Source organism: Nicotiana attenuata, unplaced genomic scaffold (genome assembly GCF_001879085.1).
Source record: "Nicotiana attenuata strain UT unplaced genomic scaffold, NIATTr2, whole genome shotgun sequence".
NCBI lineage: Eukaryota > Viridiplantae > Streptophyta > Magnoliopsida > Solanales > Solanaceae > Nicotiana > Nicotiana attenuata.
The window spans coordinates 106,297-174,287 of NW_017672704.1; the positions used below are offsets into that span (position 1 = coordinate 106,297).

General features: G+C 40.1%; 1 protein-coding gene across 3 annotated transcripts; it reads right to left on the minus strand.

Annotated features, from left to right (window-relative positions):
• Window positions 1–38,799: 38,799 nt before the first annotated feature.
• LOC109214188 (aspartate aminotransferase, chloroplastic) lies at window positions 38,800–44,766 on the minus strand. Of its 3 annotated transcripts, none has more exons than XM_019378087.1 (12): window positions 44,667–44,766; window positions 43,727–43,798; window positions 43,567–43,632; window positions 42,255–42,449; window positions 41,959–41,997; window positions 41,781–41,870; window positions 41,565–41,673; window positions 41,383–41,492; window positions 40,529–40,672; window positions 39,955–40,121; window positions 39,442–39,706; window positions 38,800–39,154 (listed from the first exon to the last, which is right to left on the minus strand). In XM_019378087.1, exons 2-12 carry the CDS (start codon window positions 43,796–43,798, stop codon window positions 39,023–39,025), a joined length of 1,389 nt encoding a protein of 462 aa, XP_019233632.1. In that variant the 5' UTR covers window positions 44,667–44,766; the 3' UTR covers window positions 38,800–39,022. The 3 variants fall into 3 exon arrangements, with proteins under 3 accessions (XP_019233632.1, XP_019233633.1, XP_019233631.1); XM_019378088.1 differs by having other exon boundaries at window positions 44,515–44,670; XM_019378086.1 differs by lacking the exon at window positions 44,667–44,766 and adding an exon at window positions 44,572–44,660.
• Window positions 44,767–67,991: the final 23,225 nt, after the last annotated feature.

Consider the following 67,991-nt stretch of genomic DNA (forward strand, 5'->3'; position numbering starts at 1 on the left):
TTTCTCGACGCCTATTCCGGGTACAATCAAATTCAGATGAACTCGAAAGACCAGGAGAAGACCTTGTTTATCACCAAGTATGGAACATGTTGTTACAATGTAATGCCCTTCAGGATAAAAAATGCAGGAGCTACTTACCAACGCCTAGTAAATAAGATATTCGAAGAAAAAATAGGTAATTCAATGGAAGTTTATATTGATGACATGCTAGTTAAGTCCCTGCACCAGAGGACCATTTGGCTCATTTGCAGGAAACTTTCGATATTTTAAGGAAATACAACATGAAACTCAACCCCGATAAATGTGCTTTCGCGGTAGGCTCGGGAAAGTTCCTAAGCTTCATGGTTTTAAATCGGGGGATCGAGATCAACCTCGATAAAATCAAGGCCATCTAAGACATTACCGTCGTGGACAACATAAAGGCCGTACAAAGGCTAACTGGCGGATAACTGCTTTAGGCCAACTTATCTCGAGGTCATCGGATCAAAGCCATAGATTTTTCTCTTTACTCAAGAAGAAGAATGATTATACCTGGACCCCGGAGTGTCAACAAGCATTAGAGGAATTAAAACGGTATCTATCGAGCCCACCGTTACTTCACACCCCCATGGAAGATGAGAAACTTTACTTATACTTGGCAGTGTCGGAAATGGCAGTAAGTGGTAACCTAGTTCGAGAAGACCAAGGTACGCAATTTCCCTTTTACTATGTAAGTCGAACCTTAGGGGAAGCAGAAACTAGATATCCACACTTAGAGAAACTAGCACTTGCACTAATAAGCACTTCTAGAAAATTGAAACCATACTTTCAATGACATCCAATATGTGTGTTATCCACTTACCCACTTCGTAATATCTTACACAAACCCGAACTTTCGGGTCGATTGGCCAAATGGTCCGTCGAACTCAGTGGGTACGATATCGAGTATCAACCCCGAACAACCGTCAAGTCTCAAATTTTAGCGGACTTCGTGGCTGATTTCACGCCAACCCTCATGCCCGAAGTTGAAAACGAGATCTTGTTAAAATCGGGCACATCATTTGGGGTATGGACCCTTTTCACAGACGGCTCTTCTAATGTGAAGGGGTCCGGGCTAGGCATCATTTTGAAGCCACACAGGTAACACTATTAGGCAGTCTATCAAAACTTCTAGGTTGACTAACAATGAGACTGAGTACGAGGCCATGATTGCAGGTCTCGAGTTAGCTAAAGGCTTGGGGGAAGAAGTCATTGAAGCCAGTGTGACTCTTTATTGGTAGTGAACCAAGTAAACAAAAGCTTCGAAGTTCGAGAGGATAGTATGCAAAGGTATTTGGACAAGCTACAGGTAACTTTGCACTACTTCAAGGAGTGGACTCTAGACCACGTACCTCGCAAAACACTGAGGCCAATGCACTTGCGAATTTGGGATCATCAGTCGAGGAAGATGATATTATCCGGGGACTGTCGTCCAATTATCGAGATCTGTGGTCGAGGAGGGTCATGCCGATATAAATTCCACAAGTTTGACTTGGGATTGGAGGAATAGATATATTGAATATTTAAATAATGGAAAGCTCCCATCGGAGCATACAGAGTCGAGGGCCCTACGAACCAAAGCTGCTCGGTGCACATTGGATGAAGATGGAACATTATATAGAAGGACATTCGATGGACCATTGGTGGTATGTTTAGGGGCAGGGGACACCGATGTTTTACGAGAGATCCACGAAGGAACTTGTGGAAACCACTCCGGCGCCGAGTCTTTGATTTGCAATATCGTTAGAGCAGGGTACTACTAGGATAGCATGGAAAAAGACACTAAGGAGTTTGTTCGAAAATGTGATAAATGTCAAAGGTTTGCACCGATGATCCATCAGCCCGGAGAGCAACTTCATTCACTCCTATCCCCATGGTCATTCATGAAATGGGGAATGGACATCGTCGGCCCTCTACCAACGCCCCCAGGTAAAGCTAAATTCATTTTGTTTATGACTGACTACTTTTCTAAATGGGTGGAAGCACAGGCCTTCGAGAAGGTCAGAGAAAAAGAAGTTATAGACTTCATTTGGGATCACATCGTGTGTCGATTCAGGATACCTGCTGTAATCGTATGCGACAACAAAAAGAAATTCATCGACAACAAGGTAACGGAGTTCCTCGAAGAACACAAAATAAAAAGGATCTTATCGACGCGGTATCACTCGAGCAGAAACGGACAGGCCGAATCGACGAACACGACTATCATTCAAAACTTAAAGAAAAGGTTGAACGACGCTAAGGGGAAATGGAGAGAAGTTCTGCCCGAAGTTCTTTGGGCATACCGAACGACATCGAAGTCCAGCACGGGGCAACCCCGTTCTCCTTAGTATATGGCTCTGAGGCCTTAACCCCAGTAGAGGTCGGGGGAACCTAGCTCTAGATTTTGACATACAACAAAGGAATCAAATCACGAGGCCATGAATACTAGCCTCGAACTATTGGATGAAAAACGAGAAGCTGCACTCGTTCGGATGGCTGCACATGAGCAAAGAATCGAGAGATATTACAATAGAAGAGCTAACCTTCGCCACTTCGGAATCAGGGACTTAGTTTTAAGGAGAGTCACCCTCAATACTCCAGATCCAAATGAAGGGAAATTAGGCCCGAATTGGGAAGGACCATATCGGGTCATCGGAAAGGGATCTTACAAACTTGACACCATAGAAGGCGAACAATTACCGAAAAATTGGAATGTATCACTACTCAAACGATATTATTGCTGAGGTATGACTCTCTCCCTTTTCCATTTGTATTTAGTACTAACTTATTGCAGGTGTTCGATCGAGGCGTCGAGGAAACTCTTTAGCATGAAGGTCTTAGGTATTAAAGCACGCGTTGCACTCTTTTTCCCTTGGATCAGTTTTTTTTAATCCCGAATAGGTTTTTCCGGCGAGGTTTTTAACAAGGCAACAACTATGTACTACCTAAGAAAAAATTCAACAGTATCCAAGGCTTCTTTTTCAATCATTCTAGAATACTGGGGGGGCATCACCCTCGGAGGTTATATTTTCGAGGAAAATACTTCATGCCAAAGGGTCTTGATAGGGAAACCTTGTAATGGGCCAAACGGTCGAGTGAACCGTGTCCATATAGATTAGTCGAGCCCTGATGGAAAAAAATTGTACGCATTATGCAAAGAAGCATTCTTTCTATATCAAACACTTTGTGCCTCAAAGAAAATTTGCTACTATACGAGCTCCATACTTATGATATTGTGAGAAATGGATCAAGGGCCAAGCACAAATAAACCTTGAACACTCGGGGACTATCACCGACAGTCAACATATTTGGGCTACCTAAACTCGAATTCATAAGACCTCAAAGAGGCACCCCTCAACATATAGGCCAAGGCCATTGTACTCGGGGGCTGACATTTCGAACAAGTTCAAAATGTTATCGGCGAATAAGTCGAAGAGGCATACCCGAAGGCTACGGCAATATTAAAGGCTACGACCGAAATAACGCAGCTCGGAGATGTCCGAATCCCATAATAAACAATAGGCCTTAAATTATTTTGAAAAAAATCGGTTAAAAGGCTATCCCGGGCAAAACGATTAAAAAAGGGCTTCGATAAAATCAGCCATCCAAAAACCTTAAGAGGTATCAAATTATCTTAACACAAACGTGCTAAGGCAGAAAAAGCAAAGGGGTCTCAATCGGCATCGGACCCTCAAAAAACCCAATGGGTAAAAAATACATGCTAAGGAATAAAGAAATTTTCACTAATTCTTTTAAGACGAAAAGGGGAAATAATAGCCATTTTAAAAAAAAAGGCCATATCGGCCCAACCTAAAAGAACCTAAGGGCCAAAACATTTAGAGTTCGAGACCTTGTTTTCACTCAACTCGGACCTAAGGGTCCCATTATTCAGAGCTCGAATAAAGTCGACTTGAACATAGCCCGAGGGTTCTTCATAAAACCTTAAGAAATATTCTATTATAAGTTCAAAACTTTCCTATTGTTTACTAAAAAACCTAAGGGTTTGTTTTACTCCGAGTTCGAGCTAATGCTCACTCGATTATTGAAGTTATAACTGTCACGACCCGGATTTCCCACAGTCAGGATCGTGATGACGCCTAAATCTTAGAATGCTATGCAAGCCAACAGATACAGTTCTATCACACCAATCACTAACCAAAACACTAATTAACAGTAATTTAAACTAAACCGATAAGAAGTACGGAAATTCTATAAAAGTTAAGAAACTATTACACGACTACCCAAAGATCTGGTGTCCAAATCCACGAACTTCTAAGAGTTTCTACAAATACCGGTTTAAAGAAAATACATCTGTTCTCGAAATGAAGGGAAACAGGATAAACTAAGATAGAGGGAAGGGGACTCCAAGGTCTGCGAACGCTGGCAGATCTACCTTAGGTCTCCTGATGGACTGAAGGCAGCAACCCAACTCTAATCAACGAGGTTCGGCATCAAAATCTGCACAGAAAGTGCAGAGTGTAGTATCAGTACAACCGACCCCATGTACTGGTAAGTGTCGAGCCTAACCTCGGTGAAGCAGTGACGAGGCTAGGACACGACAAATAACATGAACATGTGCAGTAAAATAATATACGAGGAAATAACAATAATGGAACTTCAACAGAAAGCAATGGTAAGGGGAAAACATGATGAGGGGATTGGCAACAGTAGAGAATTTAAACAGCTAGTACACCTCGGACCAGTAACAACAAGTAAATACAGTAACGGCAAAATGCACGGCATCACCCTTCGTGCTTTTACTCTCAACCTCACCATATAAATCAGATAAGAATGGCACGACATCACCCTTCGTGCTTTTACTCTCGTCCTTACCATAAGATATAATAGAAAAGGCATGACATCACCCTTCGTGCATTAACTCTCTCATAACATGGCACGACATCACCCTTCGTGCTTTATCAATATCAGAATACGACACGACATCACCCTTCGTGCATTAACACTCACTCATAATATCTTGCACGGCATCACCCTTCGTGCTTTACACTCTTCCTCACCCAAACAACAGAAACAACAACAACCCAGCAATGGAATCATCAATAACCAATCTCGTTTCAACATTTAACTTCACAATATAAATCCCAACTTGAGTCAATACTTAACCAATATCCAATATCAGGAAAAACATAATAAGACTTATTTAACATGAAGAATAACCAGTTTAAGCATGAACAATACGTATAAAGAAACACAACAGTCACAGGTATAAGACTCACTCACATGCTATGACTCGACCACAACGTATAGATACTCGTCACCTCACCTATATGTCGTACTTAACAACTAAACACGTAGCAAATAAGTCAACAATACCTTATCCCTCAAGCTAAGGTTAGCCACAACACTTACCTCGATTCCATAGCTGACCTCAACCCTCAAATACCGTTTTTCCCTTAGTTTCCACTTCCAATCCGCTCGTATCTAACCATAATTAACTTAATAATATCAATTATCGCTAAATAAATCATTTCCAATACATAATTACAAGTTTCCCAACAATTCCCCGAAAAGTCAAAAACGGACCTCAGGCCCGCTTGATCAAAACTCGAGGTTCGGACCAAAACCCGTTCACCTATTCACCCACGAGCCCAAATATGCAATTAGTTTCGAAATCCGTCCCCAAATCGAGGTCTAAATTCCCAAATTTGTAGAATTCCCAATTCTCCCAAAATCCCTAATTTCTACCCATAAAGAACAAGATTTAGGACAAGAAATCTGATGGGTGTTGATGGAAATTGAAAGGAATGAGTTTTAGAACACGAACCTATGATTTGGTGTTGAATCCCCACTTCAAAAATCGGCCAAGGTCGAGTTCTATGGAGATAAATATGAAATTTTGGTCTAATCCCGTCTTTGGTTCTGATTTTAAAACACTGGATAGACCTTATTCGCGTTCGCGAGAGGTCTGTCGCGTTCGCGAAGCTGCTATCCTAGTAAACTTCGCGTTCGTGAGACACCCTACGCGTTTGCGAAGGTATATCCCCCCCAACCTTCGCATTCGCGAGCCACTTTCCGCGTTCGCGTAGAGTATCTTCCCCTCCACCAGTTCCCATGATTTGTGTTCGCGATAGCCTGGAAGCGTTCGCGAAGTGTACTGCCCCAAACGCTTCGTGTTCGCGACCAGTGCCTCACGTTCACGTAGAAGGATTGCTCCCTCAGACGAATTTACTCTTCGCGATCGCGGTAGTTGCTACGCGATCGCGAATCACAAAATACCTGTGCATCTGCAACAACAAAACATCAGAAATTTCTAAGTCCGAAACATCCCGTAGCCTATCCAAAACTCACCCGAGCCCTTGGGGCTCCAAACCAAACATGCACATAAGTCTAAAAATATCATACGGACTTGCTCGTGCGATCAGATCGCTAAAATAACACCTAAAACTACGGATTTTGCATCAAAATAATGAAATTCTCAAGAACACTTAAAGTTTCTATTTTTACAACCGGACGTCCGAATCACGTCAAATCAGTCTCGTTTCTCACCAAATTCCACAGATAAGGTATAAATATCATAACGGGCCTGTACCCGACTCCGGAACAAAAAATACGGGCCTGATACCAACAAGTTCAAACATTATTTAATTTCTAAAAACCATTCTATTTCCAGTTTAACAATTTTCTTCAAAAATTCATTTCTCGGTCTAGGGACCTTGGAATTCGATTCCGAGCAATGCCCAAGTCCCATATTTTTCTACGGACCCTCCGGGACGGTCAAATCACGGGTCCGGGTCCGTTTACTCAAAATGTTGACCGAAGTCAACAAAAATAACTTTTAATGGCAAAACTTAATATTTTTCTCAAATTTTCACATAAAGGCTTTCCGGAAACACGCTTGGATTGTGCATGCAAATTGAGGAGAAGGAAAATGAGGTTTTGAAGGCCTCAAAACCCCGAATTGGATTCTGAAACACGAGATGACCTTTTGGGTCGTCACAATAGCATCAGAAAATTTTCGCAAGGCAGAAACAAAGCAGACTTTACCACGAATCAGAGATAGGCCGGAGAGAAAAGGAACTTTTTATACATAGAAGGTATTTACAATGCCCACGAAGGGCGTTACACAAAAAACAAAATCCTAAGGGCCTAGTCCACTTTGAGAGCCGCATCTTTGGGAGCCACATCCTCGAGAGCCGCCTCCTCGGGTGCCTCATCCTCATCTCCTCCACTCTCGGATCCACTAGCAGAGTCTTCATCATCGGAGAGTAAAGCTGCAGCGTCATCCTCCAAAGCTTTCTCATTCTCGATATCGGCTGAGAGGTCAAAGCCACGAGCGTACACTTCCTCGAGAGTCTCTCTTCGGGATTGTCGCTTGTCATGATCGACATCACACGGCAATTTGACTTCATCACCAATAGAGATCTCCTGTGCCAGATGTTGGCAGCATCGGTGTCAGCTCGGTAAGAGGCCACATGCGCCTCCGCCTCAGATTTAGCCTTTGCAAGTTCGGCGGCTGACTTAGCTTCGAGCTCCTCAATCTTTCGGATCCTGACCAAGCTTTCCCCCGTCACTCTTTGAAATTGGCATTCGACCTAAGTCAGATAGGCCGGAAGCGCGTCTTTCTCCGAGGCAAGACGATCCATATGCTGTTTCCACCCCAGGGTCTCGACCTCTTTCGTCTTGACCTTCTCTCGAAGCTGCTCCACCAACTCGCCCTTCTCCTGGGCCTGCAAAGTCAAAATATTAATCGCCAAGTCAAATGAACACGTAACAAACTCCCAAAAAGTTACATTACCTGCTCAATGATCTCTGTCTGTTCTCGATGAGCCCTCGTTAGTTCGGCTCGGAGGTCCCTGATCTCCTCATCATTCTGAACATAGAGGAGTTTGAGGTCGTCCCTCTCTTCCACGAGCTTCTTGAGTTCGGCCTCGCATCGGGTAAGCTCGGCTCGAGATTTGGAAAACGCTTCTTGATGGAGCATCATGGCCTTCACACAAAGGAAAAAAGTCAGACTTAGAAAATTGAGAATAAAACACCAGCATAATTATGAAGGCAGAAAATTACTTGTTTAAGAAGTCGCTGGGCCTCGTCAAAAATGAACGAAGCATCCGGGTCGGGACCATCTTTGACCCTGATAAGTAGGGATTTTAACCTATTATTTGCTCTCTTTTACTTGTGTTTTGGGCCAAAAATGCGTGAAGGTATTCTCGGAAATTAATGTAATGTACTTGCTTGCAAGAATTGTTCAAAATGAGCCAATGAAGTAATAATCAGCTCATAAAGGAGTCAAAACTTGAACAAAAAACAAGACTGGGCCAAGAGATCTAAAACGCGGACCGCACACACGACCGCGATCAGAAATACGCGGCCCACGAAAGCGAGATTCAGAGAGTTACATTTTCAGGCTAAATGATAAGCGCGGACCGCACCAGAAATGTGCGGCCGCGAAAGTCTCTCTGCGGCCGCGGTGGAAACTATGCGGACCGCGGTTCATGAAGTTCAGAGAGCTCACAACTTGAGCAAAAGAAAGAAGCGCGGTCCGTGTCAAAAATGTGCGGCCGCAAAAGTCTCCTTGCGGCCGTAATGGAAATTATGCGATCTGCGAAACTCAGCTCAACTTAGATCCAGATTTGAAGAATGCGGACCGCGATAAGAATTACGTGGCGCGAAAGCAAGAATGTGGCTACGCTGAGAATTACGCGGCCGCACAACCTCCGCAGGGGTATTTTTGTCTGAAAATTTTAGCTTAGTATAAATAGAACTTTTTATCATTTTTAGGGTATGTTATGTATTAGAGGAGCACCTGAGACAGCTGACTTTACTGCTTTTGGAAATTTTGTACTAGATTCATCTTTTAACATTAGATTTTTATCTTTTAATCTAGTATTATGAATTTTATCTTCTTTTATCTTTGATTTCTGTTATTTCCATGAGTAGCTAGACCCAAGCTAGGGTTGTGACCCAACCCTAGTGTGGGTATTTAATTGGTATTGAATTTTAGGGCTTGAATGTGTATGGGTTAGTGATATTAAGCCTAGTTTTTGCTAGAACTTTAGAATTAGTGGTTACAAACACTGATTTATGCCTTTATGACTTAGTCTCTACTTGAGAAAGAGGGACTAAGTCTAGGAAAACTTGGCTAACTAGGAATTGGGGTGAACTCAAGAAATTGATAGCCCCAATTAAAGGGTTAAACCTAGAGATAGTAATACCCAACTTGAGCTAGTGTCACTTGAATTGAATGAATACCCATTTGGACTTGAGAAAGCCAAATTGGGCAAAATCACTCAAACTACCGAGAGGTGAGTGAGTACCCGGGTGTGATAGCTATATTACAACCCCAACTAATCACATGATTGCCCTAGATTCTTGCTACCCGTTAGATATCCACCTAGGTAGAAGTCACTACCCTAGTCCCTTTTAACCCTTGAAAATCAACACAAAACTATTATACTTGTTTCAAATATTGCATACAATAGAATAGAATTAGAAGTAGAATCAAACCAAATATTTGTGGAAGTGTAATTAAGAGCAAAACCCACATCTAGCCTTAGATATAAATCTAATTCCAAATAAATTAACTCCTTGTGGATTCGATCCCGACCTAGTTGGGTAAAACTACATCGACCACCCTCGCTACTCAATACTAGTGCAGGCTTGGACCTGATCAATTTTTGGCGCTGTTGCCGGGGAGTTAGACGGTTTTAGCCAGAGGCGGACCTACAGTAGGCCTTGAGGGGTCACGTGAGCCCGTTAACCTCGACAAAAACCATGTATATATATATATATATATATATATATATATATATATATATATATATATATATATATATATATATGTATAGTTTTATATACTTTGGGAACCCCTTAAATAGTTTTCTTGGCTCCCTTATAAACGAAATGCTGCTTGGAGCAATGGTCCGCCTGTGTGCGTTAGTTCTGTTCGTTTTGCTACAACTGGGGTTCGAAACCCCCTTTTTACAAATATTTCTTTTTAGTTTCTTTCACTTTTTATTACTGGAATAATCAATTATATACTACTACAATAGTACTATTTATTAGTCACTAGTCAACTGTTGACTAATTTATAATTTTTTATTTTACCTTTTCTCAATTTAATTATATTTTAATAGTTATACATAATAGTCAATTTTACTATTTAATTCTTCTACAAATCCTAGCCAAAAGCCCCAAAATATTAAATCCTAAACCTTTATTAGTTCTTCCTTGATCAAACGCAGAAGCTCCCCTCTGTCAAACTCAGAAGCTCCCCTCCGTCAAATTCAGTCCTCAGCCATCACTCCTCACTCAAAAATAGAGAATCATTCTTCCTCAATCTCAATTCCTCTCATTACTTTGAAAAAGTAGCGGGCATCGAATCTCTGTTTAGTGCTTCTTTTACCTTGAAACTTAATTTTTATTTATAAATTGTTAGAGCATGGAGAATTGGGGATGGATTTTATATGATTTTATTTAGGTTTAAAATTTTTAGTTCAAGAATTTTCTTGGTAAACCCCAAATTTGTTTGTCAGATTCTGAGTATAAGTTTACCATTCTTGCTAATCATTTGGTTAAAGTTCATTGATTTGCAGCTTATAAAAGCGAAAAGGGTAAATCTTGGTACTTAAACTAGTTTTTTTTTTCTCTTGCAAATTTATTTATATAGATTCTGTATCATTGCCCCCGTCAGTTTGAAACTTTTTGCTTTGCTGTGGTTTCTACTTTGAACCTTTTTGCATTTGATGAATTTCTATTTTTGATAGACTAATAAATTTATTGAACTTATTTTTGTAGGAAGTTCTTGTTCTTGTGGATTAAGATGGACGTATTTTTGACGAAGTTTAATTCTTCTCAACCAATTTCTAGTCTTAGAAACAATTCCTCTCATCTTATAGATGAGTTTGATGAGACATTACTCAATCCTAACCCTGGAGAGAGAGTACCCATTGATAAATATAGTCTTAGAATACGGGAGAAGTAAGAAGACACTACATTCAAAATGGACCTTGCCAACCGGTTGATCATAAATTTCCTAAATCTTTATTCGGGAATAAAATGCGTCAATTTAGTCCGGATTGGTTTAAAGGTTCGTGTTCTAGATGGTTGGAGTATAGTGTGAAGAAAGATGCCGCATTTTGTTTATGTTGTTATTTGTTCAAAAATGATTATGTTCATGGAAGCACGGGTGACTCTTTCACAGATCAATTGGGGAGTCTGATGAAATTGAAGTTTGTGTTCGCGGGTCAATTGGGGAGTCTGATGAAATCAAAGCGTAAGCTCTTCTTACTTTATTTTAGTTTTTTGCTTAGCAAGTTTATATTATATAGTGGATTGTGCTTCTTATTTACTGGCCTATCATAGAGTTTATATGTATTCTTTTATTGGCTTTGGGTAATTCACTCTAATGATAATGGTGCCCCCGTCATACTCAAATTATGGGTCCGCCTCTTGTTTTAGCTATATATCTAAGTAGTTGTGTGTTTTGTTTTTCTTCCCTTTTGTTTTTCTAATTGTGTGTGAATTGCTTTTAGGTTTCAAATGGCTCTTAACAATGAAGCCGTCGGAGATTTGCCATTGGGGGAGGAGGTAGATGATGATCACGTGGATGAGATTCAACCCGAACCTCAAGTACATAGGAGAGGTCGCCCACCTAATGACAACATCCCAAATCCTCCTCCACCTCCACCAAGGGCAGCACACCGGGTGTTACCCAATGAAGGCTATGCAAGTGCAATAGTCCCGCCCCGAATTAGGGTGGGCAACTTCTAAATAACCAATGTCATGCTTACACTGTTGGAACAGAGGGGTTTCTTCACCGGAGCTCCACACCAAAACGCTTATAAGCATCTCAAAGTTTTTGTTGACACGTGCTGGGGGAGCAAGTAAACTAATGTCTCTGAGGACGCGTTGAGGTTAAGGCTTTTCCTATTTTCTCTGAGGGGGAAAGCTTTGGATTGGATTGAGAGGTTGCCCAACCATTCCATACACACTTGGGATGAGTTGGCCTAGAAGTTCATCTCAAAGTTCTTTTCTCCGGGACATATGGTGACGCTAAGAGATGAGATCATTGCTTTTAAGCAAGAGCCAAATGAACCACTTCATGAGATTTGGGAAAGGTATTGGACGATGGTTAAAGAATGTCCGAATAATGATATGATAGAAGCCATGATCCAACAAAAATTCTACCGGGGAATCAACATAACAAACCAATGTATGGTTAACCAACTCGCCGGAGGGAACTTCATGACCACGCCATACGCCGAAGCATGTGAAATACTTGATGAGATGGTGGATACCTCTTTGGCATGGCAAAGTAGAGCTAATGTGTCACAAGGTGACCCTAATGTTATTCACTTACACAAGGAGGGAGCTACAAGACCACGGCCAAGCTATAGCCGAGTTGACTACTACCATGAATCAATTGGCCAAAGCTCAGTTACAACAAGTTCAAGGACCAAAACAAGTGAATGCCATGGAATGGGTAAATATGATGATCAACATGAGAAGGCAACGAGGTCAACAAGTTCAAAACAATCCGGATCAATTTGAGCAAAGTGGTAGTGGGTACAATCAAGATGATACATATGATGATCAAAGTGAAGAGGTTCAATATGTCAGCGATTATCAAGGTCAACGGGGCAATGCTCCGAATCAATAATAGTGGAGATCACAAGGAAACCAAGGAAATTGGGGCAATCAAGGTCAACAAGGAAATCAGAATTAGGGGGAACAACAACAATCCAAATTGGGGAAATCAAGACAATTGGGGTGGCAAAAATAATAGTAATTGGGGAGGCAATAACAATCAAGGGGGTTGGAATAACAATAATCAAGGGAATCGGGGTTCGGGCTTTCAAAGGCCCCCGATGTATCAACAATCGAACAACCTGCCTCCCTATTCATCACAAGGTCCTAGCTCTTCCAACAATGAGATGGGATGGATTGAATCTATGTTCGAGCAAATGATGAAAAAAAATCCTGACTCCGATGCCCAATTGGCCTCCCACAACACTTCTATCCGCAACTTTAAAGTCCAACTTGGCCAAATTTCTCAAACTTTGAATACTCGCCCTAAGGGGGCACTACCAAGTGATACGGTAGTAAACCCAAAGGGTGGGAACAATACGGGCCATGCTATGGTGGTGATTACAAGAAGTGGTAGAGGTGGAGTTGCTAGTACCTCTAATCCAAGAAAGATTGTGAGTGATGATGTGTTGGTGCAAGATGATGATGAGCAAAGCAATGATGTGCAAATAAATTATGAGATGGTCAATGATGAAGTGAGGATAGACATTGATGACAACGTGGAGGAGACACAAAATGATGTGAACCCGTCTAGGGAACATGTGATAGACATACTGGAAACGGTAGTGCCCAAAGCCAAGGCTCCTTTGCCAAGGCCTCCTCCACCATATCCTCAAAGGCTAGCAAAGAAAAACAATGAGAACCAATTCAAGAAATTCATTGATATGATGAAAAGTTTGTCCATAAATGTGCCTTTGGTTGAAGCTCTAGAACAAATGCTGGGATATTCCAAGTTCATGAAAGACTTGGTAACAAAGAAGAGATCCATGAATTGTGAAACGATCAAAATGACGCATCAAGTGAGTGCCATTGTGCATTCCGTGGCTCCAAAGTTTGAAGACCTCGGTACCTTTACATTCCCATGCACTATTGGTAGTGCCGATTTCGCCAAAGCTTTGTGTGACTTGGGAACAATCATTAACTTGATGCCATATTCTGTGTTCAAGACATTAGGGATTGGGCAACCAAGACCTACTTCCATAAGGTTGCAAATGGAAGACCGGACAATGAAGAGGCCATTGGGGATAATTGATGATGTGCTAGTTCGGGTCGACAAGTTCATACTTCCCGCAGATTTTGTGATACTTGATAGTGAGGTTGACTACGAGGTGCCAATCATATTGGGGAGACCTTTCCTAGCTACAGGGAAGGCCTTAGTTGATATAGAAGCAGGAGAGCTCACCTTCAAGGTGGGCTATGAAAAAGTTTTGTTCCATGTTTGCAAGTCAATGAGGCAGCCTAATAGCAATGAAGTGTGTTCGTTTGTGGTTCTTGTGACCGAAGTGATTGTTGAAGACACAAGTGCTGTGATTAATGTGGAAGACCCATTAGAAGCTATATTATTGAATCATGATGTGGATGAGAAGGAAGTCTTGGTGGAATATGTCAATGCTTTGCAAGGAATGGGTTCATATACATATGAGCCCTAAAAACTTTCCTTGGATCTTGAGAACCGGAAAACTCCACCAATAAAGCCCTCAATCGAGGAGCCTCTCATATTGGAGTTGAAGCCCTTGCCTTTACACCTGAGGTATGAGTTCTTAGGACCTTGTTCCACTTTACCTATTATTCTTTCCTCGTGCTTAACTAACGTGCAGGTAGATGCCACCCTTGCGGTGCTCTAAAGGAGGAAGAAGGCAATAGGTTGAACATTGGCGGATATTCGGGGTATATGCCCCGCCTTTTGCATGCACAAAATCATATTGTAGGATGATGCCAAACCCTCCATGGAACATCAAATATGGTTGAATGAGGCCATGCAAGAGGTAGTCAAGAAAGAGATCATCAAATGGTTGGTGATGGGGTTGTCTACCCCATTTCTGATAGTTCATGGACTTCACCGGTGCAATGTGTCCCAAAGAAGGGGGGCATGACTGTGATCACAAATGACAATAATGAGTTGATCCCCACAAGAACTGTCACTGGTTGGAGAGTATGCATGGATCATAGGAAGCTCAACAAAGTGACTCGGAAAGACCATTTTCCGCTTCCATTTCTTGATCAAATATTGGATAGGCTAGCCGGACGTGCTTATTATTGCTTCTTGGATGGGTATTCAGGATATAACCAGATTCTTATTGCACCTGAAGACCAAGAGTAGACCACTTTCACTTGTCCGTATGGCACATTTGCATTCTCAAGGATGTCGTTTGGTTTATGTAATGCACCGGCTACTTTTCAGCGGTGTATGATGGCAATATTCATGGATATGGTGGAGGACTTCCTCGAGGTTTTGATGGATGATTTATCTATTGTGGGGGATTCTTTTGAAGATTGTTTGGATAATCTTGATAGGGTATTGGCACGTTGTGAAGAAACTAACTTGGTGCTCAATTAGGAGAAGTGCCACTTTATGGTTGAGGAGGGCATTGTCATCGGCCATAAGATCTCCAAGAATGGTATTGATGTGGATAAGGCAAAAATTGAAGTGATATCAAAACTCCCTCCTCCTACTTCCGTCAAAGGAGTGAGGAGTTTTCTAGGTCACGCGGGGTTTTACCGTCGGTTCGTCAAGGATTTCTCAAAGGTGGTGAACCCCTTGTGCAAGTTGTTGGAAAAAGATGCCAAAGATTTGTGTTCAATGATGATTGTATGAAGGCATTTGAGCTACTCAAGTATAAGTTGACTACCACTCCCATCATTACCGCACCAAATTGGAGCTTACCATGTGAGCTCATGTGTGATGCTAGCGATATGGCAGTAGGAGCGGTATTGGGGCAAAGAATCAACAAGATATTCCACCCGGTCTACTATGCTAGTAAGACCATGAACAACGCCCAAGTCAACTATACGGTGACCGAGAAAGAACTCTTAACCATTGTCTTTGCTATGGAAAAGTTCAGCCCGTACCTCATGGGTACCAAAGTGATTATTCACATTGATCACGCGGCGCTTCGTTATTTGATGAGTAAAAAGGACAAAGGCTAGATTGATCTTGAAATCATAGACAGAAAAGGGAGTGAGAATCAAGTGGCGGACCACTTGTCCCGTTTGGAAGAGGAGGGGAGGCCCCATGATGGCCTTGAGATCAATGATTCGTTTCCAGATGAACAACTCCTTTCCATGTCTTTGACCGGGATGCCTTGGTTCGCCGATATGGCTAACTATCTTGCTAGCGAAATTGTCCCGAATGAGTTCTCTTCAAACCAAAGGAAGAAGCTCAAACGGGACTGCTTGGATTATTATTGGGATGAGCCATATCTTTTCAAAATTTGCACGGATGGTGTTATCCAGAGATGTGTTCCAGAAGAAGAGCAATTGGGTATTCTTGAAGCTTGTCATTCTTCGCCCTATGGTGGTCACCATGGAGGGGCGAGAACTGCTACAAAGGTCCTAATCTGTGGATTCTATTGGCCTACCTTGTACAAAGACGCTAGCGAGCTTGTTAAGTGGTGTGATGATTGCTAAAGGGCCGGTGGGATTTCCAAGAAGAATGAGATGCCTATCACTACCATCCTTGAGATTGATATTTTCGATGTGTGGGGCATTGACTTTATGGTTCCGTTTGTGAGTTCGTGTGGGAACACCTATATTCTTGTTGCTGTGGATTACGTTTTCAACCCCCAACCACCATGCAGCTGCCAATCTTCGGGTGAAGCAATTGAATGAAATTGATAAGTTCCAGTTCCATGCTTACTCTAGTTCGTTCTTGTATAAGGACAAGATGAAGTACCTACATGATATGTATATCCGGAACAAAGAATTCAAAGAAGGTGACCTTGTTCTCTTATTCAACTCTTGGTTACGGATGTTTCTGGGAAAGTTAAAATAAAAATGGAGCGGTCCCTTTGACGTGGTGCATGTGACTCCTTTTGGTGCTCTAGATTTGAAAAACAAGAATGGTGAGATCTTTAGAATCAATGGGCACCGAGTGAAGCACTACCTTGGTAAGGTTGATGATGGCCACGTTGTGGCATTGATCCATTTCAAGTGAATAAATCAGGCACTTCTTGGGAGGCAACCCATGTGTTTTTCTTTCTTTTGATTTTTTTTCTAAGATTAGGCATTGTATTGGACTAACTGGTTGTGAAGTGTGTGTAGGAATTGGTTGTGCAGTACAGGAAATTGACAAGAAAAAAGTTGGCTAAGTGGTGAAATTTCGCGGACCGCGCAAGCACTTCCCGGCCGCACAAATGTGTGCGCGGTCGCGCAGCTAAATGATGGAAATTGCCAACTCTCTGAAGTTGGCCTGTTGAAACTCCTTAAGACTTCGCGGCCGTGTTCATAATTCTGCGGACCACACAAATTGTGCGGCCGCGGCCATTTTTATGCGGACCGCGCCCAGGAGCCTGAAGCTAAGCTACACAAAGGTAAAGAGTGCGGACCGCTACAAAATTTCGCGGCCACACTCAGGTAAGTCAGTGGAGTCACTGGTTTCAGAGTATAAATATGACTTCTTGGAAATGTTCACACTTTACATACCTTGACTTTTTACATACGCCTAAAAGCACTATTCACTTGTTCTTGCTTTCAATCTCATTCCCTTTTCATCAAGTGTTCATTTCCTACTACTTTTCACAACCGGTATGATTCATTTCAATGATTTAATTTCTTCTTTTTCTTTTCTTTTCTCTTTGTTTTAGTTTTCTTTTTATCTAGGGTTAAATTCATGCCAAAATGTCGAATTGATGCTTAAATCTTGCTTAGAATCATATGGGTAGTGTTAAAATGCATAATGGGGGTCGGGGTTAGTAGCTTTGCATGGTTAATTTCCATAAATTTTGTATATTTAGTGAAACCCTAGTTTTGATCGTACCTCAGTGTCGATGTGATTTGAACTTCGCGGACGCGCACATTTTCATGCGGTCCGCGATATGGTATGCGGCCGCGTACACAATTGTATGGTCCGCGATACACTAGTTCAGAGGCATTGATATTTGCTAGATTTCATGGTCGCGGTCAATTTTGTGCTGTCCGCGATTGATCTTTCGCAGCCGCACTCAATTTATGCAGTCCGCGCATGTGAACTTCAGAGACTCATTGATTTGTTTCCGCGACTGCATTCACTTTTATGCGGTTCGCGATGATCGACTTCAAAATCCAGTAGTCTGAGCCTGGTCTCTTCGCGGACGCGTTCACTTTTATGTGATGCACTATGGGCAGTTCACGGCCGCACTCACTTTTGTGCGGTCCGCGCTGCCCTGTTCTGAGAAGCATTGTTTTTCATTTCATTTGTAATGTTTTAGCACATGTTGAACCCCAATTCTAACTGACTTTCACTACTTGTGTGTTGCAGACAATGGTGCATTCCCGAGGTCGTGGTGATACTTCTGAAGGGAGGGCAGAACCTTCCCGAGGCCGGGGTCGAGGCAAACCCAACATACCTCTGTCAGTCCAAAAAGTAATCGGCAAAAAAGCAACCGCCAATAGAGCCCCGGACGCTTCTGAGACTAGTGAGTATGTCCCATCCGGGGAGGCTTCTGAAGGAAACTCTAGGCAAGCACAACTGGAAGTCCAGTCCTAACAAATCCAGGGGAGATTGCATTTTGTTGATGAGTCCTACTCCTCTGAGGGTTCATTTGGGGGGTTAGAAGAGGGTAGTGAAGATTCTGAACCCTCTTCCGCACATGCTCCCTCAGTACCAATCAATTTAGAAGATGATGACGAAGCCCGAATGACGGGAGATGGGGTGATACAGTTGTGGGAGGCCTGGCTAGATCAAGGAACCCGGAGGTGTGGGCTGATAGGTTTGTGAGAGAGAAAGCTTATGCAAAATTTCGGGAATGGTGGACCCAAAGGTCGCTCACTCTTGAGCGACAGTTCATAACCAAAGACCTGAGCCAACACAATCCAAATGTTCTAAAGCAATTCTCGGAGAGAAAGGATGGAAATGGTTCTCCGGCTGTCCGCATGATGCCAATGAATACCTCGTCAAGGAGTTTTATGCTAATGTTGCCCACATAAAAAAGGGTACAAAAGTGACGAATGTCTGAAACTTGAAAATCCGATTTGATGGCCAAGCTTTGAACAGATATGTAGGATTTGAAGAGGTTAAGGCGCTGCAATACCTGGAGAAGTTAGCCTTGGGTGAGGTAGTTCGCTCATGGCTAGATGAGTTTCTTGCTATTCCGGGGACGACACCTGTATGGCTCACAGCAGGAGTGACAATCGACAGAAACACCCTTAACTTTGAAGCTAAAGGGTGGCAAATATTCGTGTGTAGCCGTCTTGATCCTTTCCAGCATGAAAATGTCCTTCCACTTTCCCAAGCAGTGTTGGTAGCTTCCATCATGGCAGGATATCCAATTAATGTAGGGAACTTGATGTCTTACAACATCTCCAACACAGTCCAGAAAGAAGAAAGATCTTATCCCTATCCCAACTTCCTCACTGAGTACTTTAAAGACCAAGGGGTTGAGCCGAGACATTTTGATGTGGAGGTGAAGGCTAAAAAGCCTTTCTCATGGTATCACCTCTAGGGACCGGGCAACTCTAAATTCAAGGTAAAGCCACTACCTCCACTGGCCAGTCTGAAGAGCCAGGGGTAGTGGCCACTGGATCAGCTGCCGAGCCCTCCACAACAATCAGTACTTCTACCAGAGCAACAGCCATGCCTCCTCCATCTTCAGTGCCACTGTCAGTGCCTTCATCTTCTACCTACCCTCAGACTACACTAAGGGTTTCACAGACACTAGCCAGTCTCAACAACTGGATGCAGGTAGCTACCACAAAGTTGTCTGCCATATCCAGTGTAGTGGCAGCACAGTCTTCAGTTCCAGCAGAGCTTCAGGTACCTCCATCAGTGGAGGACTCATTGAAGAAGATTTTGGACAACTAGAAGAAGATTCTGGATCACCAGAAGAAGATCAGATAGACTCTTGATGCACATGGGAAGGTAATCAAGGATTTGGGGAAGCAGGTGAAGAAGCTGAGAAAGACTCACAAGGAGTCGGTCGGGAAGTTGGCTAAGGAGCTTGAGAAGATTGCACATGCGGGAGATTTGCCTATGGACCTTCCCATGGAGGAGACAGTACCAGCAGCACATGCATCAGTGCCCGAGGCACCAGGGGCAGCAGCCGACCAGTCTGAGGAGCCAGCTGCAGCATCACACACTACTAAGGAGCTGATTTAGATGCTCAGCAACCCCGTGGTCCCCCAGTCAGAGGATGTGGAGATACAGTTAGAGGATGTTGAGGACCCTATTCAGGTTGATGACCCAATGCAGGCAGAGACTACATAGGGAGTTTTCTTTACAATCTACCCCTTTTCTCTGTTCTTATTTGATAATTAGCATTGAGGAGAATGCTATTTTTCATTTGGGGGTGGTCCATTTTGATTTATGACATTTGGCATGTAATAACCGATACACTATTTTTCTTTATTTTCACTTTTGGTATGTATATATTTGTTATTTTCACTTTTGGTATGTATATTTTTAGCATTTGATGTATATATTCATTACCATTTATGTGTATATTCGCTTTATCTCAAGTTTGTATATATTCAGTTTAATTTCCATAGTTTACTTCCTAACTTCTTTCGTTATTTCTCTTTAGTAGCATAGCTTCTTATTTCCTTTAGTAGCTTCTTTTTTTATTTTTTTTATTTTTTAGCTTCTTTTTAAGTTTTATGTTGACAATAAGCCTTTGGTTTTCTTAATGCCACGGTTCTTTCCAAAGGTGGATGTTGAGTGAATCGGGTGGCTCTTCCCAACGATGGATGGCGTGACGACCTTCTTAAGGGATTGAGTCCGTTTCCTATATGTTTTGGTGTAAATAGTAGTAATGAAGAAAAGTGTCTCAAGCAGGATTCACTTGGTACTAACACATTTACCTTCGACCTTATGGTTAGAAACAAGTTGATTTGCAAGAATAGCTCTAGTTGTGATCTTTAGACTCTTGTGTTGACTAAAACAATCATCGAGTGATTTCTTTGAGCCATTTGTGATGTTCAATCTTAGTAGGGTTGTTGTGGGCCCTCGACTTTGTTATCTTTAACAATCCAGTAGCTTGAGAGGTTAGGTATTGAATTGCAAGTCCAAGTCCCGTGCCAATAAGTCTAGAACTTGCCCTGAATGTTTGTCTAGGAGAAATTTTAAGTGTAGCTCGACTTGAGAAATGATTGTAGGCTCTCCTTGATCCAATTTGAAACTTGAAAGCTTTCGTAGCCTACCAATATGATATCCTTAGTCAACCCCTAGCCGAAGCCCTTTTTCATTCAATAACCACGTTACAAGCCTTTATCCGTTCCATAATGACCCTCCCTTGGCACCCGATCTTTCCTTGGCATTCTTGATAAACAATTGGCAAAAACATATGTTTGGGGGAGAGAAGAGGAATGTGCAAGCGATAAAAGGTACAAAGAACAAAAAGAAATGAAGAAAAGGGAAGGCAAAGAAAAGAAAGAAAGGCCAAAAAGAAATATGTCAGAAAGAAAGTGAAAATTGAAGGGGTTCAAAGAAAGCAATGATGAAAGGCTTGGAATGATTAGAAAAGGAGAAAAATGGTTGTCATGAGTAAGAAAGAGTGACAGTGTGTCTCTCTAGTTCCCCTAAGGAAGAAGAAAATGACTCAAAGAGTCAAGAATGTATGAGCCGAAATGAGAAAATGGAGTGTTTAAGGCAAGATGAAACCATCATATGCCGAATAAGTCCTACCTTGATCCAAAAGCCTTCATTACATTCCCACAAAAGCCCTATATAATTTCGAGTTGAGTGAGCTTACATTAGTGGTGATTTACATAAGGGGCAAGCTAATGGTACTTAGAGCCGGACTTGCGACATTCTTTTGAGAGAGATGAGCGTACTTCTTCACAATCCTTGTTTTGAGTATTACAATCTAAAGTGAGATTTGCTTATGGAAAGTAGAGGAGGAGGAGTTTGGGTTACACAATGACCTACGTAATAGAGCGAGCTTCCTTGGTGAGTTAAGTCAACTCTTGATGCTCTAGTATCACATTAGAGCAGGTATTCAAAAAGTCAAAGCATGGTGTTGTTGATAATTCATTTGTGTTACGGGTAATTGTTAGTCCCAATTGATGCATGATTGATTCACATCAGGGCAGCTGAAATATCCTTCTGTTTTAGTGGAGGTGGGAATTACCTTATTTGCTTGAGGACAAGCAAACGCTTAAGTTTGGGGGAGTTGATAAGTAGGGATTTTAACCTATTATTTGCTCTCTTTTACATGTGTTTTAGGCCAAAAATACGTGAAGGTATTCTCGGAAACTAATGTAATGTACTTGCTTGCAGGAATTGTTCAAAATGAGCCAAAGAAGTCATAATCAGCTCATAAATGAGTCAAAACTTGAACAAAAACCAAGACTGGATCAAAAGATTCGATATGCGGACCGCACAAATATTGTGCGGCCGCGAAAGCCACAACACTGCCGCGATAAAAAATACGCGATCCAAAATACCCTCAAAATAGCATATATAGGCATATATAAGTACATCCCAAGGTCCTATTATTTTTCCTTAATTTTTCAAAGATTTTTAAATAAATTTACTGCCCTATTTTATCAAGAAAACCAATGATGGTCCCTAAAATTATCATTTTTGGTGATTCATTTATTGGATTCTTATGTTTGTACGAAAATATGGCTAAGATATTTTTTTACACATTTTTATAAATTTATTTGGTATTTTTAAGGATAAAATTGCATAATTGCTATATTAGCCATTTTTATGTTAAAATCCGCCTCATATTTATAAAATGGGATTTTATATTTTTAGATTAATAATTATATATTATAAGACATTTTAGTACTTTTAATTTGTTTCCAGAAATTTGTTTATTATTTTTTATAAATTAAGAGGGAAAAAGAGGCTATTTAACTTATGGCCATATTTGGCTTTCTAATTTGGCCTAATTAAACCCAAGCCCTAACCCAAATTAGACCAATCCAATACCCAGCCCAATCCTAATTATCCTACCCGACCCACCTACCCCATCCAATCTGGACCGTTGATCATTCAGATCAACGGTCCCCGTTTAACCTACCTAAATTAAACCAAACGACCCCCCAATACCCCTCATTTTTCCCTCACTCGTCTCTATCTCTCTAACCTCTGGTTCTTTCTAGAACCTTCCCCACCCCTCCTCTCTGATGAATTCTGTTCATCTTCTCCGGTCACCCTCTAACCTAGATCTATGGTGGTTTCACCACCCACCAAGCCACCTATGGCTCCTTACGTTTGGTTGACTGAAGCTCCATGACTCGACCATGAAGGGTTATGTCCAGACCTCTGTCAATTCGAGTTCCACGACCATCTACGGTCCCGTTCCGGCAAGATATGTCTATTTCGAAGCCTGGTCTCGACTCTTTTGCTTAGATCCAAGCCTTTCTCGTCGTTTGGGTTCCTCTGAAAAACCCTACTTTTGAGGTTTTTCTGATCTCTTTAGATCTGTTCCATATCCATGCTTTCCTTAAGATTTTAAATGATTTTCCTGGCTTTTCTTTCAAAAATTACTTTCAAAACCATTTCTTTTCCGATCTAGGGTTTTTCTGAAAGTATTTAAATGTTTCTCTAACTTTATTTTTTGTGTGTATTTGCCTCTATTGTGTTCTTGTATTTTTTCTTCTACCATGTACTTGTATGCTTCTTCTACGGTGTTCTTGTATGCTCCTTCTACTGTATTTTCTTATACTGTGTTCTTGCACGCTTTTTCTACTATATTTCCCTTTGCTGTATTCTTATGTGTTTCTCCTACTGTATCTTCCTTTACTATGTTCTCAAGTGTTTCTTATTAAGTTCCACATACTGAGTTCTGGTTAAGCTTCTTCTAAAAACGTCTTAATATGCTTCTCCTACTGTTCTTATCAATTTTCCCATTATGTTTCAAATTAGTTTCTTCTACTCTGTTTCCTTTGAGCTCTTCTATTGTGTTCTGCATGTTACTTTTCTATCATGTTTCTTATGAGTTTCTGTTGCTGAAAGAAACGTGTTAGAAGTTTCAGTTCTTTTCTGAGACCTCTGAACCTCTTTCGATTTAATTACTTGCCCTCTCATCTTTGCACTCGATTAATGGTGGGAACCCTAGAATTTGGGGGTTCTTCCAAGTTTGGCTATGTGATTTGCCTGAGCTAGGGTTTTATTTCAAAACCCCCAACTCTTCAGACCAATTTCGAGTCTCTGAACTGAGTTGGGACATCCTTGTCTTTCATACGACTCTGACTTTTGCTAAACTCTCCTAAACTCTTTTACACTGGATTCTTCTACTGATTTTACAATGACACGACATCTTCTTTCATGCTTGACATGTCTGTATGCTCTTTATATGTGATGAACTTCCCTCTAAAATGGCTTTCGAATTTGTGATTAGTTCAGACTCCCTTCTGAATAGGTCTGATTGATTTTCTTTCCTTGTTCGCTGATTTTCCCTGTGACTCGACTTAAGTTAAAAACCTTTCTCAGCTTTTCTGACTTGGTTCATTCATACAAAAGCTCTGACCTCTGATTTACTGGCTACTAATTGATTTTCTTACCTTAATTGTACAACCGCGTATTTCAAAATTCTGTACTTAAATAAAACTTCTATGTATTTACCCCTAATTGCCTACTTTGCACAAAGTGCTTATTTAATTTCTTTCCTCAAATAGTTTTTACCCGTTTCTGACTTCCTTAGTTAAGGGAAGTCTTGTGTGATTGATTCTTAATTGATATTCAGTTCCTTAACTGCTTTCTTGCCTTATTTCTGCCTGATTTTCACACTATAAAGGCACGACCCTTTCACAAACTCAATAGAATTCACAATCCTTCTGAACTCATACTCACACACAATAGTGTTCTCTCTTCTTGTCTGCACTGTGGCCTGTTTACAAGACCTACTACTTTTCTTTATTTGTTTCTTCGAAACTGGTATGTCCTGATATAAGCTTCACCATCACAACAATGTGTTTATTTACAGCTTGTATATCCATGACTACTTACTGTTCTTGTAGAGTCCAATATTTAAATTAGCATGCTGATTTCTTTCTGCCTGTTTCTGTTATGAATCCCTATTCCCTACCCCCTTTATGTGTTTGAGCTATGGATTAAGACATGGAAATATGCAAGTTATTGTCCATGAATTAAACTTGATCCTTTGGGATCCCAGCCTCTAAACAATGTGTTCTAACAGGCTTATGGGTATGCTAGCACTCCCTATTGCTGGGTATGCCCACAGCCTGCTCTTGCTTCTTTCAACTTCCCTATTTCCCCTCCACCCCTATGTGTATTTATTTGTCACTGTTTTCCTTTCCCTTTCCCCCTTTCAGCACTCTATTTCTGCACTTGCACTCTCTCTTAGTCCCTAAGTTCTGCCCCGCTCTTGTGAGCCTTGCCTTGGGACCTTGAGTTCCCTCTGAACTTGGACACTTGAGGGCTGGCCCTTCCACACTGCACTATGTCTTAATCTAGTGATACATTTGGATGTGAGCACTGCCCGGAGTCCATATGAGACTCTTAGGGAACTCTGACACATCCAAATGGGAGAAAGGCTTTGGATCATGATCTCATTGGAGTTAGTTTACTTCATATTTCAGACAGGAAGTCTGAATCAGGCTCTCCTTGGTTGTACTTTTAATTTCTGATGTATTCTTTAATTTTTCTGGGCTGTAATAATTTGTAATAAACTCTTGGGGATGGCTAGTGAAAAAGGGAGGGATAACTATGTATGCAAAGGGTAGATATCCTGCCTATAGGTACTTTTTGAATTTCTGCACTCTCATATGGATATCCTGCCTATAGGTTATTTCTGAATTTCTGCATTCTCTCATATAGATACCATGTTTGTAGGAATTATGCATTCTCTCATATAGATACCATGTCTATAATTACCTGGAAATTTGAATCCTGCATATGCATATAGAAAATATGCCTACAGATCATTCTGAATCTTACATATACATTCTTCATTAGACAATCATGTTTACAGGCCTTAAATAATCAACTGCAATTAGATATAATGTTCAGAGGCTTTAAACAAAAGTTCAACACCTAGATATCATGGTTATAGGTTCTCTGCATTTTACTATGTCCATAAAAGTGTTTAAAAATCAACAACGCATAGAAAGCATGCCTATAGGAACTATTAATCAAGTATGAATCGCTTCACTCGCTTATAAGTCTAAAACCAGTAATAATGACGTACCATCATTTGCAGAACTTATGATCTATCGCTAAAACTTGCCTTTATTTAATAACTGACAACTTTTCTCAAATCAGTATGTATTCAGTTTACTTCATTGTTTCTGAAATCAGTAGATATCATGCCTATAGGACCCTCGTCCAACACTTAGGCAAACCATAGGGTAAATTTTATAAACTGAATCAGATTTTTATTAGCTACAACCAGCAGGCAGGCCTAATTCGGGATTCTTATCTGAACTATATAACAAATCAGTCTGCCTCTACCTTTAAGTTTTAATCAGACCCTAAACAGTATGTGCAAGACATGCTAAATTATGTGCTTCTCTATCAAAGGAGGTATATTTGAGCCTTTTACTTGCTATGTGCTTCCCCCAACTTGCTATCCGTGTTTTTGTATGTCGCCTTAGAGTTTTTCCTTTGAAACTATAAACAAGCCTAATATCCCTTCCCTTTAGGATTAGTAGTCCTCAATGCCTCCGGGACTGACAGGATTGGGGCGGGTAATAGCATGCAATAAGTAAACGAGACCATTCTGCGCTTTAATACCCTAATGGGGTGGGAAAGGGTAGATATGGATATGATGACCATGCGATAACATCACGTGTAGCCCCTCACTGAGGAGTGATTACCGGATGTTGTGTGGGGTGATCCATATTATTTGTAAACCTAGGACCCCCTCCCTTTGTTTCTTTGTTTCTTTGCTTCTTCTTCAATTTCAAACTATTTCTTTAAGAAAAATCAGCTTTCTTTTGGTTCTTTCTAACTTTGTTTATTTGTAACCATTATGTGAAAATCCCCTCTTACTTGAAGTATTTATTTGCCTATGTGTTATTTGCGCTTAAGTTCACAACAATAGTTTGGCCGGGAACCACACTAGTGGATCCTGAGGGGTGCCTAACACCTTCCCCTTGGGATAATTTCAAGCCCTTACCCAATCTCTGGTTATTCAAATCAAACCCTTCTTATTGTCCTAATGAACTTTAATCATTAGGTGGCGACTCTCCAAATCAAACCCAATTCCCCAAAAGGGAACGAGTTGTCCTCCCAAATGTCATAAACCCCATTTCGCGAGAAAAAGGGGGCGCGACATCCGCAAAAGGGAGATTCAGAGAGTTGCATTTTCAGGCTAAATGATAAGCGCGCACCGCACCAGAAATGTGCGGCCGCTAAAGTTTCTCCGCGGCCGCGGTGGAAAGTATGCGAACCATGGTGCATGAAGTTCAGAGAGCTCACAACTTGAGCAAAAGAAAGAAGTGCGGTCCGCGTCAGAAATGTGCGGCCGCGAAAGTCTCCCCACGGCCACAATGGAAATTATGCGGTCCGCGAAACTCAGCTCAACTTAGATCCATATTTGAAGAATGCGGACCGCGATCAGAATTACGCGGCCGCGAAAGCAAGAATGCATCTGCTCTCAGAATTACGCAGCCGCATAACCTGCGCAGGGGTATTTTTATCCGAAAATTTTAGCTTAGTATAAATAGAACTTTTTGTCATTTTAGGGTATGTTATGTATTAGAGGAGCACCTGAGACGGCTGACTTTACTGCTTTTGGAAATTTTGTACTAGATTCATCTTTTAACATTAGATTTTCATCTTTTAATCTAGTATTATGAATTTTATCTTCTTTTTATCTTTGATTTCTGTTATTTCCATGAGTGCTAGACCCATAGCTAGGGTTGTGACCCAACCCTAGTGTGGGTATTTAATGGGTATTGAATTTTAGGGCTTGAATGTGTATGGATAAGTTATATTTAGCCTAGTTCTTGCTAGAACTTTAGATTTAGTGGTTGCAAACACTGATTTATGCCTTTATGACTTAGTGATTACTTGAGAAAGAGGGACTAAGTCTAGGAAAACTAGGGTAACAAGGAATTCGGGTGAACTCAAGAAATTGATAGCCCCAATTAAAGGGTTAAACCTAGAGATAGTAACACCCGACTTGAGCTTATATCACTTGAATTGCATGAATACCCATTTGGACTTGAGAAAGCCAAATTGGGCAAAATCACTCAAACTATCGAGAGGTATATAGTGAGTACCCGGGTGTGATAGCTATATTACGACCCCAACTAATCACCCGATTGCCCTAGATTCTTGCTACCCGTTAGATATCCACCTAGGTAGAAGTCACTACCCTAGTCCCTTTCAACCCTTGAAAATCAACAACAAAAATATTATACTTAGTTTCAAATATTGCATACAATAGAATAGAATTCGAAGTAGAATCAAACCAAACATTTATGGAAGTATAATTAAGAGCAAAATCCGCATCTAGGCTTAGATATAAATCTTATTCTAAGCAAATTAACTCCCTATGGATTCGATCCCAACCTAGTTGGGTAAAACTGCATCGACCACCCTCGCTACTCAATAGTAGTGTAGGCTTGGACCCGATCAGACCCCTACAAAGCATCCCTGGAAAATATCATTCCCTTCGTGGGTCGTCCCCACGTCGGGAGTCTTCATAGCCCAAGAATCTCGGAACTACCCTTCGGAGAATATAGGTCCAAGCGGCGATTCATCTATATTAATTATCCCGAGTGGGTCACTTGGGATATTCTCTTCTCTTTGAGGAGCCTCAGAATTGGACCCTTCGGGCATACCCGCTAGACGCTCTTCACGGCGAGGTGCGCTTTTATCACCCGATGGCTCGAGGACTCTGATTTAACTTCCCTCCGAGATCTCTTCGGTTCGAGATTGAACCGCATCAACCGCCACCAATTCAGCAGCCTTTGAAGCTTCAGTACTTCCCTTCTTCCGAACTACCAGCAAGCAGTCGGCGTCCTCTCCCTCTTTCTCCTCCTCCCGAAGTTGTTGAACCGTGTCAGCAGACAGGGTCGTAGGGTCGGCCCTCGGTTTTCGAGCCCTACATTTCCTGAGCTTTGGGGTACTTGGAGGCGAGGCCCTTTTCCTCTTCTTCTCTTTGGTACCTCGGGATCTCCTCTTTACCAGGCGCAGGCGGCCTCATAACAACATTGTCTCTGAGGCCTGCACGAGGAGAAACTAAGTATTTCACAGAGAAGCATCAACATGTGAACAAAGGAACTCACCGTGGTTTTTCACCCTGGCCAAACCGCGCCAACAACGCTCAGCATGTGAAGAAGTAGAGGCCAATTGTCGAACCCAACCTTCAAGGTCCGAAATCGCACCAGGAAACCAAGGGGAAGCTACACCATGAAAAAGAAATTAGATCAAAGAAGAATAAAGAAAATAAAATAATGAGCATCATCGATGGAGTTGTACATACGTTTCATGTTCCATTCCTCGAGGAACGGCATTCTTTCGGCGGGGATTAGGTCAGATGTATTGATTCGGACGAACCGGCCCATCCATCCTTGGTCCTTTTCCTCATCAATGCTCGAGAAAAGCGCCTTCGTGGAAAGACGCTGGAGCTTTATCAACCCACCTCGATAAAGGGTGGGGCTGTATAACCTGATCAGATGGTCGAGGGTAAAAGACATCCCCTTGACCTTGCTCGAAAAATATCTGAGCAAAATGACAATGCGCCAGAAAGAGGGGTAGATCTGACCAAGGATCACCCGATATTGGCAACAGAAATTGAGTATGATCGGATCTACGGGACTTAGTGTGAAAGGATAAGTATACACACTTAAGTACCCTTTAACATAGGTAGTGATGTCCTCCTCAGGGGAAGGAATCACCACTTCCTTGTTTACCCAATTGCAGTCCTCTTTTACCCGCTCGATATCGTCTTCAGGTATCGAACAGATGTATCGGGACATGGGCTCACATCGGCCTGGAACTGATGAAGTTTTTTGTTAGTTTGAGATCAGAAGACAGCTCGCATGCCCCAGGAACGCACTCCTCGATGCGAGGCTCTACCGGTATTTTGTCACCGGCCGGCCGCGATGAGGAGGCTTTTTCGTTCCGAGGGACAGTTTTAGATGTCTTAGCCATCACTGTTGTGGAATTCAAGAAAGGAGAAGAAGTTGATGTTATGACAAACACAAATTGAAGATGAGGATGAACTTAAAGAAAATTCAGAAGCCTATAAAGATTTGGGAAAGGATTTTGGGAGTAAAGATTGTAAAGAATGAGAAATTGATCTATTTATAATGGCCATTTCAACGGTTTGAGGAAACTAGTGGCCAACCGTCAGCCACCGCTAATTAATGGCCTTGGGAACCATGCGGGCGCGACCCTTCAGTCATTTCTGTCGCCGACATCATGGAATTGACATCATAATCGAGGTATCAGGGGATCGAGGATCAAATCATTTCTTATCATTTAATTCTAAGAAACTCGGAGACTATCTATATATAGTCGAAATCAGGTATGCCCGATTTCGTAGGCTCGAGGAGTCACTTCAAGAATAAGTTCAAAACGGACCCAGCTCGAGCCCGATGACGGAGTACAAGACTTGAAGATCGAAGTGCTCGATAAACACCGAGGCCGAGTATGACCAACCTCGAGATAATACCGTTATGGTTTAATAATAGAAAGAGCGAGATTCCCGCAACGGCCCTAAGATCACGGCGTAAATTCCGGAACGGATTTGTCCTTGGCGGTTAGACAGCTGTCCAATAAGATTCCATACTATAATTAGAAGTGTACCTTATTTAGGATTCCCCTATTATATAAAGAGGAGTCCATGCATTTGTAACAAAGGATTCATTAACAAGAGAATATACACTCATCACTTTCTTGCTTACTGTTCACAAGAGTTACCTTATAATTTACTGTTCTTACTAGCCCACCTCGAGGTTGTCGTAGCTCGAGGTTGAGACTTGTCTTGCATACTGGTTTGACTTGCTTTATTTTTTCAATTTATATATTTAACTCCTTGTGTATCAATTGGTATTAGATTAAATCACATATCTTTAAAACCACAATATAAATTTAATTGTTACTCGGATTTTAGGGTAAACACAACTATTTGTCTAATTCTTTTCTTACGTAACTACTACATATTTCATAAGTTGACATCTTAAATTTTGCGTCAAATCAAATGATAGTCATATAAAATGGAAGATAAAGTATTTTTTGTGTCAAGTAAGATGATGTCATATAAAATGAAAGATGTAACTTACTATATTTTGGTCGACGGAAAAGAAAAAAAAAAATAGTATAGCAAGTGTATACAAGAAAGTCTAAATTATCATTAACTGGGTCGTTCCATCTATGTTAGCCAAACATATTTTTAATCGGTTTGAGTAAATTTATATAGATTAGAAATGATCTCATCCAATAATATGTACAAGTAGCACACCTATAGGATAAAGTAACAGAAGATTGCTTAAAATAAATTACGCATGTTATATGTGGAGCTCTAAATGCATCACTGAGTAAGTGCGAAGCCATAATCATTTAATATATTAAAAAGGAAACAACGTAAATTGAAAATCATACTAAAAGTCATTATCTCAAAAAACCTCAAATATCCCAAATCCATGTAAATTTGGCGAAAAATATAAAAGCAAGAAAACAAAAGATCCATGTAAGCAATACCGGTAAGTAGGATAAAGCTTAGTCATGATGTTATGTTTGTTAAGAATCCTATAGTCTGCTTGTCAAATTGTCTACTGCAATTAGGGATTGGAATCAATTTAAGGAGAGAACAGAGAGACGAGACGAAAGAAACTATATTAGCTCACGTGGAATGAATACATGTACAAGCTTATATAGCAAATAGCCTCCTCTCTCTCCCGTGTTTTTCACGTGATTTTTAACTAATTTCATCAACTAATTATTAACAGCTAATTGATAACTCATTAACACTAACTACTTCTAATCACCAGCTAACAGTTATGCGACTACTCTAGCTACTTCCATATTCCAATGCTCCCCCCTCAAACTGGAGGGTGGAAGACATCGAGCACACCCAGCTTGGAAAGAAAAAGATGATGTTGGCTTACACCTAAGCCTTTGGTTAACAGGTCTACAATTTGAGACTGAGTAGCTCGATAAGTGGTCTAAATCATCCCCTCTTTCACTTTCTCACGAACAAAGTGACAGTTGATTTCAATCAGTGGCAGACTCAGACTTTTATGTAAGCGGGTTCAGACATATATACTGAAGTCCTCATAAATAATCGACCGCAAAAGTGAGATTGAGTTAACAAATAAACATATTTACCTAATGCTTTTTATTGTTGTTCGTAACAAAACCCTAAAAGAAAATTTGCCCACAACTCTTTATTTTGTTTTCAAGCCACACTATTTTTAAAAAAAAAATACTATATATATAAATAGAACCGTTTATCTTTACAATTTAACATTTTATTGAACTTTAGAAAATTTACTGTTACAAACATTTGCTTGATCATATTAAAAATACTAAAGTATATATATTTATTAATTTTAATTTAATTTGCCCTAACACTTAACAAAAAATAATAGAGGAGCTAAGCAAAATTAATAAATTCATATAGAAATTCCAAGACAATCGAAAGAGGCTGAGTAAATAATAAAAGATAGAGAAGAAGTGCACGGACAAAAATTGCCAAATAAGCTGTCAGCATTTTGAGAAAGAGAGAAAGAAACAAAAACTACTGAAGGTGAGATTTGAACACACGACCATCTGCAGAGGTTGAACCCGCTTGGACCATCCGACCAAAACATAACTTTGTTTAAGGGGGTTCATCCACGTTAATTTTATACGAATCTTTTTTCTTTGAAAAATAATTTTCACACAAAATAATAAAATATTTTACGATGCGGGTTCAACTAAACCTCCTTGAACCAATGTGGATTCGCTCCTGATGTCACTATGCTTTGTCCTCTCATGAAATATGGGATTTACAGCAATTTGGATAGCTGCTTTACTATCACAATAAAGTAGAACTGGTCTAGAAATATATACTCCCAGGTCCTGTAACAAACCAAGCAGCCATACAATTTCTACTACACATGCTGCCATGCTTCGATATTCAACTTCTGTTGAGCTTCTATTGAAGTGTGCTGTTTCTTCGACTTCTAGGAGATTAAAAAGTCACCCAATTTGATGGCATAAATTGTCACTGAGCGCCTAGTGTTGGGGCATGCAGCCCAGTCTGCATCACAGAATGTAGTCAACTGAATTGTGGAGTTCTTAGACATGAATATCCTAAGCCTGGACATCCTTTAATGTATTTAATCACTCTTAATGATGCATCCCAATGTGATCTCTTTGGTTGTTGCATGAATTGGATAAGAACTTGAACTGTGAAGCAAATATCTGGCCTTGTGATTGTTAGATAAATCAAATTTTCCACTAATTTTTGATTGCTGCTTATGTCCTCCAGTAGAGGATCATCTATGTATCCTGTCAGCTTCTCATATTCTGCAGTAGTCAATTTTATGTTGGCTTCAAGTGGTGTGGATACAGGCTTTGTACCACTTAGTCCCACATCTGACACTAATACTAAGGCATACTTCCTTTGATTAAGAAGTATCCCTTTCTGTGATCTGAGCACTTCAATTCCCAGGAAATATTTGAGCTCACCTAAATTCTTTACCTTGAAGTTATTATGCAGAGTTTGTTTTGCCTCATCAATTAGATCCTTGCTACTACCAGTGATAAATATATCATCCACATAGATTAGGATGATCACAATACCGTCTTTTTTATACTTAGTGAATAGTGAATGGTCATGTGGGCTTTGACAGTATTCAGCTTCCAATAGAACAGTAAGTTTAATGTTCCATTTTCGTGATGCTTGCTTGAGCCCATATAGGGATTTCAGCATTTTACAACCCTATACTCCCCATGTCTATGGAATCCCTTTGGTAAGTCCATATAAACTTCTTCATATAAGTCTCATTGAAGGAAAGTATTATTGACATCCCATTTGATACAAGAACCGGTTCTTTGAAGCTGCTATACTGATTACTGTCCTGACAATAATCATTTTTTCCACAAGAAAAAAAGTCTCATGGTAGTCTAATCCTTCGAACTGTGTGTATCCTTTGTCCACTAATCTAGCTTTATACTTGTCTATCTTTCCATTGGCCTTATGTTTTATTTTTTACACCCATTTGGAGCCTATGGATTTCTTCCCAACAGGCAGTGACACTAGCTCCCAAATCTTGTTACCTTCCAATGCACCCATCTCTTGTTGCATTGCTTGGATCCAATTAGGACCTGTGGAAGCCTCCTTAAAAGATTTAGGCTCAGTTGGTACAGAGAAAGAACCCAAGTAAGCCTAATAGCTGGAACTGAGGTGAGAATATGTAACATACTATGAGATAGGATAGGTGCAATGTACTTTTGGCTTTACAGTAATAACATAGTCACTGAACTATATTGGTGGTCTGGCCATTCTACTTGGTCTAGTATTTGTGGCCTCCTGTACATGAATGTCTTGATTTGCTTCTACTTTTTGTTCATGTTGTTGTATGGTAGTGTGATCAGGTTGTGAGGGTGCATTCTGATTAGATGAAGCTTCTAGAAGATCCTCATCTGACCGCACTTGCTTTGCCTGGTCTCCCGTGACTAGTGTTGCATCATAAGGCTCATATGAATCAACAACCGAGTCATTTGTGTCCAGTATTGTGGTTGGAGGTGCAGCAAGTGTGACTTATATATGTGTTAATTCTTGTGCAACATGTTTCTTTGCAGGAGGATTTTCTGCATATGTTGAGTCTGTCCCTCCATTTACTAGTTCTCTGAATAGAAAAGTATCTGGTGCTTCCTCCTGTACTGCAGTTCTGAAAGGAAATATGGACTCCCTGAACTGTACATCCCTGCTAACAGAAAATTGGTGATCGTCAAGGTCTTAAAGTTTGTATCCTTTTTGTGTTTCAGAATATCCCACAAACATTGTCTTCCTTGCTCTAGCTGCAGATTTGTCACCTTTAGGCAGCCTACTTGCATAGTAGAGATAGCCAAATACTCTAAGGTGGTCCAATTTTGGTGGTCTCTCATAAACAACTCAAATGGTGTTCTGCCATGAAACACAGTAGATGGTAATTTGTTGATCAAATAGATAGCAGCTCTGACACAGTCTCCCCAAAATCTGGCTGGCATTGAACTTTGAAAACTTAATGCTCTATCCACCTCTAATATATGTCTGTGCTTTATCTCCACGATTCCATTTTGTTGTAGAGTGTATGAGCAGCTACTTTGATATATAATACCATTACAAACTAATAATTCATTGCATTTGGCATTAAAAAAATTATGTGTCACTGTCAGATCTCAGGATCTTAATATTCTTGTCAAACTAATTTTTTGTTAAGGCAAGAAAGTTTTTCAACACCACAAACACTTCACATTTAGATAGAATCAAACATATCCATTTAAATCTACTATGATCATCTACTATGGTAACAAAGTAGTATTTCTTATCATATGTAGCTTTCCTATATGGTCCCCAGACATCAAGATGTATCAATTGAAAAGGACTGTCAGTCCTACTGCTACTACTAGGAAACTTCAGTATGCTTTGTTTTGCCAGAGAGCATATCTCACAACATTCTTGAATACTGATATCAACATTATTCTTAAGGCTTGCAACATGTTGCATAGCTCCAATAGAAGGGTGTCCTAGTCTTAGGTGCCATAACTTTCCACTGTTATCCTCCTTATGAACTCCTGCTCCTACTGCATGTTTCATTACTTCCTGTAGTATGTACAAGCTTTCCCTCTCCTTACCAATCCCCAGAACCTTCCCATTGAAGAGTCCCTGAAACATACAGAAATCAGGGAAAAACAAAGCTACACAGGAAAGTTGCTTGGTTATTTTTGATACTAAGAGAAGGTTGAACTTGAAATCAGGAACATGTAAAACATTTTCAAATTCATATTTTCTAGGATCACTGCATTCCCTACACTTGTAATTTCTGCTCTAACACTGGTTGGAATCTTGATCATGCCCAACTATGCCTTATAAAAAGGACTAAGCGGTCGCTGCAAATATAATCCGGTTTACAAGTCCGGAGTCGAATCCCACAGAGAACTAAGGTTTAGCTACAGCTGTTCACTGTCACCAAGAAGACAAGCTTGAACAATTCCTGACTTATAGATATTAAGATTCTTGTGTTTAACTAATTAACTAACAAATTAAAATAGTAAATTAACAACTAACGATACTGAGGGTTAGAGAAAAGATTAAGGAGGTCTAGAGTTATGATTTCCCCTATTGTCGGAATCCTTCCCGCTATGTCTTCTATAATTTTGCCTAAGTATTCTCTACAGATCATGAGCATTCTTATTACCGTAAATCTCTCCCGAGTAATTACGACAATTTACTAGACGCACTCTCCCGAGCTACGCTAGCTGGCTTTTAATACAGCTCACTTCAGATCGCACCCAAGGTTTCGTTATCCCTAATCCCGCCTTTAAACCCTCGGTTGTTGATCCCTCATATACTTTGGGAGTGGTGTTGTTTAACAATTACCTAAATATGCACTCTCTCCCGAGTTATGCATACTAAATAGGCACAGCCAATTGAGAGCTCTTCAACCAACCAAAATATAAACGTAGTTGAACAAATAGAGAAAAGCTATGGCTCAATTATATGAAAACATAACAAGAATTTATCCTACAAAAGGTTCTATCAAAACTCTAGATAACAAATTAGCTATTCATAATAGTATGTAAAACTACAATACTACAAGTCATAACCAACAATGAAAAATAGGAAGAGGAAGGAAAAAACTCGTAGAAGAATTCTCCGCCTTGCTCCCAATGTGTTCTTGCCTCCAAGGGTGTTGTCTAACCCTAAAGTAGTGTCTCTGCCTCCTTAGGTCTAATTTATGTCCAAAATATGTCCCCCTCCCCCCCCCCCCCTCTTCAAAATAGGTTTAGGACCCCTTTTATACAAGTTGGAATAATGTAGGGCCGAAATAACCTTGTTCCGGACGAAATAGGACTTCTTTTTGACGCCTGGAGCGGCGCGGCCGCGGGCAAAACGCGGTAGGACTGCAGCCAGACAAGCTCTCTGATTTTCTGCCGCGGTCAGTTCCGCGGTCGCGGTTTCGACCGCGTTTTTCACCCTATTCTGTTCAGAATTTGGAAAAATGTAAAACATGAAAGTTGTAGCCCTTTGAATTAGCTTTCCAACCATATATTATATAGCCCAAATGGAGTTCGGATCAGAAAGTTATGTCCAGTTTACTAGACAGTGCGTAATATGCCTCATCGAGTCTTCGTTTGTTCTCAACTATCAAATTTGACCCCCGAACACGATCCCGGCTTAATTCCTTGAGCTTTTACTCAGACTTCAAAGCTTCAAATCACTTAAATTCATTCCATAACATCTATATAGCTCGAAATCACTCCTACAAGGCATAAAACACACCGTTAGTATAAAACACTAGTGATTAAAGCGCAAACTCAACTAAAGTGCAGTAAATTAGAGTGTAATAAGCGACTAAAATATGCAATTATAGCCTATCATCAAATCTGCACCTTGTTGTTGTTTTGGTCTTGTAATGATCTAAAAGCAGTCATTAATTCTCTACATGATATAATATGGTGTGATGCCCCCGAGTCAATTTTTCATTCAGAAGTAAAGGTGTTGGATAACTGTGAGATCATACCTGCCATATTACATGTTATGTTGCCTACACATTCACTTGATGCAAGCTTGTCTAGCATGCTCAAAATCTGTTTGTACTGTTGCTCTGTAAAGAAATGACCATGTCCCTGCTCCTCAGACATATTCCCTCCATCTCCTGTCATTGTAGAGTTAGCAAAGGTCCTGAATCCACCAGTTTGTGGACTCTTCTTCTTACTTTTGAAATCTTGTGGGTATCCAACTATCTTGTAGCAATTTTCTTTCAAATGTCCGTTGTATCCACAATGCTCATGGATTATTCTAGGTTTCTTAGGCTTAAAACCTTGGTATGTCTTTCTTGCTAGCATTATCAAAGGATCTCTATTCACATCAACTACACCCAGGCATCTCTGACTTTCCTCTTGAGTCACAGTAACATAGGCTTCATTAACGGACACCACATGCCTCCTTGCCAGCAAATTGCTTCTTATGTTACTATAAGTTTCATTAAGTCCCATAATAAATTACAGTAAACACTGTGATCTTAAGTCCACAACATAGGGAAGAGACTCTTCTCAGTCATATGAGGGCAAAGGAGCCAAAACATCTAATTCATCCCAAAACACTTTCATCTTAGAATAATAAGCAGTAACTGAATTAGTACCTTGTCTCAAAGTAGCAATCTTGGTCCAGAGATGCTAAATTCTCGTCAGATTCGATCTATCAAACCTCTCTTGGAAATCACTCCATACTTTCGTAGCGTTAGATGCATAGACGATGCTTGGCATCAATTCACTCGAAACTGTGCTGCGTATCCACGATAGAACAATCGCGTTGCATTTCTCCCACTGCTCAACTAATTCTCCCTTGTACATGCTTTTGATGCATGTTCCTCCCACAAATCCAAGCTTGCTTTTGCCTCAGAGTGCCTGTGAGTTTTAGAGGAATTAAAACCAGTCCAGGTGCATCTCCAACTTGAAGATAATGGATGATTGTGATCCAACAATGTGACTTCATTTCCTGCCATGACTGTGAGAAATTGAGCAAACTTTACGTTCTTTTTCCTGCCATGACTGTGAGAAATTGAGCAAACTTTACGTTCTTCAGTAGCTGCCAGAATCTCGCCGAAAAATCAATCGCCCTTAGAAACCCGCTCTGATACCATGTCAAATTGTCTACTAAAATTAGGGATTGGGATCAATTTGAGGAGAGAACAGAGAGATGGGATGGAAGAAACTATGTTAGCTCACTTGGAATGAATACATGTACAAGCTTATATAGAAGATAGCCTCTTCTCTCTCATGTGCTTTTCACGTGGCTTTTAACTAACTTCATCAACTAACTATTAACAGCTAATTGACAGCTCATTAACACTAACTACTTCTAATTAACCACCAGCTAACAGTTATGCGACTACTCTAGCTGCTTCCATATTCCAATACTGCTTAGAGATTTTGTATGTCAACAAAAATTATAATTGAAGTGATAATTAGGTAGCTAGACTAAGATGTCTACTCGAGTATTTCGCTCTGGAAAACTTTCTTATATAATAACCTCAGAATCTGGCTGTTTAGAAGTTGTCCCAAAATTTGCTCCATACAGATAAATCTGTGAACCGCAGCAGACAAATCAAAAACTATTATTATTACAATATTTGAGGATAACTTGCTCAAAATAAGGAATAAACTACGCTGAATTTCCTCCGGATGTTACTATGAACTACTATTTCTCATAATCCAAGATCTTTAGCTGACATTGTAGTATGAGTCAATTATGGCATCTGCAAGATATTCGCATTTAGCAGCCGATAATCCAGCCAACGATATCCTCCCGTCTTTTGTCATGTACACATGCCACTTGTTGGTCATGTTCTCGCTCTGCGTGGCCAAGAAGAGAGATCAAATATGAGCACCAGAAGTGCAAGTACAGGGAAAGAAATGTATGCATTGTCGATAATCTAGTCCATAGATATAGTCCAGTAAGAGACTCTCACTGCACTATCTTTTGCATATCGGACTTATGGAATTGATCAGAAAGGACGGAAAGAATGTGCTTTGCGATGAATGAAAATACGTGGTGAGTGAAGAATGTGCTTTGCGATGAATGATCAAAATGAATTTAAGCATATTGTGATGAAGCAATAGCTTAAATCACGGGGTTTTACCTGAGCTTTGTTGAGGCCTGTGAAGGAGAACATTCCAATCTGCTTCAAAATGTATGACCAGTCCTTTCCACTCTTATCCTTGGTGGAGAGGCTATCGTATAGCTTCTGTCTCACACTCTTTATCCTTCCTGCCATCATTTCCATCTCTTGTTTCCATTCGTCAAAGAACTCAGGAATTCCAACAACATTGGCAACAATTCTAGCACCGTGAATTGGAGGATTTGAGTACATTGGTCGAGCAAGCCTTTTTAGCTGGCTTTTCACCCTGTGAGTTAGCAGAGATGCATCCATTAGTAGAGAAAATTAAGCAAATAATTCAATTGGTTCACCGACATAAAATCCGATCAACCCATAGGCTCAGGTGATAGGAGATACCAATTGTAGTAAACAATATCAAAGCAAAGGGACAACAGCTCGTAATTGGCATTTCATATGGAACCATTGTTTACCAGTGCAACATCATTTTTCCTATACAGAGGACAATTATGTAGTTGTTAGTGCGGGTGACTGTACCTTGTCGCTGCATCAGCGGATGAGCATAGAACATTAATAGCTCCAATCCTTTCTCCATACAGACCCAGATTTTTACTATATGATTGAGCAACCAAAAGCTCCATGCCACGTGCAGCAAACAATCTCACAGATGAGGCATCTTCGTCAAGGCTGCCGCTTGCAAATCCCTGTAGGGCAGCGTGTAGACAGATGAGGCGTCTCAATTATTCTAGTATACAGCTATTCAATGCAATTCTCTGAATAGAAATGACTTCAGATGATCTTGTTCTAATAACTTTACTGAAAAATCAGTAAATTTATTGATAAACACCATGACGGTGTCAAAAAATATGTACAAAGTAACACGTGGCTTAACCACCTTCATCTATCAAATTTTCCCATCTATCAAAACAACAATGTATACTCTCCTCACACCAAAAGAACAAATGAAATACGAGAGATCTTTCACTATTTTGAAACCAACTCCTACATCATTCATTCTCTTCACACACGCACACACAACCATCAAAACTTCTAAGAAACTTGAAATTTTACTGCTTCACCAAATGAAATAATTGGGTTTAGCACAGATTACCTGGTAGGCGACATCAAAAAATGGAATGTGATTCTTCTCCTGAATTACATCAGCAATCTTTTCCCATTGTTCAATTGTGGGATCAATACCAGTTGGGTTGTGCGCACAGCCATGGAGCAAGATAAATGATCCTTCAGGAGCAGCCTATAAACAAGTAATGCCATTAAACTATGCCAATGACTTACACAAGAACTGGAAGGAAAAAAACTTTCCCATCAGACTCTCTTTTTAGACGTGGGAAGAGAGCAAGACGGTCAAACAAGACTGCACATACACATATATCAAACATAGGAAAGACATCCAATACTGGATAATCCTATTTTCCTCACGAGACAATGTTGAAAAATAGAAATCTACATTCACAACCGACATAGGAACCAAAGATCTAAAAGGAAAGCGTGCAGCCTATTTTTGCATATTCCATCCTCACAAGAAAAATTACATTATCAAACTTGTTCCGTAAATCCCTTCCACATCCCAAGTTCCTCTGATTTTCATTTTCAGAAATATGACTGCTCACATTGAAAGAACCAAGTCACTCCTACCAAGAAATAGAAAGAGAAGAAAAGCAAGCAACACACATGTCATTGCCAAGGGCGCAAATTGTCCATGTTTAGCAGAGACATGGATCAATGCAAACATAGGAAGGAAGAACAGGAAACAGAAAAAGCAATTGGGAGATACAATGCTATTCTAGAATGAACAACGCATCTCTCCTTCAACTACTGAAAGTCAAAGCATGTGCCACAAACAAAGGCACCATCAATTGACTTGTGGAGAAAGGAAAAAGACAGTGCTCACTGCTGCTTTACAATTTCAACCACAAAAATTACAAATCTGAGGACGATAATAACCTTTATATCTTCTATCATCCCAGCAAAATCCAGGCCAACTGTTTTGGGATCATAATATCGATATTCAGACCAAGGCACCCTGGCATCATTGAAAATGTTCTTATGATTTCCTGCAAAACATAACTGTAAAAATCAGTATCATGAGATTCAACCAAATTAATCCAAAAGCACTATCTACGTACCCCAGGTTGGAGATGATATCAAAACCTTAGAGCCAGGGAAGTAACGCTCTATCAGTGCTGCAGCAATACGCAATGACCCAGTTCCTGACAGACCTTGAATAGTAGCCACCTGATCACGAAACGTACAACGTCGTTCACAACAAAATCCATAGAAACCGAATTTACATGTTTATTCCAGGATATATTTTCCTAAGAGTAAAAAACAAAAATACTTACCCTTTGTTGCTGAATCACTGGATTATCTGCTCCAAACAATAACTCTGCTGTGACTTTGTTGAATGCAGCCAAACCTTCTATTGGAAGATACTATATATCCATAGATTAAAAAATAAGTAAGCATTGGCACCAAGTAACCCTAGTCAAGGCCAAAAGATGAATTTAGTAAATCAAGTACCTCTTTGTTATCTCCTCTTTCTAGCATAAGGTTTTCTGCCTACAGAAAAGCAATTTCCTCATCATTCGGATGCAAAATTATAGAGGGTTACTAAAACAGTTAATGAATGATGAACACACACACACACACACACACATACATTTTAAAAAAGAATTAACCTATTTACAGAGTGTAATAATTTGACGAAGGGGTGTCACTTGACTCCCCTTGGACAAGGGTATCCACCCATGGGAACAAGGTCAAGTGACTAAAAGTTTACAAACTACTTGAGCATAAACAAGAGACCAAGAACTTACTTTCTTAACAACATTGAGGACATATGGTTGAAGCTCCTCCGTGCGGTAAGCTCCAACACCAAGGTTAAGCTTTAGTTCATTTGTATCAGCCTTGAATGCTTCAGAAACTCCAAGAATGGGGTCAGGAGGAGCCATAGTTATTCCCTCAAACCGAGAGACGTTCACAGCAACAGCCATAGTAGTACGACCATTTGACTGGAAAAAAAGAAAGAGAAAAAAGTAAGAATATGAGAAAAGAGATCCCAATTCCCAAATTTATAAAACGAGCAATCTGTCCGGGCTTGTTTTCTTTGCCTTTCTCTTCTGGGCTTTTTTCTAAGGATCTGGTGAGTGGGAGGACTAATAATAGCCTTTGAGCACACTAAACAGCTCAATGTTGCAATATTACAAAAAATAGAAAAATAGATATTAAAGAACCCTGTTGAATTGAATGTCATATAACCCAAAATGCTGTACAAACTGAGGCATAATTTTTACTTTATAAAGTGATCTGAATCACAATTTTTTATAAACCAATACCATAAGTGAAGATGAGAATGTTAGCACTGAAGGGGTACAAGAAAGAATTATCTTTACTACTAACAATTTCGACTCAAAAGGTAGAATTAGACCCCTATAACTCTGATATTACAAATAGAAGTACCAAGAAGATCTTGAGCCACATTTTAGCAATGGCAAAGTTCATACAAATTATTTACTAGTAAAATTTTATTGTAAGATAAATGTCATATTTTTTTTCGTTCTAAAATGTTCCAATTGATGTGTAAATTCCTAAACGTCATAAAACCCCAATCATTGATACTAGCAAAAGGTTAACAGGCCTCACTGTTATACTTCTTAGCATCTAATAAACTAAATGTAATCATCTATCACTTTCCAGTTAGTAAAATACCCTACGTTAAACTGCGACTTTATAAAATAATTCTATATTAATATCATCCCTCTCAAGAAACCAGTACTGGCATAACGCCGTTTTGAATTTCAGTATATGGATAATAAAATTAATTCTGTAAGTTGGTTAGGTAATCACTTTTATTCACTACTCCAACCAGATTTTTTTAATTAGAAGTGCGGAAAGAAAAATAAGTTCTGGAGTTGATTTACGGAGCATTGTTGGATCATCCTATATCATACACCAAAGCAAGAAACGCATGTTCATTTGTATGCAAATCATCCCATCCCCACCATTATTCCCAATTAAACTCTTCTCTTCTCTTCTATACTCTAAAGGACAGAACCTACAGGGAGTTGCTCTATATCAGTAGAGCTTTTACCTCTCACCAAATGTACACAAACAACACAAAAATCCTACCTTTGCCTTCGCGAAGTCTTTCCCGAAAAAGGCACTTTGGCTAGTAGTCCCCAGCTTTAGCTTTGACTGTTCAAACACAAACATCAGCATGAATCCACCTCATTAGGAATAGTCTAAGATAGGGCAAATTTCCAAATAATGTAATTGATGATGAAATTACCTTGAGATTATCTTGCAAGGAAAATGAAGCTGATGGAGCGGCAGAAGCTAGAGAGAACATTGTGGAAGCCATCTGGAATTTAACGGAACAAAATGCTAATCATTAACCTATAAAATATGCTAATCATTAATCAGCTTAATTCTGAGCCAATTCAGTTGAGATTTAACACTAAGATGACTAAAGAACTACGTTTGCCTAAGGATCTAAACAGATTCAAACTTGAATGAAGGAAATAAGAAGAACCTTGCCCTTATTAGCTGGAATACTTGTGCACTCTTTTTTTAATGGTAAAAGGCGGATTAAGCCAAAAAAATAAAATAAAAAAAATTCTTCCTTTTACACTAAATGCCTGGTAGGGTCTGACTTTATCTTTGGATCATACACAAATTAACAGAGTAAAGTGAATCCAACTTTAAAATTTCAACTAGATAATCACTAGAAGTGCTCAAACTTATCCATATAACAGCTGTGTTCAATAACAAAGAAAAAAAAAGCGTAATTCAGGAATTAAACATCGAATGAAGCTACCATGATACGAAAGGTAATTAAAAATTTCATTTAAGATCAAAACCAGAAAGTACAAAAAAAAAAAAGGGAAGAAGACACAAGCAGGTAGAAATAGATAGAGAATTGCTCAAACTTATGTATGTGGGAGACTGAGTGTCAGTGGACAGTAAAAGTGAAATCAAAATGAAAATTCAACGGGAAAATGTGAAATCAAGCTAATATAATAACAAGATTCAAGGATTCATATAAGATCAAATCAGAAAGCACAAAAAAATACAAACCAAATTAATCAGCCACTTAAAGATTGGGAACACAGAAAGAAACAATAGTTGCCTTACACAGATCAGGAAGCAGAGAAAATGGAGAGAACTTTGGTTTTTACAGGAAAACGAAGAGAAAGGGAAGGACTGATCGATGAAAACGAGGATCTAACCTTCAGCTGTTCTTCCTTCTTCTATCTTGCTATAGTAAAATGTAATATTTTATTACTTCTTTTATTCAATAAATAATGGAGTATTGGCGATTCCTTTTTTTTTTTTGGTTGAGAAATGATATTTTATTGTTGAGAAAGGTTTATTAGTTTTATGAATAAATAATTCGATTTTTTTTACTGTGACAAACAAGCACAAATTTTGAATATGGAGTATGAAATACCAATTTAACTAAAAAATGATTAAATAGGATTTTGTGATTGCTTAATCAACCATTTTTATTGACAATTACTTACTCAATATTAAAATATATTATAAAAATAAATCACTTTTCAAGAGAAAATTTTCAGCATAGTTTGTAAATGATTTCCAAATTTTACAAGCTATTTTTCTTTTTCTTAATTTTTATATATGAGAAGGATAATAAGAGTGGATGAAGAAATTAAGTTAGTGTTCTACTTTGTTCAACGTAGAGAAATAAATCAATTTTTTTTTTCTACTTGTATCATTGATCTTACTCGTATTATTTAACGCCTAAAATATTTTATTTTTCCTTTCCCCATCCATGGACTTAATATACTTTTATGTAAATCTTTAGTATTTTAAGTTACTTAATATAATGTAAAATTTAATACGGATGCTTTGACCTTGATAAAATAATATCCCTAACCTCATATAATCTCTGTGTTTTGATTTGCTGAAATAAAAATATGACTAAAAATTATTACTTTTCCTCAAAAGATTAAAACGATTATTAGTTTACCATATGATTTTAATTTTAGATGATTAGATTTAAAAGTTGTGTTAAAGAAAGCTACTCCTATTATAATAATTTGAGAGTAAAATAATATCTTTTTATTTCATTTTATTGCATGATCCATCAAATTATAAGCTCACATTTTTCAAAAGCACGGTGTGTATTTGAAGAGAAAAATTGAAAACCATATAAAAAGTAAAATAATAAAAAAGATAGGGAAAGAAGGAAAAAATGGGGAGGAACAAGTTCACGTGATGTAAATGGGAATCTGTTTGGTGTTTGAAGGAGAGTGGAGAGGATCAGTGGATCTGAAGTAGGACACTTGGCTCATAGTTTATGGCATGACTTTTGAAGCATTTTTTTTTTGGTAATGAAGATATTTATTCCGCCCTGTTTAAGAGTTAATACAAATTGGGACTCTTCTAGGACACAAAGTTCCTAGCTTGTCCAGTTTAAAAGTAGAAACAACAAAAGGGGGCGGGGAGAAGTACAACATAGGATTTCCAAAAAATTTCGAGTTGCTTCCATGTTTTGCCATAGCATCAGCCACTCCATTCGCTTCTTTGAAGACGTGAGTGACCTGAGGCTCTCCTGCTCTAGTAAGCATCCATCTGCAATCAGTAATCAAATTTTGATACGGACCATTATCGTTAGTAAGCATGTTAACTAAGATACTGCAATCTGTTTCAACAAGTAATCGCCTAATGTTTTGTTGTATTGCTATTTTTAGACCCTGTATAAGGGCGAGGGCTTCCATGTATATGTTAGTAGCGTGGGGGATAGACATGTTAAAACCTATAATCCAATTGCTATCCCAGTCTCTGATAACCCCTCCAATGTCGCCCCTCCCAGCGTTGCCTAAGCTAGATCCATCTATGTTTAATTTAAAAGTTCCCCGATCAGGTGGTTTCCATTTTATGTAGACAGTCGTCCTGGGGTTGGGACTCTGGAAAGACTCTGTTAACAACTTAAATTCCGTTGCACTCTTAACGATGTTATTTAAGGAGAGAGGAGATTTATTGTTGTTAAAGATAAAATTATTTCTGTGAATCCAGATATGCCAAAGGGTAAAGGGAAGGATATCTGCCTTAGATAAGAATCTATTAAAGGAAGATTTATTATGGCAAAGGGGTTTCAGCCAGTTATGCATAGTGAGCTCATTGCGGGGCTGATCCGGGTATTTGTAAGAACTTCCCAATTGATCCCAAATAGGTTTTGAGTGTCGGCAATTAAAGAACATATGTTCCATGTCTCCTTCTTCGTTTTGGCAAATATTGCAAATGCTAGAGTTAATGATTTTTCTATTATGCAACATTTTGGAGGTGGGTAATCTGTTATGGACAACTGTCCATAAGAAGGACTTGATTTTGCTTAAGGTATCGAGCTTCCATAGCCAAGAAAGGTCAGTCCAGTTTCCTTCTTCTTTTGTCTGGGCTTTGATAATATTGTAAGCAGCCTTCGTTGAGAAGGATCCATTCGGCCCCTCTTCCCAAGTAAATTTGTCTACTGCCGGCGCACTCTCCTTAACATAAGTGCTGAAAATTTTTTTACGAATGGTTTCTGGTAATTCGAAGGAGAGGATATTGATGTTGAAGGAGCCTTCCACTAGGATAGAACTTAGGGGAAGATTTATTTCATTGAGGGGTAGAGGCCCTGTTTGAAGCATTTGAATTAGAGGCGGAGCAAGAGTTTTCACCGAGGATATCAAAATGTAAAAAAAATAAATCGAAGTAATCAAGGGACGTCAATATGTAGTATATAAACACATTTAAAAATATTTACCAAATTATACAGTGCAATTTTCTATTAGAAAGTATTGGCTGACACCCCTTCAATATATATGGCTCCTCCATTGCTTTGCACTAATGTCTCTATCAAATTAAATTAATAGTACCACTTTTAGTTGTGATTGTTACACCCCAAGTTTTCATACGTGAGAGTACGTCGTAAGTCATTGATGTAAGCTCGAAAATGAGATTATATTTGGAAGCAAATAAAGTAAGTTAATCATGTTAACGTGGAGGTTACAAATATTTAAGATCATTAGTACCAAGTAGCAAGAGGGCTTGAGGGCTTAGAAGCTAAACGAATTGAAGAAAATAAGTTTCGTCGAAAGTCGACAAGTTGGAATGTTTTACCATGTACTTTTGGGGTGATACTAGAGTTATTAACATTATAAGGAGATTATATTATGAGTTGTTTTAGTCGTACGATAGTTGGTGTTATGTTTTGAAGTCAAGCGAGTTGTGGAACAAAAGTTGGAAAAAGGTCATCACAAGTTCCGTTCATAAATGTGCTGAAAATTAGGTCAAATATAACTGATATTTTCTCCCAAAATACTTGGAATTAGGGGATGATCTACCTATCAAATTAAAGATCTATGAGTCTAGTTTCCAACTCTTTAAACCGTTCATCAATACGACATCGGAGTAGAGAGATATAGGCATTTTTGCGAGACTGCACAAGCTGCTAGGTGCAAGTAGGTGTGTCACCTACTTGGTTAAATGATAGCCCAAAAATAGGAAATTTCGGGTCGGCCAAAGAGCCCATTTAAAGGGTTATCTCCTGCAATATAACCCTCATTATATATCACAAATAACCAGACCTAAACCCCTGCAAACTTCCTCCCAAAAATTATCCACAAACCCTAATCGATTTTCCCTCTCTTTCAAGTTCTAATTGGGGGTAAAACCTAGAGTTTGAAGAACCAAGGGAAGGGCTGAGTTATCCAACAAGTAAGGTGAGTTTACTGCTCTTTTTCATATATTTATTCTTCTGCAAATTCATGGTAATTCGTTCTATACATGTAAGAACTCACGGGACGGTGATCGGAAGTCGTGAGTTCGAGTTATTCACTTGTAGCGGACTGTTTTGTGGACTGTTTTGTGTTGCTGTTGGGCTGCGTGTTTTACTACTGTTTTGTGGAGTTTTGGAGGAGGAAGGATGTGGAAAAACACCATATAGATGTAGGGTTGTGGGCTGATAGTTCTTTGTAACATTTCCGGGTCGTTTGACACGACTACGGTGGCCGTCGTATGTATGAAGTGATTAGGTTGTGCGTTTTTGGGAGGCTCAATATGATTATTATTGATGTTGTTTGGGCTGTTTGGTGATTGTTTGGAATTGTGTGAAGTCATATATATAGGGGAGGTGCTGTCCGTTTCATCGTAAAATAGGTTGTGGTCGATACATAATAGTTATGACGCTTGAATGATAACTACAGTATCGTTTCTCTTATTGTAGACTAAGGAGTCGTGAAAATTGTATAGCTTGAGATTGGGGCAGTATATACAAGGTATGTTAAGGCTCTTCCTTCATTCTTTTGGCATGATCTAAAGTGAAACGAGCATAAACGATACGCTATTTCATAATGAATCTACTCCTAGCAACTAAGGTTGTCCATGTTATTCTTTCCTTACAAAGTTATTCCAAGAAAGTATATATGATCCTTGAGTCCTAGTGAAGTTTATATTGATGGTATGATGTACATAATGTTAATCGATGGTGCAATGACCTTATGTCACTCCAAAAGGTTTAGAACGTGACTCCATGAGTCCAGCATGCATTATATATGTATCTACTTTACTCTACCGAGCCGCGCTATAGTCGGCCGGGTATGGCACCTATTGTGCAACCACTGATCAGTTGGGTTTACCGAGCTCCACGTGGCCGGGTATGATTCTACCGAGCCTTATGATGGCCGGGTACGTTTTTACCGAGTCCTCTTTGAGGCCGGGTATGATATGATGATGATGATGCCCACAGAGGCGTATGTTTTTAAAAGCTTATGTATATATATGTATTATGCATTTCATGTCAGTAGCCCCCACATGCACTCAGATGTTACAGGTTGTATCTCCTCTATCTCTCTTTACGTTACTGATCTTGTTTATGCTTTCCTGCCTTACATACTCGGTACTTTATTCGTACTGACGTCCCTTTTGCCTGGGGACGCTGCGTTTCATGCCCGCAGGTCCCGATAGACAGGTTGATATTCCTCCTAGTAGGCTATCAGCTCAGCGAAGGTGTTGGTGCACTCCACTTGCTCCGGAGTTGCCTATTTGGTCAGTATGCTTTGGATATGTATTGATTGGTATAGCGGGGCCCTGCCCCGACCTTTATAATTTTATGTACTCTTAGAGGCTTGTAGACAGATGTCAGGTGTATGGATACTTGTATGGCCTTGTCGGCCTATGTTTTAAGTTTACAAATGGTCATGTCGGCCTTATAGGCCCGTATGTCACATGTATAAGTTTGTATATCATGCTGGGTCATCATACGTTAAGTATTCCCTTATGTTTTATTCTTGTTATCTCGTGAAGGATTTTCTAGCTCATTTACCCATGATAGTATGATATGAAAGATATGTTACGTTGGTACTCGGTTGAGTAAGGCACCGGGTGCCCGTCGCGGCCCTTCGGTTTGGGTCGTGACAGTGATGATGTCTTCAATTTTTTCACATGGTCCACAAAGGCAAATAGGACATTGTCACACGTAATAGATTTCTAAAGTACGATCATCATGGCATATAAAGAATAAGTGTCATCGTCACACTTAATAATACTATTGATGAGAACAGAAAGAGGATACATGTAATAACCTTTCAGTACAAGTCAAAAAAGAGTTTAGTTATGGAACGCTCGTGAGATTTCTCAATATAAATTTAAATTTAGTCGGGCTCCAATGCAGACACCCGAACCATAAAAACAAAAGAAAGCTGTTCCTAAACTATGCTATTCATTGTTTAAAAGGGTTGGAAAATCTTAAGAAGCCTTTATTAAACTTAACTTGAGGCTCTTAGAATTGAATATTGACTTCTCATGGATTTCTGGCGCAAATTCATCGTTGGCATGTTGGTTCTAACTCCCTCATTGTTGACCTAGAGCAGTAGGAATTATGTACCTCCCATTTTGATCAACCTAGCTAGGGATGGCCCAATTTGCAAAATCCCAGTAGGAACTACTCTGGACTCGTCATGATGATAGGATTGTGCTGCCTCCATTTAAATCATAAAAATTGCATTTGGTTGCTCCCATTTAATCTGTACCCATTTTTTAATTTTTTTTAACTTGTACCTACTGTTTAAATAACTTCACGCATTTTTCTCCTCTTTATTCTTCTTCTTCTTGTAACAATGATTTTATATGGTGTTTGTGAACATATTTTAAGGTAATTTATGATGTTTTACAGCTGTGAGCTATTGTGACGCTTTATTTTTTACTATTGCTTAGGGTTTCTTCTTTTTCTTTTTTCCTAATTGCAAAATAGGTTCATTATATTTATTGTTGTTTTGAAAAATTGATGATTTGGGGGGGGGGGGGGGGGTTCTTGATGATATTTGAAGGTTATGTTTCAAATTTGAGCTCATTTGGAGTAGATTTAAGTATTAAATCGTATATTGGATTGTTAAAATTCGAAAAATAAATTTCTATTTCTGGGCAATTTGTACTTCATGCCTATTTGGCCTTAAGTGCCTGAAAACGTTGGTTGCATAGACCTTTTGGCCTTAAGTGCATCTTAAGTGTAATTTTTCACTTCAGACTTATTGGCATTAAGTGTAGGAAAACGTTTGTTGTACCTCAGACCTTTTTGCTTTAAGTGCAACTGATGTGCAATTTTTCACTTCAGACTTATTGGCCTTAAGTGCATGAAACCATTGGTTGCACTTCGGACCTACTTGGCCTTAAGTGCATCTGAAGTGCAATTTTTTACTTCAGACTTATTGGTCTTAAGTGTAGGAAAACGTTTGTTGCATTTCAGACCTTTTGGTCTTAAGTGCATTTCAAGTGCAATTTTTCACTTCAGACTTATTGGCCTTAAATGCATAAAACCATTGGTTGCACTTCAAGCCTATTTGGCTTTAAGTGCATCTGAAATGCAATATTTTCACTTCAGACTATAATTTTTTTAACTTCAGACCCGATAAAAAGTTGATCGTAAAGTGAATAGGCCTGCAATTTTTTTACAAAGTAAATATAAATTCAATTGTGACCCCAAAATCGGATATAGATGCAAAAGCACCATTTAAATCACATTTGCATAACTTCAGCAGTTGGACTTCGTTCTCAATAGTCTCATATCCTTTTGGTTTTGAGCAATGGGATTCTTGGCCCAATACTTTCCAAATTCTGTTAAATTTAACATGGCTTTTAAATAAATAAAAAGGAGTTTTATCTTTTTATACTATATATGAAATTTTATTACCCTCCCTAATCAAATTTTAACTTAATTATATGGTCTATACAATTTATTAATTATATACAAATAAGTTTTAAATGAGTATCCCTTTATATCAGGAATTGAATAAGGAATATCAGTTATTTCCTCATCCCTTTATACCTGCCCCCTCCCCCCCCCCCCCCCCTCTCCCCTCTGTTTTCCCCCCAATTTTCGTCCTTTGATGTTCTCTGTTTTATTTATGCTTTCTTGTTGTATAGAGTTTTAATAAAATTCATCAATAGATTTCAATCGTTTTACTATAGAGTTTTAACATAGCAATTCCCTTTCATGTTGCGCAATTGATGTTCGAATTAAAATTTTCAATCAATAAATTTTGCAGGTGTTTGATTCTCAACCATTAACGATCATTAAAAAGCTTCGAAACTTTGAATTCGAATTCGGGTTTTCAAACACTATTATTTGTTTGGATTGGGTGTTGTTGCAAACAATTGAAAATATTCTTTGGAGTTTATATCTCAATTTTGAGGGTGTTTAGTGAAGATTAGACTTGATTTTGGCCGAATTTCAGATTGAAAATCAAAGAAGAAGAAGAAAAAGAACACATGACATACAATATACTTACGAAATTGTATTAAAGTTGTATTATAGTTGTATGTAAATTGTATTATGTTGTAGTTACATATTTTTTTATTTGAATATTGTATGAAAGTTAAAAAATAGTTATATAATGTATGAATCGTTCAATGGAATTTTTATTTAAGTTATAAATACTATCTTTTTACAAATAGTTATTGATATGTATCAAAATTGTATTAAAAGAGGAAGTTTAGATTGAAATTTTAAAGTGGAAGAAGAACATACCACATACAAAATAAATACAAATCATATACAATTTGTAGGAAAATTGTATTTAAATTGTATGATGTTGTTATCACGACCCAAAATCAACCGCCGTGATGGCGCCTGTCATGGAACTAGGCCAGCCTCTACTCAACATCTCAACACAGTAAAAACTTTGAAAATAAAGATGGAAGTAGTTAATATTAAAGAAAAGCTTTTGGGAAACAGAAATAATCCGAAATATGGTACAATCTATCCCGAAATCGGGTTGTCACAGAGTACATGAGCGTCTAAACTAGAATACAATCCACTACAATGTCTAGGGAATAAAAAACTGAAATATAGATAGAGATAAAGAAGGAGGGTCAAGGCCTGTGGACGCCATGCAGCTACCTCGATAGTCTCCGGGATCTGACTCCTCAATCAGCAGCCGCCATGACCAGAAACGCTTGGATTTACACACGGGGCGCATGGAGTAACGTGAGTACAACCAACTCAGTAAGTAACAAGTCCAACCTTTGGACTGAAAGGTAGTGATGAACTCAACCGGTACAGCTAAAATAGAAATAACTGTGCAGAAACGTAGGCATGCTTTCAAGTTAAATAGACAGTTCAAAACAGTAAAGTAGATCAAGTCTGAACAATGTGAAGAATATAACTCTTCTACTTCTACATACCAATGCACATGTTGTATGTGATGCACCATGGTGACAGCCTCATGTGCTCATGCTCTCAAATGCTCAACCACTCGGTACTGTATATGGCCTATACGGCCCAGGGAAGATCCATCCCGGAATATATACATCATTGACCATCAGTCACCCAGTACCAAGGAATGCCAATCCGGCCCGTGGAGAAGAACCATCTCCAGGTATCAAATGCTTTGGAAAAGATCCATGTCCAGGGAAGATCCATCCCTCAATAATATCAATCGCGCTCACTAAGGCTGTGTACAGGCTCCAGGGGGGCTCCTACAACCCAAGCGCTATCATAAAATCAGTATAACCGCTGCGGCGTGCAGCCCGATCCCATAACTGTCACTCAGTCATCAATCTCTCCAATCTCACTCACGGGCTCACGATGTTGTCACGGCCCAAAAATCCCTCCGAAGGAGTCGTGATGGAACATAGTCTCTAAACTATGTAAGCCTAGCATTAACAGAAATAACATTGATATACACTAACTTCAAATTAGATAACTCTGAAAAATTATAATTCCTCAAAACCGGTAGTACAAGTCATAAGCCTTTCTAGGAGTAGTTATACATGATAAATACATCATGGTTCCAGAACAAAAGGGAACCAATGGAAATAAGTACAAATAAAGGTGATTCCGAGGCCTGCGAACGCAGCAACAGGTTTACTGTCAAGACCCAGATTTCCCACCGTCGGGATCGTGATGGCGCCTACTCTAGAAAGCTAGGCAAGCCGACATATACAGTTTTATCACATTAAGTATTAACTAGAACAGAATTTAAATAATAGCTAAAACCAAACAGAGATAAAGTGCGGAAGTGTTATAACAGTTCAAAAAAAATCCATGACTACCCCAATGATCTGGTGTCACAATCCACGAACGTCTAAGACGTTCTACAAACATTGGTTTAAAGGAAATACATCTGTTCTCAAAATAGAAAGAGACAGGAAAAACTAAAATAGAGGAAAGGGGGGACTCCAGGGTCTGTGAACGCCGACAGATCTACCTTGGGTCTCCCGTGGACTAAAGGCAGCAACCTCAACTCTACTCACGAGGTCCGGCACCAAAATCTGCACAGAAAGTGCAGAGTGCAGTATCAGTACAACCGACCCCATGTACTGGTAAGTATCGAGCCTAACCTTGGCGAAGTAGTGACGAGGCTAGGACACGACAACCATATAAACTTGTGCAATTAAATCATATACGAGAAACAATAATAACAGAAATTTAACAGGTAAAGACGGGAAAGGGAAACATGCTGAGGGGAATATCAAATTCTGACAGTAATAAAGTAAAGAAGCAAGGTAAATATTAAACTTTGAACCAACAAAAATGATAACACAGTAACACGTGCACGACATCATCCTTTGTGCTTTTACTCTCGCCCTCACCATAAAAATCAACAGAAACGGCACCGCATCACCCTTCGTGCATTAACTCTCTCATAGTCATGGCACGACATCACCCTTCGTGCATTAACACTCACAAAAATATGGCACGGCATCACCCTTCGTGCACTAACACTCACTAAATACGACACGACATCACCCTTCGTGCATTAACATTCTCTCACATTATCGTGCACGGCATCACCCTTCGTGTTTTACACTCTTCCTCACCCAAACAATAGAAACAATAACATCCCGGCGAGGGAATCAGCTATAACCAATCTCGTTTCAACAGTTAAATTCACAATGTAAGTCTCAACTTGAGTCAATACTCAACAATTACCCAATAACAAGAAAATATAACCAAACTTGTTCAACATAAAGAGTAGCCAGCTTAAGCATGAACAATACGTGATAAGAGACACAATGGTTACAAGTATAAGACTCATTTGCATGCTATGACCCAACAACAACGTATAGATACTCGTCACCACACTTATACGTCGTACTCAACAACTAAACACGTAGCAATTAAGACAACAACACCTATTCCCTCAAGCTAAGGTTAGACCAAACACTTACCTCGATTCCACGGCCAAAATCAAGCCTCAATTACTGCCTTACCGCTCAATTTCACTTCCAATCCGCTTGTATCTAGTCACAATAAACTTAATAACATCAATAAATGCAAAAGAACTCAATTCCCATGCTTAATTATAGATTTCCCAATATTTTCCCAAAAAGTCAAAAACTGACCCCGGGCCCGCTTGGTCAAAACTCGAAGTTAGGACCAAAACCCGATAGAGCCCAAATATGCAATTGGTTTTGAAATCCGACCTCAATTTGAGGTCTAAATCCCCAAATTTCGAAATTCCTAAATTCTACCGAAAAACACCCAATTTCCCATGAAAAACCCTAGATTCTAGGATGAAATCTTGAAAGATGAAATAGATTGGAAGAAATAAGTTAAGAATCATTTACCTATGATTTGGGGAAGAACTTGCTCTAGGAAAATCGCCTCTTGGAGTTTAGGTTTTGAAAATTTGAAGAATGAATGAAAAATCCCGTCCAAGACCCTTTTACTCAACTGCTGATGTCGCAATTGCAACTAGAGCTTTGCAAATGCGAAGCTCGCAATTGCGAAAGGGCTATCGCAATTGCGAAGCCTTCACAATACCTGTTGCCTTCGCAAATGCGAGGAAAGTGCCGCATTTGCAGTCACAGACCTTGCAATTGCGATCAAATGATCGCATTTGCGATCCTTTCCCTTCCCAGACTCCCTTCGCATTTGCGAACTATGCTGGCCCGACCTTTTGATCGCATTAGCGATGAAAGGCTCGCAATTGCCAAGCCTGTGAAGCTCGCAATTGCCAAGCCTGATCTCGCAATTGCGAAGCCTGATCTCGCAATTGCGAGATCAGAGTCCTGCAACAGCTGAAGCATACCAGCAATATTTTCCTAAGTCCAAAACACCCTGTGGCTTATCCAAAACTCACCCGAGCCCTCGAGGACCCAAACCAAACATGCACACAAGTCTAAAAACATCATACAGACTTGCTCGTGCAATCAAATCACCAAAATAACATCTTAAACAACGAATTGAACACCAAAACTCATGAAATTCATAAGATAGTTCAAAATTTCTATTTTCTCAACCAATGGTCCGAATTTCAGCAAGTCTCTTTCATTTTTCACCAAATTTCACAAATAATACCGTAACGGACCTGTATCGGGCTCCGGAACCAAAATACGGGCCCGATACCAACGAGATCACACACTATTCCATTTCTAAAAATCCTTATATTTTCCAGCAAATAAGTTTCTTCAAAAATTCATTTCTCCGGCTAGGGACCTCGGAATTCGATTCCAGGCATACGCCCAAGTCCCATATTTTACTACGGACCCTACGGGACCGTCGAATCATGGGTCCGGGTCCGTTTGCCAAAAACGTTGATCGAAGTCAACTTTAATTAATTTTAAAGGCAAAATTCAATATTCTTCTTAAATTTCACATGAAGGCTTCCCGGAAACGTGCCCGGACTACGCACACAAATCGAGGATAAAGAAAATGAGGTTTTCAAGGCCTCGGAACCCGGATTCGAATCCTAAAACAAAAGATAACCCTTTGGGTCATCACATTCTCCACCTCTAAAACAACCGTTCGTCCTCGAACGGACATAGAAAAGTACCTGAGTCGGTGAAAAGATGGGGTTATCGGCTCCGCACATCGGACTCGGACTCTCAAGTAGCTGCCTCAATAGGGTGACCTCTCCACTGCACACGAACTGACGGATAACTCTTCGATCTCAACTGACGAACCTGCCGGTCTAGAATAGCTACTGGCTCCTTCTCGTTAATCAAATGCCTATCCAATTGGATAGTGCTGAAGTCTAACACGTGGGATGGATCACCGTGATACTTTCGAAGCATGGACACATGAAATACAGGATGCATAGATGATAAAACCGGCGGCAACGGAAGTTTGTAAGCCACCTCTCCCACTCGATCAAGGATCTCAAAAGGCCCGATGAACCTAGGGCTTAGCTTGCCCTTCTTCCCAAATCTCATCACGCCCTTCATGGGCGACACCTGAAGCAACACTCGCTCCCCGGCCATGAATGCCACATCACGAACCTTACGGTCGGCATAACTCTTTTGCCTGGATTGAGCTTTACGAAGCCTATCCTGAGTAATTTTAACCTTATCCAAGGCATCCTGAACTAAATCTGCCAACAACCGAGCCTCTCCCGGCTCAAACATCCAACCGGCGACCGACGCCGTCTACCATATAATGCCTCGTAGGGAGCCATCTGGATGCTCGACTGATAACTGTTGTTGTAGGCAAACTCCGCCAACGGCAAGAACTGATCCCAAGAACCTCCAAAGTCAATAACACATGCTCGGAGCATATCCTTCAAAATTTGAATAGTACGCTCGGACTGCCGTCCGTCTGAGGATGAAACGCTGTGCTCAACTCAACCCTCGTACCCAACTCACGTTGTACTGCTCTCCAGAAATGCGAGGTAAAATGCGTACCGCGATCAGAAATGATAGACACGGGCATACCATGGAGACGAACAATCTCATGGATATAAATCTTTGCCAGCCGCTCCGACGAATAGGAAACCGCCACCGGAATGAAATGTGCCTCAGCCTATCCACGATAAACCATACTGCATCGAACTTCCTCTGAGTTCGTGGGAGTCCAACAATGAAGTCCATAGTGATACGCTCCCACATCCACTCAGGAATCTCAATCTTCTGAAGCAAACCACCAGGTCTCTGATGCTCGTACTTTACCTGCTGACAGTTCAAACACCGAGCTACATATGCAACAATATCCTTCTTCATTATCCTCCACCAATAATGTTGCCGCAAGTCCTGATACATCTTGGCGGTGCCCTGATGAATAGAATACCGGGAACTATGGGCCTCCTCTAGAATCAAATCACGAAGTCCATCCACATAGGCACACAAACACGACCCTGCATCCTCAAAACTCCATCATCTCCAACTGAAACCTGATTGGCATCTCCGTGCCGCACTGTGTCCGTATGGACAAGCAAATGAGGATCATCATACTGCCGATCTCTGATACGCTCAAATATTGAAGACCGAGCGACTGTGCAATCTAGAACACCGCTGGGATCAGAAGCATCCAACCTCACGAACTGATTGGCTAAAGCCTGAACATCCAAAGCAAGCGATCTCTCACCGACTGGAATATACGCAAGGCTACCCATACTGGCTGACTTTCTAATCAAAGCATCGGCCACTACATTGGCCTTCGCAGGATGATACAAGATGGTGATATCATAGCCCTTCAGTAATTCCAACCACCTCCTCTGCCTCAAGTTTAGCTCCTTCTGCTTAAACAAGTATTGCAAACTCTTGTGATCCGTGAACACCTCACATGACACGCCATATAAATAATGCCTCCAAATCTTCAACGCGTGAATAATGGCTACTAGCTCCAAATCATGAACTGGATAATTCTTCTCGTGGATCTTCAACTTTCGCGAAGCATATACAATAACCTTGCCATTCTGCATCAACTCCGCACCAAGTCCAATGCGAGATGCATCACAATATACTGTATATGGCCCTGAACCTGTGGGCAATACCAACACCGGTGCCGTAGTCAAAGCTGTCTTGAGCTTCTGAAAGCTTGCCTCACACTCGTTCGACCACCTGAACTGGGCACCCTTCTGGGTCAACCTGGTCATCGGGGCTGCTATATATGAAACCCCCTCCACAAACCAACGATAATAACCCGCCAAACCCAAGAAACTCCAGATCTCTGTAGCTGATGTGGGTCTAGGCTAGTCCTTGACTGCCTCAATCTTCTTAGGATCCACCTGAATACCCTCTGCTGATACAACATGACCCAAGAAAGCAACTGAACTTAACCAAAATTCACATTTCGAAAACATAGCATATAACTGGCTGTCCCTCAGAGTCTGAAGAACGACTCGAAGATGCTGCTCATGCTCCTCTTGGCTGTGGGAGTAGATCAAGATATCATCAATGAAAACAATCACAAAGGAATCCAAATAGGGCTTGACCACTCGGTTCATCAAGTCCATAAATGCTACTGGGGCATTTTTCAACCCAAATGACATCACTAAAAACTTATAATGCCTGTACCGAGTGTGAAAAGTTGTCTTAGGGACATCAGATGCCCTAATCCTCAACTGATGGTAGCCAGATCTCAAATTAATCTTCGAAAACATTTTGGCACCCTGAAGTTGGTCAAATAAATCATCAATCCTCGGCAATGGATACTTGTTCTTGATGGTGACTTTGTTCAATTACCGGTAATATATGCACATCCTCATCGATCCATCCTTCTTCTTATTGAACAACACCGGTGCACCCCAGGGCGAGACACTAGGTCTGATAAAGCCCTTATCAAGCAAGTCTTGCAACCGTTCTTTCAATTCTTTCAACTCTGGCGGGCCCATGCGATATGGTGGAATGAAAATGGGCTGAGTGCCCGGAGCCACATCAATGCAAAAGTCAATATCCCTGTCGGGTGGAATCCCCGGCAGGTCTGCAGGAAATACCCCTGGAAACTCACGAACAACTGGAACGGATCCATAGAAGGAACCTATGCACTGGAATCACGAACATATGCCAAATTAGCCAAATACCCCTGCTCGACCATACGCCGAGCCTTCATATAAGAAATCACCCTACTGGTAGAATGACTAGGAGTCCCTCTCCACTCCAATCGAGGCAACCCCGGCAAGGCTAAGGTCACGGTCTTGGCATGACAGTCCAATATGTCATGATAAGGTGATAGCCAATCCATCCCCAAAATGACATCAAAATCGACCATATCAAGAAGTAGGAGATCTACACGGGTCTCAAGACCCTCAATAATAACCACACACGAGCGATAGACACGATCTATGACAATAGAATCACCCACCGGTGTGGACACATATACAGGAACACTCAAAGAATCATGAGGCACTACCAAATACGTAGCAAAATAAGATGACACATATGAGTATGTAGACCCTGGATCAAATAGAATTGAAGCATCTCTACTGCAAATTGATACCGTACCTGTGATAACGACATCAGATGCCTCAGCCTCAGGCCTGGCTGGGAAAGCATAACATTGGGGCTGGGCCCCACCACTCTGAACTACATCCCTAGGACGGCCTCCTACTGGCTGGCCTCCACCTCTAGCGGCCTGACCTCCACCTCTAATACCTCGACCTCCACCTTTAGCTGCCTGACCCCTACCTCTAGCTGGCTGAGTGGACGGTGGAACACCCGGTGCCGGAACCACGGCAACCCTGATGCTGAGAACTGCTCGATGCTCAAGGGAAAAACCTAGCAATGTGCATCTGATCGCCACAAGTATAACAAGTCCTCGGCTGCTGGGACTGCTGACCCTGACGACCTGAGTAACCACCCTGAAAACTCTGGAGTGGAGGTTCTCCAATAGGAGCTGGTGGTGCACTGTAGGGTAGCTAATCAGAATACTGCATATGGGAACCACGACCACCTGAAGCACCGTGAGAAGCCTGAAGTGCTGAATGAAACAGCCTGGGAGGATAGCCCCTACCAAAAGAATCCCTACCTCTAGACGAGGCACCACTGAACCTACCCGAATGACGAGGCCTCTTGTCAAACCCCTGACCAATCCCCTGAGCTAGAACTGCCTCAACTCGCCGGGCCACATTGGCCGCATCCTGAAAAGAAACCTCGCTACCCGTCTCCTTAGCCATCTGCAATCTGATAGGCTGAGCGAGTCCCTCAATGAACCTCCTCACTCCCTCTCTCTCTCTCTCTCTCAGTGGGGAGTATAAGAAGAGCATGACGATCCAAATCAACAAACCTAGTCTCGTACTGGGTGACAGTCATAGAACCTTGCTGAAGATGCTCGAACCGCCTACGGTAGTCCTCTCTCTGAGTGACAGGAAGGAACTTCTCGAGAAATAGGTGCGAGAACTGGTCCCAAGTCAAGGCAGGCGACCCAGCTGATCTAGTCAACACAAAATATTCTACCATCTCTTGGCGGACCCTATCATCTGGAATACAGCAAAGTCGACCCCATTGGTCTCTACTATCCCCATGTTTCGCAACACCTCGTGGCAGCGGTCAAGATAATCCTGGGGGTCCTCAGAAGCTTCCCCACTGTAATGAACCGGGAAAAGCTTGCTGAACTTATCCAACCTCAACAAAGCCTCAAAAGACATAGATGATCCACCAGCCAACAACTGGCTGAGCTACTCCTACTGGCTGAGCTGCTGGAGTCTGGAACTAGGAGACATCTTCTCCGGAGTGCGAGTAGCAGGAGTCTGTGCTCCTTCCCCAGCCTAAGAGACGGCTGGTGCTATGGGAAGTATGCCTGCCTGAGTGACACTCTCCATAAGACCCACTAGACGGACCAAAGAATCCTAAAGTACCGGGGTAGCAATGAACCCCTCTGGAACCTGAGCTGGCCCTGCTGGAACGGTCTGGGCCGGAACCTCATCCTCAAACTCTACCTGAGGCTCCGCTGCTGGTGTTGCTGCTCGAGCTCTAGGCTGAGCCCTGCCCATGGGGACTCGGGCTGCTGATCAGCGGATGAAGCGGTACGTGTTCTCGCCATCAGTGAAAGAACAAAGTAGAAGTTCAATTAGCATTGAGAAGTCAAATTGCACGACAGAGAAGAATAGATGCAAAGTTATTCCTAAACTCTGTAGCCTCGGGGGGATAAGCACGGATGTCTCCGTACCGATCCCTCAGACTCTACCTAGCTTGTTCGTGGATTGTGAGACCTAGGCAACATAGGGCTCTGATACCAACTTGTCACGACCCGGATTTCTTACCGTCGGGATCGTGATGCCACCTACTCTTGAAAGCTAGGCAAGCCGACAAATATGATTTTATCACATTAATTATTAACCAGAACAGAATTTAAATAATAGCTAAAACCAAACAGAGATAAAGTGCGAAAGTGTTATAACAGTTCAACAGCTCTAATACATGACTACCCTAATGATCTGGTGTCACAATCCACAAACGTCTAAGAAGTTCTACAAACATTGGTTTAAAGGAAATACATCTGTTCTCAAAATAGAAAAATAGGAAAAACTAAAATAGAGGAAATGGGGGACTCTAAAGTCTGCGAACGCCGACAGATCTTCCTTGGGTCTCCCATGGACCGAAGGCAGCAACTTCAACTCTACTCACGAGTTCCGGTACCGAAATCTGCACAGAAAGTGCAGAGTGCAGTATCAGTACAACCGACCCCATGTACTGATAAGTGTCGAGCCTAACCTCGGCGAAGTAGTGACGAGGCTAGGATATGACAACCATATAAACCTGTGCAGTTAAATCATATATGACAAACAATAATAACAGAAATTTAACAGGGAAAGACGGGAAAGGGAAACATGCTGAGGGGAATATCAAATTCTGACTGTAATGAAGTAAAGAAGCAAGGTAAATATTAAATTTTGAACCAACAGAAATGATAACACAGTAACACGTGCACGGCATCAACCTTCGTTCTTTTACTCTCTTCCTCACCATAATAATCAATAGAAACGGCACGACATCACCCTTCGTGCATTAACTCTCTCATAATCATGGCATGGCATCACCCTTCGTGCATTAACACTCACAGAAATATGGCACGACATCACCCTTCGTGCATTAACACTCACAGAACTATGGCACGTCATCACCCTTCGAGCATTAACACTCCCTGAATGTGGCACGGCATCACCCTTCGTGCATTAACACTCTCTCACATTATCGTGCACGGCATCACCCTTCGTGCTTTACACTCTTCCTCACCCAAACAATAGAAACAATAACATCCCGACAAGAGAATCGGCTATAACCAATCTCGTTTCAACAGTTAAATTCACAATGTAAGTCTCAACTTGAGTCAATACTCAACAATTACCCAATAACAAGAAAATATAACCAAACTTGTTCAACATGAAGAGTAACCAGCTTAAGCATGAACAATACGTGATAACAGACACAATGGTTACAAGTATAAGACTCATTTGCATGCTATGTGTGATGACCCAAACGGTCATCACTTGTTTTAAATTAAATTCTATGACTCCGAGGCCTTGAAAACCTCATTTTGAGTCGCTTCGATTTGCGTGCGCAGCCCGGGCGCGTAGCCGAAAAGCTTGAATATGAAATTCTGTGAAAAATGCTAAGTTTTGATGTTAAAATGAATAAATTTGACCTTGGTCAACGGTTTGGGTAAACGGACCCGGACCCGTGATTTGACGGTCCCGGAGGGTCCGTAGGAAAATATGGGACTTGGGCGTATGCCCGGAATCGAATTCTGAGGTCCCAAGCCCGAGAAATGAATTTTTTTTTGTAAAATTTTTTTTTGAAATTGTTTAAGGAAATTGAAAATGAAATTCGATTAGAACATGTTAGTATCGGGCCCGTATTTTGGTTCCGGCGCCCAGTACAGGTCTTACATATGATTTAAGATGTTTCTGTGAAATTTGGTGAAAAACGGACGTCGTTCGGCGTGATTCGGACCTAAATTGGAAAACTTGATGTTTAATGAAGTTTGAAGGAATTCATGGATTTTGAGGTTTAATTCGATGTTTATGATGTTATTTTGGCGATTTGATCGCACGAATAAGTCCGTAGGATGTTTTTGAGGTTGTGTGTATATTTGGTTTGGAGCCCTGAGTGCTCGGGTGAGTTTTGGATAGGCCACGGATTGCATTTTAGTACTTGGAAATTAGCTGGTATGATCTGACCTGCAGGCCTGGCTCGCAAATGCGAGCTTGCAAATGCGAAGGTCTACTCGCAAATGCGAGATAGCCCAGACCTGACCCTCCATCGCAAATGCGATAATTTACTTCGCAAATGCGAAGGTGCCCATGATGGCCAGGGATCGCAAATGCGACCAAATGGCTCGCAAATGCGGAACTGGGACTGTCGCAAATGCGACATTTTTTGTCGCAGATGTGAAGTCCCTCATTTTGCTCAGTGTTTGCAAATGCGAACTTCACTTCGCAATTCCCATATCTGAGGGTCGGGGTTCGCAATTCCCATATCTGAGACCTGCAAGTTTTACACTTAAACGATTTTGAGCTTTATTTTTCATATTTTCTCAAACCCAAACACACTTAGGCGATTTTCCAAGAACAGGACTTCTTCCAAATCAATTGTAAGTTAGTTTTTACTCATTTCTTTCAATCATTAACATCTTTTAACATGATTTCAACCTAAAATCAAAGATTTTCACGGGGGAAATTGGGTGTTTTGGGTAGAACCTAGGTTTTTCAAAAATCTGGGATTTGGACCTCAATTTGAGGTCCGATTTCAAAACAAATTGTATATTTGAGTTCGTGGGGGAATGGGTAATCGGGTTTTGGTTCGAACCTCGGGTTTTGACCACGTGGGCCCGGGAGCTATTTTTGACTTTTTGGGTAAAACTTTGGAAAACTCATTTTCATGCATTGGGGTTGATTCATTTAGCACTTATTGATGTAATTAAGTAACTTGTGACTAAATTCACTACTACAAAAAAGTCCTTTGGCGGCAATTATTTAGCGGCAATAAGGCAATGGTCGCTAATAAATTATTTAAGCTTAAATATTAGTGGCATATGACCATTAGCCACTAAAAGATATCCTTTTACCGGCAATAAAAAATAATAGCCACTAAAAATTACTAATTTAAATTAATCTTTTATTATTTTAACTTTCCCTCCGCACAAAGAAGAGAAAATCTTTCCCTCCAATTTTTTTGGATACCTTTTATCGTTTCCCACCCCAATTAGAAAACAATAGAACGAAAACACTGTATCGTTTCCCTCCCCAGTTGAATCGACTTTGCTGCCAAAAAGCCCTAACTCGCTGCCATGTCAACGCCAGTGTGGCAACGCCTGTGCGATTTACAGTGCATCAAGGACAGTTCCCATCTTCTTCCCAAGTAAATTCTCTTCTCTTTGATTTTACAATCGATCTATAGTAGATCAGTTCAAATCGATTTACAGTGCGTCAATGGCAGTGTTAACTTCTCTTCTTCCAATCGATTTACAGTAAATTAGTTCCTTGCAATCGATTTACTGGAGATTTTGTATTGATGTTGGTCGATTGATTTACAGTAAATCAGTTCCTAACTCGCTATTGCATTAACAGCTGTTGTAGTGCCCGTCCATCTTCTTCCCCTGTTAACTTCTCTTTTCCCCCGGTTAAATCAGTCGTTTGCAATCGATCTATAGTAGATTTTGGATTGATGCTTGTCGATTGATTTACAATAGATCATGTGTAATTTAATCTGGTATAAGTCATGCTATATGGTTGTTCTTATTTGGATGTAGAAAATCCTGATTTAGGAAGTTTGTTTAGGCTTTGTTTCGGCCGCTTATCTTTATATCTAAATTTCTCCTATGTTATAAACCAATTTTTGGGAAAGAAACTCATATACTTGCCAAGGTTAATGTTCTTGTACATAGGATTCGTGTTCTGTATGAAACAATGTATGTAGAATGGACAAAGATTTTCAGATCCTTTAATAAGTATGGACGCCCTTTGTTACTTTAAGAATGACCTTCAAATGGTGTAAACAGGCCCTCGACTATTCATATATTATATTGAACTTTGTTAAGTGCTTAGATAACGAATATAAATATATAGAGTACCGCTTAGATATCTTTCTGATTGCAAAATATGCATATGAAACTTAATGTGTAAAACATGTATAAAAACTAGCCTATTACATGGATAGCCACAAAGAGATGTGACCATTTGTTTGCCCAAGTAGTTCTCAGTATTTGTTTGGTCTATATTTCTTGTCCAATGAAACTTGCATTCTGTAGATATTGCAAAAATAAGAATCAAACAGTGTTCTGCTGTAACTATCATTGCCCAGCGCCAAAACACAATGCTCCAATGTCTGGATTGCAGTTTTCCTATGTGTTCTGAGCTTTTGTCTTCTCCAGTTGCTTCTGTTATTTCCAATATTCCAAAACTATTCTGCCCTGACCTCGCCTGGCTCCTTGTATGTATTTTTGAAGTCTCCTTGTACATTAAACCAATCCACAAAAAGGCACCCCTACTCATCTGAATACTAGCTTCATCTTTGCACCATCTGTGGACATAATTGACCTAGTCCATTTTGAAGATATCTATGAAAATGACCCATTACTGTTCGATGCCTAAACTTAGATGATTCATTCCTGTGCATTTGAGGTGTTAACTTGCATTAGGTAGTCCATTCCAAACACCTCATTTGCTCTTGTTTTAGCTTGCCAAAAGTACTTGTTTAGTATATAAATTCTGGGCAGCATAGTACTCATCCTCGCTTCTATGCTTGTGCCTAACTTTAACTTCCTTCCAGTGGAATGAGTGCATAGCACTAATACCACCAACTGTAATTCCATCAAAGTATAGGGCATAGACACAATATCTTTCCCTGCAAAAAAGAACACAGTGTTAGTGAAAATCTTCATCACCATGCTCTCCTCCATCTGGATTTGAACATGATGATGCATTGAGTAAACACCCTTAGATTCTATCCATGTATGATCAGTTGTTCTGTTACAATGATTTTGATATAATATTGCATCAATTCCACCAACATGTTTAATATAAACCATTTTGAACCTTGAAATGATCCACCAAAAGTCCTGTCCTGTAGTTCTATACCAGCTGTGTACATATGCAAATCTGCCTATTTTAAGGGTTGATATATGTGAGCCCCAATGTAATTCTATGCTAGATCTTTGTTGGAGTATTTCCTGTGAGTTTGAGATGTTAATCTCAATTTGATTTTCCACTCCAATCACATCATATACTCCTGTTATAGCTTGCCAAAAGAGGCCGCCTATCACAGTACATCTGGGCAGCATAGTACTCCTCATTGTTTCTATGCTTATGCCTATCTTTGGCTTCCTTTTTAGTGGAGTGAGTGCATAGCACTAATACCACCTGCTGAAAATCCACCAAAGTATAGGGCATAGGTACAGTAACTTGCCCTGCAAAAAAGAAAACATAGTTAGTAAAAAGTGTAATCACCATGTTCTCTTCCTAAAGGATTTGAACATGATGATATTTTGTGTAAACTCCAATTGTCTGCTCCTCTAGCTTTCTCTCCTCCATATGGATTTGATCATTATAATCGATTATATTCTCAGATTTTCTCTTGCTCCAGTGTGTATCAGTTGTAGCTTTCCTTTCTCTCCTTGTGAGTCAAAGTTGTCCGCAAACCTTCTTGAGATGGATGATTTCATAGCAATTATATTGGTTTTTTTATTTATAATTGTGTAATTTTAATATATAAACTAGCTTATATTTCATTTAGCTTTAGAATAGTTAAACTGACGTCTTGCTTAGGAAATATTATTTCAAATGATTCTTCTAATGAGGTTATATAAAGGTTAGAACAGAAGATAATCGAGTTGAAGGAGAAACAAAATGAAGAAATGAATATGATGAAACAAAATCAGGAGATGATGCAATCAGAATTACTCCAAATGAGACAACCCATGCGCAAATAGCTCCTGATGCATCTTTGCCTCAAAGTAGCAATGGAACCTCAGGTGAACTGGTAACTCCATTTCATAAGCTTTAGACATTTTTAATGAAATTCTAATCATATAAAAGTATTATTATCTAACATGTTAATATTTATTAGATCTCTGATGCCTATAGTGGACATGAACGAGTACCACAAACATTAAGGATGCCTAGTGTTGCTGAAAATGCTCAACCTTCTCATGGTATTACTCATCCTTGTCCTTCGTCGCTATTGTTTGAGTTTTCCTCCTTCGATTTTTATTAAATTTTTGTTGTATTTAGGCTTACCTTGGATGCTTCTTGCTTTTATATTTCCCTCACTGTTGTTGATGTCGCAAAGGTTGTGAGAAACTAGTCAAACTACCATTTTCCCAGCTATACCAACCGGTCGACTTAATCGTTTCTCACGTATCTTTCTTGCCAACTTGACTTACTACTTAATTTCTTCCT

Coding starts and splice junctions, on each gene's coding strand:
- LOC109214188 (XM_019378087.1), bottom strand. CDS start 43,798: ATGGCTTCCACAATGTTCTCTCTAGCTTCTGCCGCTCCATCAGCTTCA. Junction 41,493..41,564: donor GATATCATCTCCAACCTGGG/GTACGTAGATAG, acceptor TATGTTTTGCAG/GAAATCATAAGAACATTTTC. Junction 40,122..40,528: donor TTTTTGATGTCGCCTACCAG/GTAATCTGTGCT, acceptor GCTGCCCTACAG/GGATTTGCAAGCGGCAGCCT.